At 42.5% G+C, this 72089-nt stretch overlaps 2 protein-coding genes across 2 annotated transcripts; both read left to right on the top strand.

Moving 5' to 3' along the window:
- Positions 1 to 15923: 15923 nt before the first annotated feature.
- Positions 15924 to 46298, top strand: GRPR (gastrin releasing peptide receptor). Its single transcript, XM_046673136.1, has 3 exons — positions 15924 to 16336; positions 43694 to 44045; positions 45905 to 46298. Exons 1-3 carry the CDS (start codon positions 15924 to 15926, stop codon positions 46292 to 46294), a joined length of 1155 nt encoding a protein of 384 aa, XP_046529092.1. The 3' UTR covers positions 46295 to 46298.
- Positions 46299 to 62915: 16617 nt separating this feature from the next.
- MAGEB17 (MAGE family member B17) lies at positions 62916 to 63935 on the top strand. The gene has a single exon (XM_046672903.1). It carries the CDS (start codon positions 62916 to 62918, stop codon positions 63933 to 63935), a length of 1020 nt encoding a protein of 339 aa, XP_046528859.1.
- Positions 63936 to 72089: the final 8154 nt, after the last annotated feature.

Genomic DNA, 72089 nt, shown 5'->3' with positions numbered 1-72089 from the left:
GGGAAACATAGAGCTATGTAACATCTTTTGGACACTATGCAAACTACAAGCTTGACGTAGTTCAGTTTCAACATTAGATCTGGTGACATTACTTTCGATAACATGATGTCTTTGCAAAGCCAAGTGTTCAGCAGTTGCTGTGGTAAAAAGCACGTACCAAATGAAAATCAATGGAGAACAGGAAATGAGGGCAGCGGTGGCCAATCTGATTCTAAGGTTTGAGAAATTGTACAGTCCCAGCAAGTACACACATCCCATTGAGAAGTAATCATGGTTATTTAATAATAAAATTTTTTTAAAAATATATTTTTTATTTATATGCATTATTTTCTCAAATGGCTACTAAGTTGTTAGGATATAAATATTTAATAAGTTATTTGGACTTTACTTAATAAATGGAATTGTTAGGTGTTTCTTTTGGCCTAGGGATCCCATAAAAAAATTACAGAGATACAGAGCGCTGTGAACTGAGAAAGTTTTGGAACCTTTGGTTTATTTTATTTTAGCTATTAAATAGCTAATTGAAAGTTAAAATTAATTAAAAATATTTGGCGCATGCAACTTTGGCTATATCAGTCTACTACTTAAAAATCTCAATGTTGTCGCATGGCTACCAAGAAAACACCAAATTTCTCAGACCATTATTGCAGACCTTCCATGATCCACACCCCGCCACCAACCTAAGTTTTAGGTTTAATCTTCTATTACCATCATCTGGCTAAACCAGAGTTACAACTTGCCCTCTCTACCAACTTCTTTGCCCAAAATGCACTCTCTCTTCTGTTTATGGTATCCTACCAATTCTTCAAGAATCTTGAAAATCCAAAGTAAATTCTGTCTCTTCCATTGAAGAAGTTTGTCTTTCTCCTCCGTCAGATATGATTTCTCATGCTTTGGAAATCTGTAGACTTATTATACAACTCTCAGGAGCATTTATCTCACGTATCCTCTTACTTTCTTTTCTCCCCTATGAAATGGAAAGTTCCCATATGGTAAGGGCCATTTCCTATATGTGTTTATATGCACTGCAGTGTTACTATCTTGAGTAGGTCACTGGAATGGATGGATAAATGGAAGGATGGATGCATGGGTAGATGAATGTCTGGATAATAAGTTGGTGGATGGATAGAAAGATAGATGCATGGATGCAGGTTAGGTCGATAATAGATGGATGGGTAGATGAAGAAGTACATGGATGAGTGAGTGGATGTGTGAGTAAATGTTACAGCAGTTAAAAACCCATTTTTCCTAACATTTTAGTCCCTCATAGTCATAAATTACCCAGGGGTTACATTCAATTAACAATCCTTTTGCCATTCCATGCCTTGTTAGAACTCTAACATCCCTTACCATCATATCATGAATTAGAACAAAATTTCTCCTACTCACCAATAAGATTTACCTCTCCCAGTCAAATTTACACATCAGCTTCCTTATCAAATCATGTGATTTGTCTGTCTAGAATAAGTATATTTATCATGACATATAATTTTTATTACATATAATATGTTTTATATAGTTACGTAAAGGTAGTGTGCTTATAGAGTAAACTCAAGTCTTCCCGTAAGAGATGGGAATTAGCTAATTTTATGCAAATATGATTCAAGAGCTGACTGTGAATATCAGGCACAAAATTTGGCAGTGATCTTGGAAAAGGGAGCTACTATTTATTGAGCATCACTGTATCATCTAATTCTCACAACTACCTTGTGAGTTAGAGATTATTATTCCTATTTTATAAGTGATAAAATAGAAATACATAGAGGTTGTAAATCTTGCCTAAGGTTGCGTGTCTCATATATAAGGGAGGCAGTATTGAGAGTTGCACTGTTATTACCAATTTAACATGTCTCAGGCCCATGCTTTTTGCGCCTCATCATGTTGGGATGCATACATGGACACCCAGCAATGAGAACTAGGAAGAAATCACGTTGTTCCTATGCCAAAAGCTTTAAACAGAGAAAGATTGGCATAGGTTTGTCCTCCACTCTCCAATCTGCAGACCCTAACAACATCAACAGCTTGAACCCAGGAACCATAACAATTCCAGTTTTCCACTTTACATTTCAGGGAATCAAGGAGTAGAAGGGTGAGGAGACTGAGGAGAGAGGAAAAGACAGGGAGTAGAAGATAAGAGGGCCCTGGGAAATCTGCAGAATTAACTTTATCAATGGCAGAAACAAAGAGTCTTTCCCTCTCACTCTTTCTCCCACCAGACCTGTTGAGTATTAGTCAGACTTATTTGCAAGTCATTCACTTCTGAAGAAGAGGAGACTAGGAAAAGAAAAGAATAGGGGCTGCTATTTCATCCCACAGTCCTTAAGAGATGAGCTCTGGAGTTGGAACTCTAGCCCCATTCTTTTTAGAGATGTGACTTTAACCTCTTTGTGCCTCTGACTCCTCATCTCTGAAATGGGTACAACAATACAACCTACCTCATTGTAGGCAAGTAACGTTGTTTGGTTGTAAGGATCAAATAAATAATTCAGATGTAGCTGTGGCATTGATAAATATTCAACCCATGTCAGTAGTGATAATGATGATGATGATGGTAGTGCTGGTGGTAGTCATGATGATGCTATGGGACAATTCTGCCTGGGGGACTCCAGGAAAGCTTTATAAGAGTGACATTTGAGCTTGGCATGAAACAATGAGAAGTTTGCTGGCTGGGCAAGAGGGCGAAGGGTGTTTAGGGCATTTTAAGCAGCATGTTGAAAAAAATTATAGGGCAGCAAAAGAACCTACCTAGAGAAAAACAAGCACTTCTATGTGGCTAAATTCATTACATTCTTAATTGTTTTAGGAATTTCGTAAGGAGGCATGTTACCTTGAGAATCACCTTAACGGAAAAGACTGTTGAAAACACAAAGTTGTATCTTAAAACCAAGAGACCTCACAAGTAAGAAAGACAAGAGAGAGGAGCAAAGACGATGTTCAAAGCATGGACCTCTAAATTTGATTATTTTCTTCCACTTTCAATGTCAGAAGTATCGAAGAAGTAGGCTTGGTTCCTGTTCCAGGTGTGTCCTCCCTGGAAAGCAGACAATGAAACAGAATTAGGTGAGGAAGAGATATGTTGGGGAAGTAATATCTGTGAAAGGTGGAAGGGGAAGGAAGCAGGGTTGGCTAGGGAGAGCCTCAGACCACGATGTAGCTCTGACAAAGTCTCCCCTAACCCAGTGGGGAGCTCTGGGGAAAAGATTGCCCATTAGAAGAGTCCTGCATTGGACAGGAATGACCAGGTCCTAGTGTTCGCATCATACTGGGTCTTTGCCTGGGGACTGCTGAGGAAGAGGGTGGCTCCAGCTTGAAAGTTAAGGTGAATATCGAAGGCATTTAACAGCTGGAGGCTCTCAGCCAGCTGTACTCCTTGTAACTGAACAACACATTTCTTCTTGAAGGAAGATCTGAGAAGTGCATGTCCGTGGATGCCATGGTTCCTCCGAGGAAATGTCTTCTAAGAGAGCACCGTGGATGGGAAGTAGAAGAAGAGAAGTCCGTAAGTTCACAGGAGACCTGGTTTCCGACCCTCATTCAGCATTAGTTTATGGTGACAGTCTCTTAACCTCTCTGGGTCTCAGTTTTCTCAACTAAGAAGGTGAAGGGGACTCTGAAATCTAACATATATTTGATTCTAGATAGCAAGAATTCTTATTCAGAAATCCCCTGGAATGAGAATGGTATTAAGAATATGGATTGCCTGAGTTTGAAATCTGGCTTTAGCCTTGACTAATTGTGTAATCTTGTGTGAATTATAAAATCTCTCTGGACCTTGGTTTCCTCATCTTTAAAATGGGACTAATAATAGTGCCTACCTAATAGGGTTGAAAATCCAAAGAGAAGAAAGCGTTTAGAATGGTGCCTGTCACATAGTGAATGCTCAGCAAATGCTAGTTCCAACTCCCATCCCCGACCTACACATGGTCCCACCTACAAATACTCTTGAAAGGGCCTGGAGCTTAGAGTGAAAATTTAAGGGGCATAAAGGCCCAGGTGAGGCTCGGCAGCAACTATGTCTAAGGAGAGACTTTTGCCCTGCTTTTTGTGTATCCTCATTTCTGAGAAAGGGTAAAAAGCATTTTTCTTCCAGAGTACAATTTGTGTTGCTTCCGGATTGCCTAGTAACAAAAGCCTCTCCTCATTCTTTTTCTGATCTGATTGTTTTCACCTCAACAGTTTTTTTACTTGAAGGTTTTAAAAAATTGTTAATTGAGTTCTGCTCCCCTGACCGCTTGAAGTCACTGCATCTTAAACAAAATGCTTCACAAGCCCATAAATATCACCTGTTACAACCTGCTCAGAGTCATTAACTTTCTATTTTATTTTTCGGATGCTTGACAACCAGGCTTTCTTTGCTTCGACCATAATGAGGTGTCACCCTTAAGTTAGCCTCACAGCCTAGGGGGTCTGGCCCATTTCTTCTCAAAGCCAGGGTTCCCACACTTTCAGGCCTTTGATGAAAAGGAAAGAGAATGTGCTTCGGGAAATGATTCCAATGGTACAGAACCCGAAGAGCAAGACTGTTGTCGATCATAATCATCAAAAGGAGAGTTTACAACTGGAGGAAGAGAAATGGATATTTTTGAATGACTGAAGTAAGGTCTTTCTAATCCCATAGAACAATTTAGCTATTCATTTTGAAAGGCGGCGTCCTCACTGTTGGCAAAGGGATGCAGAAGTGGAATTAGAACAGGGGTAGGGTGTGTGAGAGGGAAATGGAAAACAGTGCATCCAGCCTTGCTCTGATCCTACCAGTAGCCTCTTTCCCAGGAGATCAGAAACAGGGGCGTGTTCATTGTTGTCAAGAGTCATCTTGAAGCCTAGCAGTGTTTTCAGCAAAATGGTGCGTAATTTGCTTCATGTTTCCATGAGGATGTTTCATCTTGTTTATTGAAAGAGGAAGTACAGTTAAGTCCTGTCACCGCTGGGAACCGGTGAGTTTCTTCTTCTCTCTACATCCTAAATTACTTTGATATTAAAGAAATGTGACTGTAGACATGAGATGGGAACTGAGCATCCTGTTTATTTCCCTAGAGGCAAAAAACCCCCAAGAAACAAAAAAACAAAAAACACAAGCTACCATTGCCGAGGAAGAAACAGAAACCATAGCTGCTGGACTCTCCGTGTTTTTTCCCACTAGTTTTTCAGCCCCCTAATTACTTATCCCTAGTTCTTACTTACTTGTATCTCAGTATGCCTTTTTTCTCTCTCCTATTTGCCCCTTTCACCCCACAGAACTCTGAGGTATAACTGTCTCTCTAGTTCTACCCTTTGTCCCCTGAGAGGCATAGCGGTCTAGCGGTCAAGCACTCAGTGACTGGAACGCATTTATTACCCATGTAAACTCAGGCCAGTTGCTCCCCTCCCTCTACCTCATTTCCTCATCTGTAAAAGAGATTTAAATAGTCCTATATCATGGGGTGCTTGTAAGGACTCCATGAGGGAACATGTACAAAGCATCTAGAATCAATGTTGGCTCTTTCTAGTCTTATATCCTCTGTCCTCATCCCTTCCCATAGATTCTGTACTACTCACTCTCTAGCAATTCAAAGGAAAAGGAAGAGAAAACTGGCTAAGAGAAACAGAAAGGTGAGTTCTAGTAGTAGCTTTCAGGCAGGGGGAAATGGAGCATTCCACTGTCGTTGAAGTATAAGAAGGCCCTCTCTAGAATTTTTGCAGAATGGTCTAGAACAATCATTTGAGCCTATATAATTCATACAGGAAAATAGGGATATAGGCAAAGCTGTTTCTAGTTTCTCTGACACCCGTGATAGAGAGCCCTGTTTAGCATACCTAGTCTTAAAAAAAGAATTTAGACTAAAAATTGACCTCACACTTTTGGCTTCTGTAGGACACAAACAGAATCTAAAATACATTAATATGGCCATGAGGAGGAATGAAGAAGGATGAGAGAGAGGGGGTAGTAAAAAAGCAACTCAGTCCATTTCTCCACTGCATCTAAGAGGAATTTTCCTAGGCTGAGATCCAATGGCCGCTCTGAAATCAGTCCCAACTCAAATCATGTGGCACTTCATGGTACTTTAATCTGGGACCTCTGCATTGATGTGGAACAGAGGAAACGTGTATGTGAATGGCCAGAATGATGCCACCACCCTTCTGGGAAGCTCCACTTTATGCCGCTCAGCCAAGGCCTCAAAGATACATGAGTAGTTACTTGGTTGACATTATTAATATTAATCCTGTTAATAGTAAATTACATTTTTGACATTGCACAAGCTTTTAATAGTGGAGGACTTCAAACGTATGTAAAATAGACAGCTGTGTAACGTGAGTCCCCACATAGCCTTCACCTATCTTTAACAATTGTCAACTCAGGGCCAATCTTCTTTCATTTGTGCCCTACCCACTTCTCTGCTTTCCATATGATTTCAAAGCAAATCCTGGCTATCATATCATTTCATCCATAAGTGTTTCAGTAAATTTCTCTGAAACAGATTGGCAAACTCTGGCCCGTGGATCAACCTCCTGTTTTATAAATGAAGTTTATTGGAACACAGCCACGCCCTTTTGTTTACCTAGTGTCTATTGGCTGTTTTCCCAGACAGAGACCCTATGGTCCACAAAGCCTAAAATATTTACTATTTGGTGCCTTAAGAAAAAGTTTGCTGACCCTTACACTAAAAGATAAAGACTTTAAAAAACCTAACTACAATATCATTATCATACCTCGAAAATTAACAATAATTTACTGCATGGTAACTTAAAATTGTTTAGGACTTTATACCTTTTTTCAATGCCTTCATATTTGTTATCTCATTTGAATCTAGCAGCAACTCTGTGAGATAAAGATGGAAAACCTTCATGCCATTTAAATCCCTTTTATATATGAAGAAAAATGTAATCATAGAGAGTTTAAAAGCGATTTCATCAAAGCCAGGCAGCTAGTAAGCAATTTGAATAAGATTCTGCCTCTGATATATTGTGGTAAGGCGAGGGAAAGCTTGGATTCTGCAGTATCTGAATGATAAATTCCCTCTCTCCGTTGTTCCATTTCGAGAGCATTTGACTTGAAGAACCTGGTATGGGATATATATTTCAGACATGACTTGGAGTTAATTTCAGGTAAGCCTCTTTCGAGCAGTAAAAATAACAGAGTTTTTATATTGAGTGAGAGTTCCCATGGAACCACTCTGACTTTGAAGTACTTTAGTGGCATCTGGAGAAAAATCTGTGGGTAATCCTGTTTCCTAGCATCTTCCTTAGAGAAGAACATGGTGTATTATTTTACAGGCCAGAGAAAAAGGGTGAAATATGAGGTGTGGAGATTCACGCTAGTTACACGAGCACACAGACTCTGGAGGTGCATCCCAGCCTTTTCCATAAAGCTGGCTGGAAACAGTAAAAGCCAGACTTTCTCATGAGAAACCTCACGGCGTTTTTATTGGTTTGCCCCTGAGATAATACTCCACCTTTGGGAAGAAAATCCAAGAGGGCATATAAAATTGGGAAATAGTCACAGAAAGTCCAATTATACTTCAGAAAGTATGAGAAAATTAGTTTCCATTTTCACATGACCTGAAACTCTCTATACAATCAAAGGTTGTCACCAAAGCAGCATCCAGATGGTTTAAAAGAAAAGTTAGTTTATAAACATAAAGCTTTTGTGTATGTTTGTAAACTAGGTTTCTTCAAAGAAATTGAAAACTTTGTCCTAGTTAGGCAACTACATCATTGAGGGAAGGGACCCTTGATTGTTAATTTTTGTGTTTCCAGGGCCTGGAACTGGGTCTGGCAGCGAGTGGCACTTAATGAAGTGGTGTTGAATGGCTACGTGATGTCAATGCCATTATTTTAGGCATGAGCACAATCGTGTTTCTAATAATTAAAAGGAACCTATCCCCCCAACTTTACAGTGGAGAATCTTGGCAGACATCACCTTAACCAAAGTTAGCATCACCACTGATAAATCATATGGATATCATGTAGCCTGCAGTAGGCTGAGTAATGGCCCCCAGTGATAGCCAGATCCTGATCCCTGGAACATGTGACTATGTTGTACGGCAAACCTTATGTGGCAAAAGTGATTTTGCAGATGCAATTGAGATGGAGAGATTATCCTGGATTATCTGGGTGGGCCCAGTGTAATCACAAGGGTCCTTATAAGAGGGAGGCAGAGATAGATTTGACTATAGAAGAAGAGAAGGCAACGTGATGACAGAAATAGAGATTGGAGTGATGAGGCCAGCAGCCAAGGAATGCTGGGAGCCTCCAGAAGCTGGAAGAAGCAAGGAACAATTCTCCCTGGAGCCTCCTGAAAGAATAAGGCCTGCCAACACCTTGATTTTAACCCGGTAAGATTCATTTCAGACTTCTGGGCTTCAGAATAGTGAGTATACATTTCTTTTCTTTTAAGCCACTAAACTCATAGTAATTTATTACAGCAGCTACTAATACATGCCCCCTGATATGAGGTGATGAGAAGAGCACCTCACTGCTATGGTTTTAATCCCCAAAATCCATATCGCCAGTCTCATAATGAAAGATATTAGACAAACCCAAATGGAGGGATGTTCTACAAAGGGTCAAGATCATGAAAAGCAGGAAAGTCTGAGAAACTGTCACAGATAAAAGGAGACTAAAGAATCATGATGACTAAATGCAGTGTGGTATCTTGGACTGGACCCTGGAACAGAAAATGATAGTGGTAGAAAGAGTGGTGAAATCTGAATAAAGTCTGTAGTTTAGATAATAATATTGTACCCTCGCTAAGTTCTTAGTTTTGGAGGTGTCAACAATAGAGGAAACTGGGTGAAGGATATATGGGAACTCTTTGTACTATTGTTACCAGTTTTCTGTAAATCTAAAGTTATTTCAAAATAAAATGTTTCAAGCCAGCCCTTATGGCCGAGTGGTTAAAGTTCGGTGCTCACTGCTTCGGCAGCCCAGGTTTGCTTCCTGGTCATGGAACCACACCACCTGGCTGTCAGTTGCCATGCTGTGGCAGCAGCTCACATAGAAGAACTAGAATGACTTACAACTGGGATATACAACTACGTACTGGAGCTTGGGGAAGAAAAAAAAAAAGAGGAAGATTGGCAACAGATGTTAGCTCAGGGTGAATCTTTCCCTGCCAAAAAAAAAAGTTTAACAAGGAACCCATCCCAACGACATGTTGTCTTATCAGATCTGTTATTAGAGGTAGAAATAATACAGGGATGTGTTTCAGAGGGTCAAGGGGCACATGGATTGAATTCTCCCAGGAGAGAGGAGGAAAGAGCTGGAAAGTGAGATGGCTGAGAGTAGAGGGAAGGTGCCACTCTCTGTTGCCTTAGGTGCCACTGGGTGGTACCAATGCCTCAAGTTGTCAGAGCACAGGCAAGGGGAAATTGCCCCTGTATTTTATGGAGGTGGAATCTATGGCACAGAACAGTTCAGTGGCAAATAATGTTCATTGAATTGATTTGACTTGCCCAAGCTCACTGAGCAAGTGGTGAAATGGAATATAAATGGTCTCATTTCCAGGTATACAGTGGCTGGGCAAGAAAGTTCAGTTCACTTATAATATTTTAAAAATACGTATATTTTATATGGATAAGAAACTTCAGTGTTACTGAATAACAAACGGATTTCAGTCTGTATAACTTTTCTTAGATTTGACCATACTTTCCCTTCCCTCACACCTCCTCTGACAAGGTTCAATTCAGGTTTATAGCACTCGCCTTTTCTGCTATTTGTTTTCTGCTTTATTTTGTCTTTTTGGTGGTTTTCTTTTCTTCTCCTCTCCATCCATTCTACTTACCAGGTGTTATCTATGGCTGCATAACAAATTGCTATAAAACAGTGGATTAAATCAAAAACATTTATTAACTCACAGTCTCTGTGGGTCAGGAATTTGGGCATGGCTTGACTGTGTGGTTCTGGCTCAGAGTGTCTCTTGAGATTGTAGTCCAGATGTTGGCTGGGGCTGCAGTCATCTGAAGGCTTGACTGGGGCTGGAGGGTCCACTTCCAAAATGACTTACTCACATAGTAAAGGGGCCTCATTTCCTCACCATGTGGACCTGTCCATAGGGTCACTTGAGTGTCCTCATGACATGGTGGCTGACTTCCTTCAAAGCAAGTGATCCAAGAGAATGCACAAAGGAAGCTGCAATGTCCCGTCATCTAACCTTGGAAGTTGCACCCTATCACTGCTGCCTTATTCTATTTGTTACAAGCCAGTTACTAAGTGCAACTTACACCCAAGGGGAGGGAAATTAATCTCCCCTTCTAGAAGGAAAGAGTGCCAAGAACTGGTGGATGTATTTTACAACCACTGTACCAGGTGCTCTCTTAGCCTTGGGTCTGGCTGAGGATTTGGTCTCCCCCTCTAGGCTTTCTCTGGGCATCTACATTTACTTCTGCAACTTCCTGTGGCTCAAAACGAAACTTGACTCTTTATTTCAAAAGACTCCCCCATCTCTCTCCTAAGCTTCCGAACCCTATGAAAAGTCACAGAATGTTAAGAAAAGAGAAGGGAACTTGAAATGATCCCAGAGTTGTAGGATCTGGATATAGTCATCTGTCTCTTTTGTTCCTGCTACAGCATGAAAATTTGACATCTCTAATTCTTCTCAAGCAAGGGGTGCTGGGATCTTTTCAGCAGTTTCTCCACAGTGCTGTCACAAATATGATACTGGAATCATGCTCAGTACCCACTGACTTTCACCACATGACCTTCTCCTTAAAGCCTAACTTCACTTGTTTCTTGGCTAGCCTTCCTCTACACATTTGAACTATTTGGCATTCAGCATCCTAGTTCTCAGGCAGTCCTCTTAATTATTGACCTCTCTGCCTTCAGACTTCAGCTCTGATTTCCACTGACCTCCTTACTTTCCCTTGTTCATATGGTGAAGTCAACATGCCGAAAACCAGATGCGGCATTTCCCGCCAGAGTGGCTTCCCTCCTGCCTTACTCTTTAGTCTCTCGTCACAAGCCTAAAATAAAATAATTCACCATCTTGGGCTTCTCCATTGCCTGTATTCCCTACATTTGTAGTGGGATTCTTGCCCCTGTACTGTGGCAAAGACAGTTCACCTGCCATGCAGTCTGGGACAATTCCCAGCCATTATTAGGGATATCAAAAAGCCCCAATTCAGTGATTCCTCATCCAGCTTCGAGTTGGTCCAGTTGCTTGTTCCATTTTGAACTTGAGATTCTAGTTTCCTATCTGTTCCCAGTTCCTGTCCTGGTTTCATAACGTCTTCTACCAGATCTCATTAACGCCTAGATCAGCCCTTCTCAGACTTTAATGTGCACATCAGTCCCTTGGGTTCTTGTTAAAATGCAGATTATGATTCAGGAATCTGGGTGGTGTCTGAGATTTTGTATTTCTAACAAGCTCTCAGGTGATGCCCATGCTGCTGGCTCAAGGACCACACTTTGGGTAGAAAGGGCCTGTAGCACCGATCTCCTAAACGTGTTTCCTTGCTCACCCTCTCCCTTTGCAGAAGAGAAAGCACAAGTAGTGTCATGGTGTCATGATCTCTGGGTCATACACAGCTTGCATCATTGGTCCCCAGCAGAGTAGAGTTATGGAATCCCCTGGAGACCTCATGAAAAATACTGATTCTTTTTTTTTTTTTGGTGAGGAAGATTCACCCTGCGCTAATATCCATTGCCAATCTTCCTCTTTTTTTTGCTTGAGGAAGATTAACCATGAGCTATCATCTGTGCCCATCTTCCTCTATTTTGTGTGTGGAATACCTCCATGACATGGCTGATGAGTAGAGTATGTCTGCGCCTGGGATCTGAACCTGCAAACCTGGGCCGCTGAAGTAGAGTGCGCAGAACTTTAACCACTTGGCCACGGGGCTGGCCCCAAAATACTGATTCTTGAGTTCCATCCCCGCAGATTCTGATTTGGTAGGGCTGGGTAGGCCCCCAGAATCTGTATTTTTAAGAAGCACCTCAGGCAATCTTGATGATTTTTTATGAACCAGTGTCTTATAGGCTAAAATCCAACCTGAAACCTCATGTGTAAAGTCTTCCCCAGCAGATCCAATCTACTTTATTTCTCATTTATTACTCCCCTCCAAACCTTTGTTTCAGGCAGACTGTCTCTCAAACAGACCCGGAGCATCCCCTTCTCTTTAGTCTGGTTCCACTTACAAATTCTGCCCACACTATAATTAATTTATCTTGCCTGTGTATGTTCATTGTCACTCTGCCAGGAATGCCAGCTACTAGAAGACACAGTGCCATGCACATAGCTGGTGAGAGGAGGCTCTCTTTGGTTCTGTCAAGTCCACCCATCTTCCCAAATTCTACCAGGCCACTTCCCCCTTCATATTCAAGTCCCGCAGAAAATCCACTTCTCTGGAAGAATGGAAAATGTGACTCTCTTGACTGAGATAGAAGTAGAAGTGACACCCCTGCCCCGACACATAGAAAGGATGCTGAGTCACACTCCAATTCTATTCGGAAACTAGAGTCTCTGAGGAGAGGGACTTTGTATTGTATTTGTTCCTTGTCACTTTCATAAGTCAAAGGCATCTCATGCTCACCATTAAAGAAAAAGCTAAGCAAATGTCTAAGTATGTTTGGTGATCTGCCGGAAGGTGACACATAATGGTAGGGATGGAAAGAATCATTATGGCTAATGACTTGAAATGACATCAGAATTCTCTAATTAGCTTTTTAAAACATCCTTGATCTCAGAAAATGTTAGGTGTTGAACCTCAATATATCTTCATTCCTAAAATACCATTAGAAGAGTCTATAGTGCTGTGGAACACATGATGCTAACACCAGCCATGGGAAATCAATATCTATCAGTATCAGCTTAACTTACATGGGAAGAAACACTAATGGCCCCGTTGGATTTAAGAAGTGAGGCTGACTCAGCACAAAGGGGTGTCTAAAGAAATAAAGGGAAACAACAGCCAGGAGTCCTCTTTGTGAAGCAAAAATATGCCCTCTAGACCAAACTTTTTAACAAGAATACAAAATCCCTCACAATCTCACCCAAACTTGCCTCTAGCTGCATTTCACTCTGCTCTTTCCGCAGCCCCTCTCTTCCACTCTGGATGGCGTTTCTGGACTCATAGAACAAGACCCCTGCCCAACACCATGCTCTTTCCTTTGTGCCTCTATCCTAGGCACATACTATTTTCTCTGTTCAAAAGGTCCTGCCAAACACTTACTCAACCGTTAAGATCAAATGTCACCTTCTCTGGAGAAAAGGTAGTTGCTTCATCCTAGGAAGGGGATGGGGTCTAAATTGCTGTGACTTTTTCTGTTTTAAGAAGCCAGAGTTTATTTCTATTTAAATAAAACTCAGAGAACTTTCAGAAGGTTAAAAGGCCCAAAGATATCTAGGTTTAATGTAATATTATAGTCAGGTGCTGGCTGTTGCTGCCTCTGTTTTGAAATCCTCGGGATAACCCTGGGCAGTTCAATGCCTCACTGATTCTTCTAATCTGAGCATGGTGAATGCCAGTGAGTTTCGGCATAATTCATACAAGGCTATCCTTCCAGTAATGACCACAAAAACAATGCCAGCAGCAATCATTGTCATTGAGAGGAAGAAAGGTAAATAAGCAGAAAAGAAAGCCACCACAGCATTTTCAAGAAGCAAAATTACTAATCCAGTATAGAACAAACAAAAGCATTTGCAGAATCTATGTGAAAACACTTCTTGTGTTATTCTTTGAAACCAGGTCCTCTGACTATGAGCTTGAGTAGCTGGGATCATGACAGGTCTTACAAAACAAGTATCTCCTTGTTATTTTCCTCAGACTCTTGCATAGTGTCTGGAAACTGGTAGATGTTCGAGAAATGTCTTTCAGGTAAATGGAGGAGTTGCTGATTCACCTGTATGAGTAGGATCTATGGCCTATTGACCCAAAGTCAGTTGCTCTTCCAACCTTATTGGGCTTTTCCAAAGTAAAGTCACAACAACAATCTCTCTCAATCACAACAATAATAGTATAGTAATAGCGGCTAATATTAATTGAACACTTACTATATGCCAAATACTATGAAGTCCTAACATGGATAATTTCATTTAACTTCACAAATTATCCCCACTTTACAGACAAGGAACTTGAAGCTTAAGACACAAAGTAATTTGCCAAGGCAATGAATGAGGGAGCCAGGATTTCAGCACAGAGCCCATATACTGCATTATTTAGCTATACCACTAGCAACTAATCGACACCACGAGGCTCGTGGTTACGGACTCATTATTGGTGATAGCGGTCTCCACTGAGAAGCTCTTCCCCATCCAGGCATGCAGCGTCAGACTCTCTACTGATGGCTGAGAGGAGCACAAGCCCTTTGGATTTATGGAAGGAGCATGGCAGCCATCTCAGAGTTGTAGACTGCCACTGGAAATTCCCAAGACAACACACTTGAAGGTTTTCTTGGTGGGCCCTGGCATGGTGATAAGTGCAAGCTTCTTTATTCCTTATGGATCCTGAAAAACCAAACCTTCACATGGCAATGCCTGTTAGTGACTGGCTTCCTGTGATGTACCTGGAAGAGCTGCCTCCACATATGTCTTGAAGATACACCCTTGTAATGTATTTATACGTTGTTGCCTAAAGGTCTAAGCTCAAATCTCCTAGTACCTCCTCAATAAAGCCTTTCCCAGCACCCTATCAACTCTAAATTATTTCTTTCTACTCCCCAATTCCTTGGTATTCTAGCTGTAACTCCTTTATAGTTCATTTCCCACTCAAAGCTGAAGAGGAAATTTACTATAAAATGTGGCAAGAATTCAATAAAAAATTGCCAATAACTGCATCAAAATGCCAGTTCACATAATTTTTAGATCCAGTGACAAAAGACCCATTTTTCTGGAAAAGACTACTGATCTTTGAGAGTTAAGAATACAGCCGGCTCCCGACTTAGTTTCTCCCTGGTAAAGGGAACAGGAATGGCCTGGCAAATCTACAGGAAAGAGCATGTGTGCGTTCTACTTCTGGTTTTTTCCAGACGTCAGTTCCTGAAGGTTGAAGGCATGAGTCCTGTGCCTGTTTTCGCTCAGTAGCAGTCCCGGTGCAAAGAGACAGTGGGAAGGCTGAGTGGGGACAGCTCACGCACGGACACCCTGTGCATCAGTGTGCGTGTGATTCAGAGACAGACCTCGTTTTATAGCAACCTTAACATGTCACTCTAACATATTGGAAAAGAGGAGAAAATGGGATGTGAGTCCCACCTGGATTCATGGGCACAGTATCAGAAAGATTTCCAGTGCCTTTGCAGAGTGCTAGCCACACTTATTAAATACCTACCGCAGGTGCTGCCTCTTAAATGAGACGTCAAAGGCATCTATTAAGCCACATAGATGTAGCAACTGCAGTCTGCTGGTTGATTCTCATCTGGGGAGAACAGCCGACTGGGCAGTGATTGAATTGTCCAGCAGGGGGCTGGCATTCTCTGCGTATAAGTAGACCTGGTTCCTCTTCAGAGCCTCAGCTCAGCCGAGCTGCCGTTTGCTGGTGAAGCCGGTGACGTGCAAAGCATCCTGCCTATAGGATTTGAGGCTTTCTCAGTGCAGTTTTTTTCTACCCACTTTAAACCTTCAGATTCTAAATATCAGGAAAGACAGGAAATGCCGTGTGAAAAGAACAGGCCAAAAGTTCTTAGGAAACTGCAGCCAGGGAGACTCAGACTAGAATGGAGGTAGGAAGAGTTGCTACAGAGTGGGTTTCCTTCTAAGCCCTTTGTTGGCTGAGTTTTTGTTGTTACCTTATTGAATTTAGAGATGTATTGCATTGGTCATGTGAAGGCCAGAGCAGCACCAGCATCAAAATAGTGACAGTTTTGAATGCACAGTATATACGTACGCAGAGTATTTTTATTGAAGAAGATAAAGAGCCCAGCACAGACTTTATTCTCATCTTCACCCAACTGCAAAATCAAAAGTTAAGAAACAGCATCTAAGGGCACTTTTTAGGTGGGAAGGAATCCAGAGGATGGCTCTAAATGATTGTTTGCCTCTGAACTTGGAAGTGGACCATTTTGTACACTGCAACGTCTCCAATCACAGTGTGGATCTCCCCACGAACGACGACTGGTTCCACCCAGGGATCCTCTATGTCATCCCTGCAATTTATGGGGTCATCATTCTGATAGGCCTCATTGGCAACATCACCCTGATCAAGATCTTCTGTACCGTGAAGTCCATGCGAAATGTGCCGAATCTGTTCATCTCCAGTCTGGCTTTGGGAGACTTGCTCCTCCTGGTAACGTGTGCTCCCGTGGATGCCAGCAGGTACCTGGCAGACAGATGGCTGTTTGGCAGGATTGGCTGCAAACTGATCCCCTTTATACAGCTTACCTCCGTGGGGGTGTCTGTCTTCACACTCACGGCTCTCTCGGCAGACAGGTAAGTACCCGAGGAAAGTTACATTCTCTCTGAGGGTGGTCAGTGCCTCGGTAAATGAGCTACCATGTTGGGACAGACAGAACTGTTTGCACAAAGGGAAGTTTTACTCAAACTCAGATTCCCTTCCGGGCGTGTTTTTGTTCTGGGGATTGCTTCTTGAGTTTGACACATTGGTTTAAAAAAGAGAAGTAGTGGATGGCGGGGATGAAAGGGGACAAATGAGCAAAAACATCTCCTCACATAAGATTGAGGTGCATTTCCTGGAGACGAATCCATTTGACATTGCTTTTTCCTAACTTCTCCCTCCCTGCCAAGTTAATTGATTGATGAGAAAACAAAATCACACCTCATGGAGTTTAAATCTCAGGCAAATGTTTCGTAGAAGCAATTCAGAGTCTTCGGAGATCACCACGAGGAGAAAATAAGCAACATTTCCTTGAAATTCATTTTCCTCAGACAGCTTAACTTTTCTCACAGCTGATTTTGTATTTGGCTTTCCGTCACTGAATAGTTTGTGAGCTGGTTTTTCTGAGGATCTCTTAAGTGAAATCAAGCATTATTTGGATTTTTTCCCCTTGGGAAAGCTCCATTCAAAGTTGATTTCTAATTTGAATATCTTTATTGATGTACCTCCATAGCCAGTGCCTTTGATGTTTTGTCGAGGGGGAGTCCGGTACAATGTTTGATTCCAGGAAATATACATATTCGTGAACTGCATGTCTTAAGTAAACATGATGCTTTAAAATTCAGATTTATTCACTCTTAAAAATTCACATTCATTCTTTGAATATTTCTGAAGCGTCTATCATGTAAAAACCACTTGCTTGAATTAACCAGTCAGGAAATAGCTGCAGGTTGTTCACACAAATTGCTGAACGTATCTTATGTACTTCTGAGCTCTAGAAGTTGGACACAATAATGAATAGATTCCAGATACATCAGAGACAATATGGTCAAATTAAGAAAAACTGGTGCAATAAACCAGAGACTATAAATTTTTATTTTAAAATCAACTGTATGTTATGATGTTAAAGATAAAGGATTTGAGAGCGTAGCCCGGGAGAGGCATAGAAGCGGCTCTTGGAAGTTTATACTCTGAAGAAAATGTGCCACATTTTAACACATATCGTGCTGGATTCTCCTTTGGTAGAGGAACAGACGGTCCCTAGGTGACCCGGCTTTGTCGAGTAATGGACAAATAAAGATAGTGTTATCAGTGTTTGTAGACATGTTATACTTAGCTGCCTAAAGTACACTGCTCGACACACACGACAACTTCAAAGATTGAAAAAGAGTAGCCCAGAAACTAGGTTTGCACATCGCACCAGCTGGACAGGGCTTCTCCACCCCACCCCACCCCCACTCAGCTCCAGCTTGCTCTAACCTTGACCATTTGCCCGCCAGGCACTACTGACCACAGGCAGTTTCACGTGTTGATTCAGGGCAGGCAAACTTTGGAGCAGGCAGGCAGGTGTGTGGCTCGTTACTACTGGCCAAGGGCACTTCAGGATGAGGGTCATTTTCTTGATGGGAAGATGAGATTTTGGTCTCCAGGTTGGTGAGTGCAGTGGTACAGATGGCGTTTACTGTCTTCTTGGGGAGGGGAGAGGAGGGAAGGGGGCAGAGAGGAGAGTGAGGGTGTGCAATGTAAAGATGCAGCTGCAGGGAACTGTTCTCTGGAGTTTCAAAGCAGACCAAATTCACCATCAGCAGAAAGGCTCTTTCAAGAGCCAGGTTGCACCCTGTGGCAGTTCTAGTGTTTTCTCGGTAAGTTTATAGTTACTGCGTGTCCTTCCCAAGTTCGGAAATTACTGTCAGCTTTCATATAACTAACTTTGCGTGTTTTGCTAAGGCTTCAAAAAGCTGGTGGATCACCTGAATCATAGGCAGTGCATCTAACCAATTTCAACAAGAATAGATATTGAGCTAGTTAAATAATATAAGCCTGTACTTATCTCTTTATTTCATTTTTAAGAGCTATTGGAGTCTTATAACAACCTCATGAGGTTGGCAGGACAAATATATATGTAAATATCCACACACGCACAATATCTATATTTCTTCTTCTCAACAAGGTATAATCTATCAACAGTAAACTGAACAAGGGTACAGTTCAATATATTTTTACATATGTCTATGTAACAACATGACCACCACCCAGATGGAGGTGTGGAACAGTCCTAGCACCCCAGGAGTTTCTTTTATGCCCCTTTCCAGTTAATACAGAGCCTCATAGAGAGGCAATCACTAGCCTGAATTCAATTACTGTAGATTATTTTTGCCAGTTCTTTAATCTCATAAATGAAATCATGCTTGTTATGCTCATCATTATGTCTGTGACAATCATCCATGTTGGTGCACATAGCAATGGTTTGTTCTTTTTAATTGCTGTGTAGTATTCCATTATATGAATATGCCTCAGTTTATTTATCCCTTCTAATACTGATGGACATTGGGTTGTTTCCAGCTTGGGGTTGATAATAACCCACTCTGAATATTCTTATTTATGCCTTTTGGGGAACATAAGTGTTTATTTCTCTTAGGTATATGCCTGGGAGTAGAATTGCTGGGTCATGGGGAGCATATGTTTAGTGAATATTATCAAAGAGTTTTCCAAAGTAGTCGTCTGTATTCGATAGATTGGTAAAAGGGTGAACCAGAAGACCCTCCAAGCTGGATGGTCATTGCAATCATTGGGGAGCTTTAAAAATACACCGATTCCTAGCTCCCATCCGAAATCCACTGACTCAGAGTTTCTGGGGTGTGAACCAGTGTAGCGATAATCATCCAGCCTGCCCCCTGTAGGTTGGCCAGCAATGCCAGTACTCATTCCCAGCCTCCCTTCTGCAGTTCTCCCCTTCCCCAGGTGAACTTGAGTCTTTGTTAATATGAAAAGAATAGCATTTTCTAGAAAAGTTTATACTGCTGCCACCAATAGGAGACTGCAAGGCAGTCCCAGAATCCAGAATTCTGGGTTTGACACAGCTGACTGATTACAGATTTGCGTTCAAGCCCCTTCACTATTGGTCCCCACCATCTGTCTCCTTCCGTGCTTTCTTCCCTTCACAGACACGATGATGTCCTCATAACACAGTGGTTACACTGACGAGTTCCTGACTCTGCTTCCTTGCTTATGCTGTGTCCCACCCACTCTCCAGAATGCTTTCTGCTTTCCTAACTAGAAGACTTTACTCCCCATCCCATGGAATGTATGGGCTTGGAATAGGCATTTTAGGCTTTTTTCTGCCACTACTACCCACATAAGGAAGTTGGACCAAGTCACTTAACTCTCTGACCTTAGTCGAATCGTCTGTAAGATAATAGAATTGAGCTAGATTATTTCTAAGGTCCCTTCAAATTTTAAAATCTTCTGATTTTTAATTGTCATCTTGCCTATCATTCAGAATCTGGCTTAAGCCTCCTCTTTAAAGCCCTAATTTGGACCATTCTAGCCCGAATTTCCAGCCTTCTTCTAAACATGAGGCTTATTATCTGAGACATGAATTATCTTGCGACATCTTTCATCTTGTTGTTTTGAAGTATTTTACTCATCAGTCTTTTTTTAGCCTCTCCTGTATCCATTGTTTTAACTTTTCAAGTAGATAAAAATGGTGAGAGTGGAGATTTTTTATATTTTCCACAGTGCCTCACATGGTTCCTTGTACCAAATGGGTGATCAATAAATATTGATTAATTAAAATTATGGTTAATTAATGCATACTTTTCTTCTCCTTATTATTCTTCCCCCTTTTCGAAATTTATCTGAAAGCATAGTTTTAAAAATATATCACACAGTCACCTGCTTCTTATCTGTTTCTCTCTATTAAGCTCTCATATTTGGGTAAATGAGAGAAAAGCTATTCTTTTTGAGCCAATAAATAGATTTGTGGGAATAAATAGATGAGTGGATGGATGGATAGATGGAAAGGTGGGTGAGTGGATGAGAAGATGGATGGATGGATGGATAGGTGGATGGTTGGATGGATGGATGGATAGATGATTGGATAGATAAGTAATAGTTGGATGGATGGATAGATGATTGGATAGGTAGATAAATAGTTGGATGGATGGATATGTTTTTTTACATACTGGTCTTTCCTACTAGAAGCCCATCTCTGTACTAGGTGCCTCAGTATTATGTAAATGGAACTTAAGGCCTGAATTGGACCCTCAACAGAAAAAGCATGAGGAGAGTTTGCTTTTTCTTTTCCAGTAAGCATAAAGTTTAAAGCTGGATTTAATGTTGACAGCATACAATCCCCAAGTTATATTGTGCCTGCTTCGGTATTGTTATTCAGTGCTTTTCCTGCTAGGATGGAGCTGGCAGAATGAATCCTAAGGACAGATGTCTACAGCAGTTCCACTGCACCATGATCCTTCTTCTATTCCATGGAAAAACTCTTCATAAGTTTCCTCCTCTCTTGCGATTTGGAATACATAAAGAAACAGGAAATTTTTACCTTTAGGCAAACTTCTTGAAGTACAGATTTTTAAAATTAATTGCAAGGAATTTATGAGATAATGTAGTATTCAGCCTTTCCTGACATCTAGAGCTGCATTGTCCAACTTGGTAGCCACTAACTACATGTGGTTATTTAAATTTATATAAAACTAAAAATTCACTTCCCTAGTCACACCAGCCACACGTCAAGTGCTCAATAGCTGTGACTTTACTGGACAGCGCAGATAGAGAACATTTCCTTCACTGCAGAAAGTTCTAGTCTACAGTGCAGAAGAGAGTTTGCCCTTTGCCTTGGGGTCCAAATCTCTTTCCCAAGATCTGTGTTAGCTGCTCTCTCTCATTGAGGGTATCAGGATTCCTCAGAAAGGCAAATAGCAAATGCCTCCCAGCTGCATGGGCTCTTCTTGTCTGTAAAATATCTTCTACTGGAAGATACCCAAAAATGAAGAGGGAAGAAACCAGGCAGCCCAATACAATCACCAGTCATGGGTTTGGGAAATTTAGGCATTGGGGAATTTAGGAATTGGTGAGGTTTTGAGACCTTCTGAAGAATTCATGTGGGGTTCACTCTCCAGGTCTGCATTATGAACTTCTGTCTGATCCCTCCATTCTCTTTTGCCAGGCTCTCTTCCATCTGCCAGTCTATCTACCTTTCTATCCCAAGACTTGCCAGAATAATCACTGCTCCAACTAAACTCTTCTCATTGTTTCCCACACTTGCCACCTGACTTCTCTCTCTCACTTCATTTCCCCCTCCCTAATGGCTGGGCTCTATTCCCTCGATCTATCCAAATCCTATCAGTCCTTCAAGGCACAGTTCAAGTCCCTTCTCCTCTATGAAGCATTCCCTGATCTTTTGCTTTCACTGATTTTTTCCCCTTCCCAAGATGTTTTTGCCTCTATTGTTCATTAAATACTGAATCTATCCTAGCTTGTATTTCTAGGTCCTTTTTATACATGTGGTTTCTACTTCCCTGATCATAGCTCTGTGGGGTCTGTGCTGTCTACAACACCCAGACCCATCTTACATCTAGTAAGAGGACAGGAACTATAGCTTGGTTGGTGTTGGAGCAATGACAAAATGATAACATCCAGCAGGTACAAATAGAAGTCATCTTAAAGTTCAAAGTTGTTTGACACAGAGACCAAAAGATGGAATTTGGCCTTGTCACAACAAATTCAGAGTGGCATCAGACTAGAACCTTACTCTCCTCATTCCTCGTCCCAATTTCTTCAGGGGAACAGGAAACTTTTCTTCAGAAACCATCAATTCCATCAACTCCAGAAACCATCTGATTCCATTTTCCTTCTCTGGACAGTGGGACCTACTGATCCCAAACCCTACAGTTCTGAGGGAAGATACCCTGAGTGACTCCAAGGTGGTCCCCTTCTAAGGGGATCACCTTAGTAATTCCAAAGGATCCTCTACTGTTGTAGAGACCCGGCTTCACTGATTCCAAGGAGATTGGCCCTTTCTCATAAGAGAAGACAATTTGATTTCTTGTAAAGCATCTTTCCCAGAAAGTCCCTCTGTTAGAAGATTTTACATGAGCCACCAGTCCATAACGTCTCTATAGTATGATTTTTCTGAAGCACATGCTGCCTCTCTGGAAGGGAACTCAACTCATGTCTCGCCACAGTGATGGATCGTCACAGCTGCTGGCAGACTCTAAGAGTGCTCAGAGGGCAGGGCAATGGAAGTGGGGTTTCCCAGCAAGGCTCTTTCAATTGGAGTGCTGTGGAGAGAAGGGCAGCAAAGAACTTTGACCTTGTCTCTCATACACTATCTTTTAATGTGTTAGACTTTCATGTGATTAATTATCATTTCTGGCAACCTAATGTGCATGGAAGCAAAAAATAGCACAAACTTGATCATGAAACATAGAGCATAGCCTGAAAGGGCTCCCCGGTGAGGTTTTTTTGAATGGTGTGTGTCAATAACATCCTTTGAAAATAGACTAAATTTGCATTCTTGCACTTGTAAATCCTCCTGCTGTATGGGGTTTGCATCAATTCTCTCTTAATTAAAACACAGGTTTTGCAGAATAAAAAAATTTTTTTTCCACTTCTCTTTTTCTACCTCCCAGTAATAGAACAAAGTATTTTGTTTATTACAGTCAACTTTGAAATTTGGGTGATTAGTATCTGATATTTGCTGCTACTTAAAATGGCTTGATTTGCCTCGGAAACTCTAAGAGGCTACTGGTTCATTTTACCCATTAATATCACCTTCTGTAGGAGGCCTTCATTGCCCACTGAATCTAAAGGAATGACCAACACTATTCCATCATCTAGTTTCTTTTTTCAGGTTGATCGAAGTATAATTTACATTCAGTAAATTTTTAGGTGTACACTTCTATGAATTTTGACAAACTTATATAATCCTATAATCACCACCACCACAATCAAGATATAGAACATTTCTATCATCCCCCAACTTCTCTTATGTCCCTGTTTTTTTATCCCCTTCTTCCATCCCCAGCTCCTGGCAACCACTGATCTTTTCCAGAATATCATATGAATGACATCATACAGTATATGGTTATTTGAGTTTGGCATCTTTCAACTCAGGTTGTTGCATGTATCAGTAGACCGTTCCTTTTCGTTGCTGAGTGGTATTCTCTTGCGTGGATATACCACAATTTGTTTATCCATTCTTTGGTTAAGGGGTATCAGGGTTATTTTCAGTTTTGGGTGATTATGAATAAAACTGTCATAAACATTCACATACAGTTTTTGTATGGATGTATGTCTTCAAATCTCTTTGAATCTTTGGTAAATATCACCCAGTATTGTTTTCTTGAGAATTATTTTGTTCATTTGTTTGTTTACTTGTTTACTGTCTGTCTTCCACCACTAGAATATAAGCCCCCCAAAAATGGAGGCTATCTCATTCATTAGCATATTCTCTGACACTAGAACAGTTCCTAAACTGTAGCAAGTGCTTGACAAGAGTTTGTTGAATACGAATGGATGGATGCATGAAGGAAGGAATAAAAGAATGTATGAATTCTGGTGGGTCCTACTGAGTGAACCTGGAGTAGTGGATTCTGGTCTGTGAATCATGTTCATTTCCTTTGATGTTAACAGAGTGATGGTCCCAACCCTAGATGACAAGGCCTTTTCTAGGTTTTATGTGGACTGTTTGGAGGAAAAACCAATAAAATTGTGAATACAAAGTTAGGTAGAGACGTGAATGTTTTAAAATATTTAGAATTCACATATTAGATTTAGAAATCACAGTAAGTTACAATTTAAATAAGTTGATAAATTCCATGAACATCACAAAATCCAGAAAAATAACATAATATCAATGAATTAACTGCCTGACATGTCTATCATACTCATTTTCTTAAATATTTTGGCTTCATCCTCATTTGTCTCCTCTTAAAATTACAATAGTTTGGTGATACCCTTTTCTATAGAGAAATTAGATAAGTCGATCTTCTAGCATGGTTGATTAAAATTGGTCTATTAATGAGAAGTTAGAAAAGTTTCTTTTATAACTCGTTATTGGTAATGTCATATAAATGTTTAGGATTATTTGAGAAAGCTACTCTCAAGTTTCTTTCCTATATGGATGTAAAATTTCACAGCATTTCAAGTTTTCTTATGCGTTGAGTGATCTTAAATACTCATTTAACTGACGACACCTGTAAACCTATTTGCCATGAATGTCTTCACGTTATGAGTTTTAAGTTGTCTTCATCAATGTTGGTACTTTGTGGGTATGCATAACACGAGTGACCTTGCACAAATGTATTTGCTATTTGTAATTTGACTACGGGTTTCTGCCCTATAAACACAGACACTACGATAAACTCGATTTTGCTGGTATATTTGGATTTAAATTGCCATCTTATTATTCTGTTTTCATTGGTCTCACCTGTTTCATAATCCTTTTTCCCTCCCTTCTTGCCTTCTTTTAAGTTAATTAAATATTTTAATTATTCTATTCCCCTCACTCCATGAATTTGTTAATTATACAAGCTGTTCTTAATATTCTTTTCAGGGCTACCCTAGAGTTTACAACATGTATCCTTGACTTATTGGAATTTACTGTAAATTGGAACTTTCCCATTTCTCAGACAATGCAATGATAATAGGACATTTTGGCTTCATTTTCATTCCATTTTGCCTTTTTTTTTTGGATATTGTTATTCTGTATTTTAATTCTCTCTATGTTTTAAAATCCACAGGACATTATATTTATTGTTTTTACATACTTTATATTAGCTCACATATTTACCTTTAGATTTAGGTTGATTCCTGTATTGACCTTGTCTGTTGCTCTCCACTCCTTCCTGCATTTTCATCCTGTGACTTCTATCTGACATCATTTTACTTCTGCCCACAGAATGCCCTTCAGTATTTCATTTAGTGTAAGTCTAATGGGGATACATTTTCTGTTTTTGTTTGTCTGAAAATGTCTTTATTTCATGTAATTTGGGGGAGGATATTTTCACTGAGCATAGCATTGTAGGCTGGCAGTTCTTCTCTTTCACAATTTGAGGTTGCCATTCATTGTCTTCTAACTTCTGCTGTGAAGTCAGATGTTATTTTTATTGTTGCTCCTTAAAATTACTGATTTTTTTCTCTTTGACTGATTTTAAGATTTTTCTCTTTATCTTTGGTTTTCAGCAGCATTACTATCATGCACTTGGTTGTGGTTTTCTTTGTATCTTTTCTGCTTGAGATTCATAGCTTTTCTTGAATCTGTGCTTTGAAGATTTTAGCCAGTTTTGGAAAGTTCTCAACCATTGCAACTTCAAATATTGCTTCTCTCCTATTATCTTTTTCCTCTCCTCCTTTATTCTGTTTACATATAAATAGAACAACTACAGGTTAACTTTAAGCTTTTAAGGACTTGTCCCTCTTTGGTTGTTTTTGCTTTTATTGAGGCAGGAAATTTCATACTACGGTCAGGCACCTCTGCTACTGAGAACTACTTTTAACACAATTTCATTTCACCCTGTCTTATAAATTTCTTATTCCCTTTTCTGTATGTTCCATCCTTTTTTCTCATCGTACATCAGTCTGGCCATTTTCAGCTTACTAATCCTCTCTTCAGCTATGTCTATTCTGCTTCTGAAGCTTCCATCTAATTAATTTCGGTTATAGTATATTGTAATTCTAGAATTTCCATTTGGTTCTATCTTGTCATCTAATTTCTTGAATTAGTCCCAATATATTGTAAAATCTCTCTCTGGTAACTCTAACATGTGGAACCTCTATAATTCTGTTTCTATTATGTATTTTCTTCTCTTGTTTTTTGGCCATTTTATTTTGTCTCCTGGTATATGAGGCAATTTTTGTTTGACTACCTGGTCTTGTAAATGATGAACTGTAAATAATTTGAGGCTCTGGATGGTATTAAATATCTTCCAGAAAAGATTGGCTTTTGCTTCTTGCAGGCAGTTAGGAAGTGGCAGTATATCTGACCTAATCAGGGAGTGAGCAGATTAGAGGCCAGGCTTTGGTCTTTGTGACAACTGGTCTGTTTCTGGTTCACCCCTAATACTAGGGTGTACCCCTTTGGGCATCTCAACTGAAAGCTGAAGGTGTTTACCTGGGCTCCTCTCTTTGGTGGACCCTGAACTCCATTTATTGTTTCTCTTAATCCTGTTGACACAAATAATCAATAATCAATCTATAAATCAAAATTGGGATGAGTTTATTCTATGAGCTAGTCTGAGAACTATAGCTGGGGAAGATGACCTTCACCAGGGAAGGAAGCACTCCAAAGAAGTGAGGTGTAGAGTGTGGTTATCTACTATCTTGGAACAAGGAACATATGTCAAATATGACAGGAATATCTCTTTTTACTACAGTCACAAGCGGTTTTGCGAGCACAGTAGGTCAGTGGTTACCAGATGATCACAGCAGGTCAATGGGTGGCAGGTCAGTGGTCATAAGATGTACATAGTAGGTCAGGTTGATCCTTAGTTTCTGGGAAGAAATGTTATTTTTGAAGAAATTTTGATATGGGAGGGAGGCACACATATCTATGTTTAAAACCAGTATTCTTTGCTTGGGACAGTGTACATGTTTAAAGCAAATGTACAATTGCATGTTCAACAGGTCCTGTCAGGCCTTTCTGGAAAAACAAGGTCAGGCCGAATCAGTTTTAAACCAAATGGCTTCCTCATATACCTCAATATATTAACTTTTCTTAGTGTTTTTCATTTATTCGTCAATCCTCTGCTCAGCTCAGTTTCTCTGCTGTTGCTTGAAATTTGGTAAATGCCTTAAAGGGAAAATGATGCTGAATAACAACTTCATCTCTTTGCACTTCCCTTCTCTCCAGGATTTTGGCCCCTTGAATCCTTACTGCCTTAGTATTTCTCTGATGTTTTCAAAGAGATTTTCCAGCTTTTCATTTCAGGAGAGCTGGTCAGCAACGAGCTAGTCTGCCATTATCAGAAGTGGAAAATCCTATACCACCTCTCTTAAAGACCTGATCAGCTACCTCAAAGCTACCCACATCCCAGTTCCTCTAAGAGGAGTACAGAACTATCTAGTCAGACCTGTGGGATCAGCATTCAGAGCCTCAAATTATCTCAGCAATTTACATTCAGAGAAGGGAGCTCTGGCTAACCTCAAAGTGAGTAAGTCAGGAATCTCAGCCGAGGCCTGCAGTGGTGGACCCGGCCAAGAATTGTAGGTACATCAAAGCCTCTGGGATCTTTCAACTAGGCCAGGACTCTTAGCCCCAATAAGCAGAAGCTAGAGCCAACAGTCAGTTATGCAGTGATTGATAACAGCTGAAATTTCGTGAGCAGGAAAGAGCCAAAATGTTCCTAAGGTATATTTCTTTAAACGTCACTTCTTTATTGCTGTCTCTTTTTTTGCAATGTGCTCAGACCAATTGGCCAGTGGTAATAGCTAAAGGTTACATAGGAAAGAAATAAGGGGAAAATGTGAAATGCAGCCACATAAAGAAATTTATTTCCAGTGTGAGAAGAATTTACTGTGACAAAAATATGTCCATGTGACTCACTTATTTCTTCATGCTGTCTACATATAAATGGAATAAGTACAGTTCAATTCTAAACTTTTCAAGGTTTCTTTTTTCCTTTTGGTGGTTGTTGTTTTTATTGCCAGGCAATTTCATACCAGGGTCAGGCCTCTGTTATGAGAAATACTTTAAACACAATTTAAAAACAATGTAAAATTATGTAAAAACAAAATTACAGGAGTTTCTCCATGAGAACATATGAGAGATGCTTATTTCTCTTTAAATAAATGATGACCAAAACAGAATTTTAAGAATTTCATTATTATCTTTTCTTTTCCCCTTCCACTTTAAAGGATTGGAAACATCAGAGAAGAGCAGAAAAATCAGAATTTGGCATCTTTTCTTTCCTAGATTGTCAACAGAGGTAAAATTGAAGGTTAAAATGATGGCTTAAGGAATACATGTACTACAGGATGAAGATAAGTGTAGTAAATATTTAGCTTTAAGCATTCTTTATTTATGCTTTAAAAGGTCCTGTGAATCTGAAGTGCTCTAGTCAAACGAAACGGACTGGGAGATCCAGGAACCTGCTTCTTGTCTTGGTTCTCAGCTAACGAGCTGTGGCACCAGTTTCTGTTTCAAATTAAGGAAATGGGGCTTGATGACTTCGAAGTTTTATACTCCATAGTTACATATAAAGCAGGTTTGTAATTAAACATGTACCCATATGTCTGTACCACGATGACAGCTCTTCATATGCTGACCTAGCATCTTCTATTCTAAGAGGGCTTCACAAACGGGAAGATACGTATGTATTATTCGATTGTTCTTTAAAGGTTTTACCTTTATATTTTTCTTCCCCAACCAGATTTTATATTTCGCTTCCCCAACCAGATTTTAAATCCTTAGTGGCCAGGGACTTCTATATCCATAATGCCAAGCAGAGCCTGAGATACTAAATTAGTGCTTAAATGTGCTGATAAATTGACTATGCATCCTGACCAATGAGTGTTGAATACTGGAGGACCAGCGGCAGAGGTCAGTGGCCTATTGTCTTCATTACCGCAAATTAGTAAGCCTAACTGGCAGCACTGAGTGAAATGGAAGACGAGCTTTCCTCCATTTAAAGAAGGACCCAGCAGCTTTGGTGTGGACAGGCAGGGAACAACAGGAACATTAGCCGTGTTCACACATTTAGTGCACATAGGCTAGGGACTGGTAAACTTTTTCTGTAAAGGGCCATATAGTAAATATTTTCAGCTTTGTGGGCCCAAAGGTTTCTGTTGCAACCACTCAGCTCTGCCGTTATAGCCTGAAAGCAGCCATAGACATTATGTCAGCAAATGCGTGTGGCTGTGTTCCAGTAAAACCTTATTTATGGACACTGAAACTTGAATTTCGTATAATTTCCACATGTCATGAAATACTATTCTTCTTTTGATTTTTTCCCCAACCATTTAAAATGTAAAAACCATTCTTAGCTCACGGGCCATATGAAAAGAGGCAGAAGGCCAGGTTTGGCTAGTGGGCCTTAGTTTGCTGTCCCTGATATGGATGTGTGTGCACACTTGCTGAGGTGGTCATTTAGCAGTGTCCTATCTAAATGGAGTGGGACCTAGGGGAATCCATGAGCCCTGTCCATTTGGCCAGGACAGACTTCCGAAGGGATATAATAAATACAAATCCTACAGCTGTGTGATGCTTTAGGCTACAAGGCACTGTCATGTCATGCACATTAGCTTTTGGATCATCAAAAAATTGAGAGTCGATCTAATGTCTTTAAGCCATGTGTCTTTTCCAGTATGCTCTGGGTCCTCTGTGATACTAACAGTTGTTTAAATGAAGAAAATGAGAGAGTTTTAAACCAAGGCTTAGCCAGATTCCAGCTCCCTTGGGTGGTGAGCATGGGGGCAGAGCCCCCACGTAAAGGTGTAAAAATGTAAACAGACACTGGGCTTCTCACTGCCTCCTTCTAATGTTCACCCTCGTGCATGGTGCTGTCTCCTCTAAGGTCTTTTCATCGTAGGTTGACGGAAGGAAGTCACCTTAAAATTCTTGAAAAGGGCAATTGTGCTCAGGGAGAATCATCTCCTCAGGACCCCCAGGGATTCTTCTGGGCTTGAAATGGTTAGAGAAATAGGAAGTGTTTGGGCCACAGGAGATGTCTTGGGAAAAGGCTAACAAGATGGTGTCCAGAGTGGTTTGGGAGAAGTGGGCTTGAGAGGAGTACTTGGCTAGGAGCGTGGCAGGGGAGGAATGGGTTATCTTGAGCATCTGGAACCCATTTCCTTATCTGAAAGTAAGGCATTACAGGCCAGACAGATTGGGTGCACAGTTGTAAATTTTTAGTTTTGATTATGTATTTGTTCAATAGATAAAATAGGCATAAAATGGACAAGACGCAGACCTAATTCTTAATGAACTCATAGCCCTGTGACCCAGGTTGCATGAGTCTTTTTAATTTCCAGGATAGAATGAGAGAAAATGTCACTGAGTGTCCAGGGTTTATACTTCTTTTGACCTCTTTTGTACCTAGTACAGAGCCATGCAAAAGTAGATGTTTAAGACCTGCTTTTGATTGTTAGATGTGCTAGTTTCGGTGGAGTGGGGGTGCTTTGCTTGTTTTAGGCGTGATGCGTTGCCCTGGAGCTAATCCTAGGAAGGATCTGTGAGAGCAAGGACGTTGCCCTCTAGTGACCACCTGTGCTCCTTGGAGCCAAATAGACATGGTGCCCATAGGGGCTAGCTGGCATCTGCAGAGTGCCACCTGCTGGCTAGAATGGTCACGAGCCTCTGTGTGAGACGCAAATACTTAGGCTACGGGATGATTTTTTTCTTCTTGTTTTATTTTTAGAATTCTCTACCGTCTATAAATCTTACAACGAGCTATTGGCACTTCTATATGAAATTTTCTTTAACTGGAAAAAGTCATTCAAATGAACTAACAGCCTCTAGACCACCTTCTTTGATGATGTCTTTGCTGACTCAGAGCAAACTTTTTCAACTGGTCCTTACGATATCCCCAGAGTTGCATGGTGACAAACTTACAAACTCTTCTTCCCTCCTTTCCTCTTTCTTTTTTTTTTTTTTTTTTTTTTTGGTCTTTCTTTCTTTCTTAATTTTATTGTGATAAAATATACATAACATAAAGTTTACCATTTTAACCATTTTTAAATGTACGGTTCAGTAACACTAAGTACATCCACATTGTTGTGCAACCATCACCACCATCCCTCTCCGGAATTTTTTCCTCTTCCCAAACTGAAAAAAGTCCAGACCCATTAAACAATAACGCTGTTCTTTCTTTCTTTCATTTTTTTTTTTCTGTCTTTCTTTTATTTATTAATTTTTCAAGGTTGCATTTAGCAGAGACCTATTCATCCCCTATTCATAATGGAGATAAATTCAAAGGCATTGAGTGTGAAAAGATGTCTGAGTTGGACCCTGGTTCTTTTAATTGTCAACTGTGTGACTTCGGGCAAGTCACTCTGCAGGCCTCAGTTTTCTGATCTGTAAAAAGGGGATGAGGGTCTCTACTTTTAATATACGATAAGACTGTTGTAATTTTTGTAATGATGAAATGAAATAGTGTATCGGCTTCTTTATAAAATGCTAGAATTCCTAGTCAAAAGCGTGAGTGTACCATTAGCATGGTTGTTATTTCTGATGATAAAGGAGTGGGGAGGGTGTTGACAAAATCTCAACCAGTTGATGTTTTCTAGTGGACAGTCATTCCTTTTCAGGAAATGCAATAACAACCCTCTTATTTAAATGAGGCTTCCTGGTTTTGAAAGTGTTTTTGAAACACTTCATTTAGGTCCTCCTCATAGCAAGTAAGGTCGATAGCGTTAGTTCCATTTCACAAATGAAGAAAACGGAGGCATTAAAGTCACGTGGTTTAAGGTCTCGACTCGGGAACCAGAAGGCCTCTGTTCAAACCCTAACTCTGCCACTTCCTAGCTGTGTGACCTTGGGCAAGTTATTTAACTTCTCTGTGCCTCAGTTTCTTCATCTATAAGAAGAGGATGACAACAGTAGTATCCACTTCCTAGGGGATTCAAGAAGTTACTTCCTGAAAAGTGTTGAGAGCTGTATCAGGCATATAGTTAGTGCTATGTAAGTTTTTGTTAAATAAAAAAATGAATAAAAAGCAACTGACAGCATACTTATGCAAAAATAGCTAGTTATGGAAGTGGGAATAGAATGCAAGGCTCCCAGTCTCCGTTCAGTCCCTCTCTCTCCCTGTCATGGTCTCCTTTACCACACAGCAGTACCTCCCTGACACTGCCACGATCAACCTTCTGGGCCCGGGGACCCAATCAGCTACAAAGTTCGGTCACCATTTCACCATGTATAAAGCCTCTCACAAAAGCTTAATTTAAATAGATTGCTGTTAAATTTTTATAATTAGACACAATGACTCATATGCTGTGATGGTATTTTTGAGCTTTAATAATTCTTATTTTGAAAAGAAAAAGTATTTTATTGAGATAATTTAGAAATTCTCTTTTTATCCCCAATAATTTGAAATATATTTAAAATTGTCTCTGATATTTCATTTTCTATGTATATGTTTGATAAGCTGGTGGGAGAGGACTTTACATAGTGAGTGCTGTTGGTGGCCTGCTGATATCCCTCGTGGACCCTGGAGGTGACTTACAGACCTGGGCTTCCTGTGTTTCTCTGATGGATGGTGACATCTGACCGTGGAAGGTTTGGAGCAAGCCGGGGTGCCCCAGAATTAACACCTCAGGACAGTTTTCAGCCAAAGAGGGAGTGGAGTTGGTAGGAAACATCTCACCGTCCTCACCCCTTGGTGGCACAGTTCTGGAACGTACTCATTACCGTCTCTGGGGGTCCCCAGCAGGCCTGTGCTCCAGTTACCTTTATTGGCTTCCATCCCCTCCCTCTCCCACCTCCCCACTCCCTCCCTGTGCTTCCTAGTGTAAGGGAGGAAGACATTTCCTCTACCCTCTCTGGGTTCTTCTGGCCGGAGAACAAATTAAATTCACATGAAACAGAATAGCAGGAGAAAATTAAACAAAGCTTTATAACATGTATACATGGGAGTGGCTCAGGCAAGCTGAGTAACTCGCCAAAATGGCTGAAGCTCCCACCTTAAATATCATATCCAGCTAAAGGCAAAGGAGGATGTTGGAGGTGGGGTGTGTCAGTTACAGGAGGTTACCAGAAACAGGAATAAGATTATTATGCAGATTTAAGTCCTTGCCTTTGGCATTGATTAAGAGTTTCTAGAGAGAAGGTCATCCCCTGTCTTCTTCCTGGTACAGAGAGGGAGGCACCTTTACAGATAGAGATTTCCCTTACAAACGTAAATGTTTGCCAACAAAGGGCAAGCAAACTCCACTCCTCAGAGTTGCTTTTATTAAAAGTAACCAGCCCCCAAAAAATCCTCATGCCAAAGAGACATATCTTGGGGTGGCCAATTCTAGGCCCCCACACTAGGATCCCCTCCCAAATAAACTACTTGTGCTTAAATCCTTGTCTCAGGGTCTGTTTGGGGGTGAATGACAATTTATGAAGACAATTTATGATCCAGAGTCTATTCTACCTTCCCCCTAGAGCAGGGGTGATTTTTCTGTCTTTGTGATTTTGTCCCCATTCTCTGTGTATCTTCCATGCTACACAGTAGAGTAAATGCAGACTGTGTCTAACTACAATTTGCGAATGGGATTTATAAACATTCTTCAAACTTTTTGGCTCATAAATTGCTGGAAAAGTCTAACAAGTTATAAATATATGTTCTTCCCACCATAACATTTTTGAGGAATGGCCTACGAATAACTCGTGCCAGGATGTTTGCACACCTACTGAAATGTAACTGGGTTACTGCTTTCCTTTGTCATTTTAAACATCCCCACTGGCAACTGTAATACTTCATCCTGCTTAGACCCCTCCTGCTAGGCTGGGCTCCCTCACAGGATTAGCACTGAGTTTTGGAATTAGATCATCCCTCTGAAACCCATTTCGGGCCCAAGGGTCAAGAGTTGCCCAGGTCCTTCTGCCAAAGCACCATAAGATGTCCAACAATTGCTTGCCTCTCTCTTCTCATTTTAAGCCCGAGCTTCTACATCCCTCTTATCCCAGAACAAGTACCTGCACTTCTGAAATCTTCCCCACATCAGTGGCTCTTTCTCTAGCCTCGTTTCAGCCTCTGGTTTTGAATACTTCCGTGATGCCATTTTTTGCCTCGGCTCCAACATCTCACTCAGATGGCCTCTTCAGGCCCCAAGGCCTCTGAATAAATGAAAGAGCCCAGACCTCATTCTAGGCCTCAAGCCACAGGGAACTTGAGGGTATATATATAGGGGTGAAAGAGGCAAGAGACTTGGTATAAAAGACTCAAAGATGAACAGGAATTTTGTGTCTGCCCAGAAACACACTGCTTTCACCATGGCTGGAGCAGATAGGGAACAGACATTCGGATAATTTCTTTGGTTTTCTTCTTTAATTCCAATACCAGTGAAGGGGAGCAGAATTTGCTACCCCAAAATGTGTCTCTTTGGCATAAGGATTATTTTAGGCTAATTATTTTTAAGAAAGAGCAGATACAAGAAAAGCTCTGAAAACTGAGTAGTAGAAGTTGCCCTTTTGTAAGAGACATTTACATTTATAAGGGGAATCTCCGTTTGTAAGGGTGTCTCCCTCTCTGTACCAGGAAGAGTAGAATGACTCTAAATCTCCCGAAACTCTTATCAATGGAGAAGGCAGGACTTAAATCTGCATAACAGCCTTACCCTTGTTTACTGAGTTTTTCCTGGTTACCTCCCATTACTGCCTCCCCAAACCTCCAACATCTTATTTTATCTTTAGCTGGGAATGGTGTAACTCTAGGACCAGTTCAACTGCCTCCATCTTATCAACAGAGTAATTAAGAGTGTTTTTTCAGGAACTGAGACCCCTTGTCCAGTTCAGGCCAGTTGAGACCACCTGCCCTTCAATTGGGCCTGCACAAATGCCCAATAGGATAAGCGACCCTTTTGACATGAAAGGGCTGAAAACTGCACCCTCAGATCATGCTGACACCACCATTTTGTGAACATGCATCCTATGAAGAGCCATGAAGCTTGACTACACTTGCACAGATCATCAGTTCCCTCACTTCTCACCTCCAGTCATCTGGCTCCACACTTCAGACCACCCTGCCCTTCATCCCGTAAATTTTTCCCCAAGCCCTGGATCAGGAGACAGATCTGAAAGCTGATGCCTCCTCTTTCCTTGCAGATAGATCTAGTAATAAATCTGATTTTTTTTACCCAAAAGCTGATGCTGTAATAATCGGCTTTTTTTTGAGCATCAGGTAGGAGAACCCTATTTGTGTGGTAACAATGTTATTTAAGGTGATAGTTTGGGCCATTTTGGGCAGCCACTCAGTTTTCCTGGGTCTCTCCCATATATATAGGAGGTATACATGTTATTAAACTGTTTGTTTTGCTCCTGTTCATCTGTCTTATTACAGGGAGATCTCAGCCAGGAACCTAGAAGGGTAGAGGGGAAATGATTTTTCCTTCCCTATACCAGAAAGCCCAGGTTGCCTGGTCAACCACAAGACCATCATGATAGGAAGCAGTAGGACCTGGTGGTAGGCTTCCGGGACAGCCTGCATGAGCTCAAATCCTGTCTCCAGTGCTTGGCACTGATGGCCTTAGAAAAGTTACTTTGCCTCAGTTTCCTTATCTGTAGAAGAGCAATCATAGTAGGACCTGCCACATAGAATTGTTTTGTGGATCAAAGGTGATAATGTAAACAAAGCTCACAGCATAGTTGTCTGATCCATGGTAAGTTTTCAGTAAGTTTTAACTGTTATTATTGTGGTGGTGGTGGTGGTGAACAGAATCAATCTAATTGAAACCCAGATGCGGAATGGTCTTATTCCCCTGCAATCTGTTACAAGAAAGGAATTCCCACAGGGTAGTTGCAAAGTTAGCCTTTGAAGAAAGTAAATATGTAGAAATCTGGCTGCCTACAGTCTTTGCCCCCCATATGTCTCCTCCACCTGCTGGAGGAATGAACAAAAATTCCCTTATTGGGAAATAGAGCCTTCCTTCCATAATCCGAGGCAGGACTTTAAATTCAGGAAGGTGATCACATTTTCTGGAAAGTGTCTTCTGGGACAATGGACTCCAAAGTGGGGTTCACACTCTCCAGGAGAGGTGCAACGTGATGCAGCTCCCTAACAAGTAAGGGAGGAAAGTATCAAAACTTCTATTTATATTTAAAAATCAGGATGAATTAAACATTAGTGGTATGTAGTATCCAAATCGAGGCTCACCGTCACTGAGTCCGTGTCAGAGATCCCTTGTCCTGGGCAGCTCAAGCAGCAGGAGAGGGGTCTCCCCACCTAGAAGGCTCAGTGACGGCACCTTACTCTTCCCTGCCCTTTCAGTTTATGGCGAGGCACTGCAGACTGACGTGTGTTTGTGCCTGATCTCGTTCTAATTAAACTAACCTCCCCAAACGGACAGGTGGCTTAAAAATATTCCTGCCAAAACAAAACCTCAGAGTGTAGATGATACTAAAATTGCAAGCCCAAGAGAACAATGTGAATACAACAAAGAAGACACTTCCCTTGTTCCTGGTGTAGGCACTAATCAGATACGACACATTCAATCACATTATAATTCTAAGTTTTTCATAATAAAGTCTTTCTGATGACAAAAGGGTTTACTGTTAATAAAATGTATGACACATTATTTAAAAATTATTTTACTGTTATTTATCTTTTTAAAATTATATATTTTAGTGTATGTTTTTTCCCCAACCTGTTTATGAACTCCTGTATAATACCCACCCACAGTTGACAATAACATTTCCTAGATTTTGTTCTCACTCTCTTTTTAGCATGTTTGTATAAATATTTGTATATATGCTTGTTTGTTGTTGTTTTTTTATTTTGCCAAACTCTGAAAAGTAAGGGGCAAATATCCTGACCTTTCACTCCTAAGTATTTCAGTGTGTATTTCCTAAGAAAAAGAACACTCTTCTATGTAACCCCAATGCCATTATCACACCTAATGAAGTTAACAATAGTTCCTTAATACCATCTAATATATAATCCATAATCAAATTTCCTCCATCGTCCCCCAAATGTATTTTATAGCTTTTTAAAAAATCTAGGATCAAATCAAGGTTTATGCATTACATTTGGTTGTTATATCTTTTTTTCTAGTTTTATTGAGACATAATTGCAATATAACATTGTATAAGTTTAAGGTATATAACGTAATGATTCGATATATGTATTTATTGCAAAAAAGATGACGTGTTATATCTCTTTAATTTCCTTTAAGGTAGAATAGTAGCTCGCCTACATTGTTCTAAAAAAATGAAGTTGACTTTTTCGATGAGTCTAAGCCGGTGATCTTATAGAATGTGTCAGAATTGGATTTATCTGATTGTTTCCTCATAGTTAGATTCAGGTTAAAAATTTTTGGCAAGAATACTGCATAGCAATGTTGTGTTCTTCCCACTGCATTGCACCGGCAGGCATATGATCTCAGGTTGTCCCACCATTTGTGTTGCTAAGTTTGATCAGGGCCACATTATGAATTTCATGGGCCCTTGGCACTTTTGCTTTCAGGGGACCCTCTCTCCATAAAAAATATTAAGAATTATATTTTATAATTGTATTAAGACAAATATAATCCAAGATGGATTATATTCCTTTTTTTCTTCTGATTTTAAAAGAAATTAAAACATTTTCCTGAGCTCCTAAAAGAATCATGGGCCACAGACCTTGTGCCCACTCTGCCTACTGGAGAAGGTGGCCCTGGGTTTGACCAGGTGATTAAAGATGTGACCTCTGGATCTCACCATCATTAAGGTACATTTTCCCCCTTTGCAGTTAAATAGTAATCTGTGGGGAGACTCTTTGAGACTATGTGAATATCCTGTTTCTGTAAAACCTCTCCCTCAATGGTGTTATCAGTTTTGTCTGAATCAGTTATTACATTGAAAGTTGCAGGAATTGTCTCCTGTGCAGGGATGAGAATACTGAGGTGCAAAGAGTTCATGATTTGTCCAAGACCATAAAGCTGGTTGGTAGAATCACCATTAGGAACCAGATCTCTCTGCTCCCAAGTCCACATTAGAGCCCAGAGGAAACTGGATTATATTAAGAAGGGGTGAAAAAGAGCGTGGAAGTTATTTGGCCTGGAGAGGACAGAAAAGAATGACTGTAATCTGTTACACACTTAAAGATAATGGGTGAATGGGCACCAAGGAGAGGCAAGTTCCCCATTTGCAGAGTAACGGCTCAAAGGGAGATAAGATTCCATTGTTCTGGATTATGGTCATTTTATAAGCCAGCTAATAATTGCACCACATTTCTTCAGAAAAATTCTTGGTTTAGTCTCCGGAGAAAATAAAGCCAATGTTTAATAGTCTTGTCAATTCTTATTAGGTATCAGGATTCTAATTTAAATGCTGACAATGTGTCAGTTACTCTAGAGACCATTTAGTTCACTGAGTTTTCCCTTCACCTCCATCCTCTCCACGTAGTGTGCATTAGGATTGTGATAGAGGTTCACAAAGATTGTTGTTCAGCGATTCCTACAGACTTCAGTAGGTAATTATGGACAAATAAGGGCTGAAATGCTGGATCTTTAAAAATAAACAAACTGCCCATATTTGAGTAAAAGACATAACTTCTGTGGGCAAAAGTTTCCAACTCTGGGTGTGAGAGCCAGCTACTTCTCTTGCTAAGAATCTCTTTGACACATTAATCTTACAGAGAACGTTTTTTGACCTTTCCAATGTTTGCATAAGAAAAACGAAGCACAGATGTTTTCAGAAGTGGGAACCAATTGTCTTGAACCCCATATCATCAGGAGTGAATTTGTCAGTCTATGAAGAAATGATTCTTACTAAGTGTGTAAGAGTGAATCTGCTTTTTCTCATTTGTGAGAAATTGGAAATAAGAGACACATCGGCAAGTCACATATTATTAATCAATTAATTAGCAAGTATTTGCTGAGCCTCTACTTTGAAATAAGTGGTATGCAGAACAGGGACCTGGAGCATTTTTAGTGATACAGAAAGAGGAGAAGAGAACATATAATCTCCTGACCTAAGGAAACTTATGAGAAAGTCAGGTAAAAAGACACACCCATGGAAAACTAGCAAACAATTCAAAAGAGTGGAAAGTAAGCATGAAATGGGAAGAGTTAATAATCCTGTCATAAAATTAGACAGTTTAGGAGGAAGAACGGGAATTATCAAGGCCTAGATTCGTCAGCAAAAGCTTCATGAAGATGGTACTTAAAAGCTGGAATTTGGAAGGATAGGATTCAGATGAATGGGGACTCTGGGAATGGGCATGAAGAAAGGAGAGGTAGGAAGGTGATGGAGAATTTAGAAAGAGGACATAGACTAGTCTATCTCTTAAGTACAATCGAAAGTTGACAGCTTATTCTTTCAGAGGGCAGCAAATGGGGGATGATCTATATGAAATGATCCTGGAAATAAATGTGATAATAACTTTAAATGACCATCATGTCTAATTGTTCTAGATACGGCTCTTTTGTTGACAAAGAACAGAAGCCACTCACACTAACTCAAGGGAAAAGGGAACAGGAAAATCGTAAGATTGTAGCAGGAGATCTCTTGTACATTCAAAAGTAGTTCATGGGCCAGGAACCAAGGGCCCTTTGTATGACTTGGGGTCACATCATCCTAGCTTCTTCTTTTATGTCTGCCTCATTCTTTCTCTTAATCCACCTACTCTGTTTATTTATCTTGCACATGGTTAAAATATGGTTGCCCTGATCCCTTCTTCGACATCAAAATCTTTTATTTCCAGCATCTATCATTGACTAACTACATCCTCTCTATTTTTCAGTTTAAATGCTTAAGAGAAAGAAAGTTTCTTTAGTAGCTGGCCAGAAAGTTCATTGGCTGGTTTAGATTGAGTATCCACTCCAGCCCAAGCAGCCGTCACTCCTAAACAAGAACCACCCAGTGGTGTCTTCTCTGCACTGGGAGCTCTGGGCATAGCAGTCTACTGGAAGAAGAAATGGCTGATATGTTCCATGCTCTATAGAATCATTAGACTTCCAGGGAACATTTGGTATGTCCCATACACATTTGGAAACATCTGGTCTGTTTCTCTGCCTCTAGGAAGGATTACCCAAAACTTCCTTCTGAAAGAGCTGTGGTATCCTTAAAAGAGTTGGTCCTAAATTGAATATTGACTCCACCACCTCTGAAACTATCTGAGCTTCAATTTGTCACCTGTAGAATGGGGATAGTAGCACCTACCTGTTGGAGTTGTCTGGAACACAAATGAGATAATGTAGATGCTATTCTCTGCTTGGCACAAGGCAAGAGCTTGGTAAATGGGGTTTCTTTAATTTCTCTGATATTTTATGAACATTCCATAACAGAAAATTATTTGTAATGCATTTTTACTTATTTTTTAATTGCACAATTGATATATGAATATATTTGAATATTTTAAAGCGAATCCTAGACATTATATTTTTTCATTGGTAAATATTTAAGGGTTTTTTTTTCCAAATAAGATTGACACCTGAGCTAACATCTGTTACCAATCTTTTTTTTTTCTTCTTATTCTTCCCGAAGCCCCCCAGTACATAGTTGTATATTGTAGTTGTAGGTCCTTCTGGCTCTGCCATGTGGGTCACTGCCTCAGCATGGCCTGCTGAGTGGTACCATGTCTGCACCCAGGATCCGAACAGGTGAAACCCTGGGCCGCCAAAGTGGAGCGTGCGAACTTAACCACTTGGCCACGGGGCCAGCCCTAAGGGTGTGTTTTTAATAAATAAAGTCTTTTTATAAACACAGAACCACAATACCATTATCACACCCAATACATTAAAAATAATTCCTTTGGTATCACCAATAGTAAATCTATGTTTGATTTTTCTCAATAGTCTCAAAAATATCTTTTTATGGTTGTTTGGTTTGAATCAAAATCCAAAAGGAGTCTATACATTGCACTTGATTGATATGTCTTACACATCTCAGTCAGTCTGTAACCATCCCTCTCTGCTTTTTTTTTTTTTTTTGAAGAGGAACTGCTCCTTTTTTTAAAATTTAATTTTATTTATTTATTTTTTTGAGGAAGATTAGCCCTGAGCTAACATCTGCTGCCAGTCCTCTTCTTTTTGCTGAGGAAGACGGGCCCTGAGCTAACATCCGTGCCCATCTTCCTCTACTTTATACGTGGGACGCCTGCCACAGCAAGGCTTGCCACGTGGTGCCATGTCCACACCCGGGATCTGAACTGGCGAAACCTGGGCTGCCGAAGCAGAACGTACAAACTTAACCACTGTGCCACTGGGCCAGCCCCCCTCTCTACTTTTTTATGCCATATATTTGTTGAGGAAAAAAATGCGGTCATTATTCCTGTAGAACTTTCCAATTCAGGATTTGTATCTTCATGGCATCCTTTAGCAGGTTCTTCTTTCCCCGTATTTCCTGAAAGCTGGTACATAAATCTAGAGGGTTAATTAGATTTAGATTCAAATTATTTTTCTGGCAAAACTATAAAAGAAATGTTTTTATGCTATCTTTTATGTTTTAAAAGCTGTGAATTTGAAATAGCGACTCAGTAGTTCGCATGGCATTTTGCACTTAGGAATACAAGATTCCCAAGAGAGGAGGAGGTAAGCCATTCACTCTGGTTTCTGACTTATGCATGAGTGAATCACTTTCTCTTGGAGAGTTAATGGTACTTAGGACTGCTATCTGCCAGAAAATGCAGATGAAAGTTATAATTACCACTTTGTCGCTAATCAATTTATTAGGGATATCTTTAGTCATATACATCTTTGCCTGAAGATGTTCATGTACCTTTAATTAAAGATACCAATTCCTTGCTTACATTCTAAACTTGGAATAAAAATGTTTGAAATGACTAGTGCCTAGAGAAAGTGCCAGAAGAAAATGGAACTGCCTTTGAAATTTTTTTCTTTTTTATAATTGTTTAAAACGAACTAATACAAATTACGAATGGAAAAGCAAACGCAGGTACACTGAAGCAGGACTATAGTGTTGTCCCGGAGTGCTAGGGATGTCCAAGAAATAATAGTCCTCCCTTCCCTACCTGAGCTGGGAACAGAGAGCTAGATAAAGAAATCAGACAGACGATGATAAAAACAATTGCTCCATGTCTGATAAAGCTGTTTGGAGAATGTGACTCAGGCCCACAGCAATAATGAACTTGCAGTCACTCTGATCTTCTATATTAGATGTGCCATTCCCCTAGTCAGAAACAGTAAGACGACCAGAGGCCTCTCTGAGCCCAGTGTACATGCCAGCTTCTTTTTCCCAAACTCACCACTTCATAACTCACTCTCCCTTCTCTGGAGGGAGGAGGAAAGTGAGTGAGGAGTCAGGGTGCAGCCAAGAGTAGTAACTCAATGGAGGTTTAATCAACATGGAAACAAGTGGAAATAGGTGTTTCTCCTTCACTGAGGCCCATGATATGCAAGAATATCATAGGTCAAACCCAGGTTCAACACAGCATTCTCAGCAATGAGCACCCTCACATTTAGTTGGTCCCAAATCATATCAACTTCCACACTATAGCAGCTCATGTTCAACTGGACAAACATTTGTGGAGTGTGTGCAAGTCGCAGTGCTGGCACATGCCAAGATGGAAAAAGACACACTCTTTGCCCACCAGAGGCTCATCTTCTAGTGGGTTCTCAGACACGTGCACACAAAATAGGTGTGCAGCCCACTGTGCTAGGCATTGTGGCAGACATGGAGATGCTCCTCACAGACCTTCCTTAGGAAAAGACTCACTGTCCAGCTGTAGGGACTGTGGTTGGCTGAAGTGGACCGCTTCAGGGTCCGCTTCACCCTTCAAGCTATGGTCATGCTCTTCCTGGACGGTTCCTGCCCAGTGACTGAACCAGGTAGTAACTGAGGTCACACTTGTTTTGGTTGGCCCCAGCCAATGACTAAGCAAGGTGGTGATACAAGGGCCTGGCCATTTCCACCCAAGACAGGATTCCGCTGGGCAATCTTTGCTCCTGAGCTTCCCGTTGGGCTAGTGTAGGGTTACCAGCTGTCCCAGTTTGCTGGGACTGAGAGATTTCCCAGGATGTAGGACTTCCAGTGCTAAAAATGAGAAATTGCCAGGCAAAGTGGGATGGTTGATCACCTTGGCTGGTGTAGACCTTCTTAGGTCTGCATCAGGGTCTGACAGCTCCCTCTGCCCAGTCCTGCTTCCTTCCCTTTTTCCTTTCACAGGTATTACTCCCCAAGAAACTTTTTGTCCTGCTGACTTCATCTCAGCTTCTGCTTCCCAAAGCACTGGACCCAAGACAGGGGCACACATAGCACAGAAACTAGGAAGGACCTAAATAGTGCAAGACAAGGCTGAAAGAGGGTAGGAGGGCAGGGGAAAGATTAATTTGACAACTGCAGGGATGCTTCTGTGGATAACTTTTTCAGTGGACTATTTGTTCTGCACCCTTTGAAAAAGAGAAGAGGCCTGCCTACGTAAATACTCAATGACTTAAGATTCCCTCAAAATGGAGACTTTGCCCCAAAAAAGCCAACCTTGTCTCTGTGCCTTCTTTAAACATGCTTTCTTATTAATTTCTATGATGTAAGAAGAAAAATGAAAGCTTCAGCTTTTCTGAGAAGATTCTTAAAATCAAGAGAGAACATGGGCAGAATGTTACTGCTGGAGAAAGGGGAAGGCATCCTTCAGGGCTGGGACTAAGATAAGGAGAGCCCGGTGCTTAGAGTAGAACATTTAAGGAAGCGCTCACTGTCAGGGTCGTGTGAGTTCAGAGTCAGCACTTGCATGAACCTGAGAGGGAGCACTTCCTTAAATTTTGCACCCCAGGTGCCTCGCTTGCCTCACCCTAGTCCCAGCCCTGGCATCCATAATAATATTAGACAACTTACACAGAACGTTCTCTCTTTCCTCCCCCAGGTACAAAGCCATCGTCCGGCCAATGGATATCCAAGCCTCTCATGCCTTGATGAAGATCTGCCTGAAAGCAGCACTGATCTGGGTCATCTCCATGCTTCTGGCCATCCCAGAGGCTGTGTTTTCTGATCTACATCCCTTCCACGAGGAAAGCACCAACCAGACCTTCATTAGCTGTGCCCCGTACCCACACTCTAATGAGCTGCACCCCAAAATCCACTCCATGGCTTCCTTCCTGGTCTTCTACATCATCCCACTGTCGATCATCTCTGTCTACTACTACTTCATTGCCAAAAATCTGGTCCAGAGTGCTTACAATCTACCCATGGAAGGGAATATACACATCAAGAAGCAGGTGGGTGCTTAGGATTGATTCATTTCCTCCTTGGGGCTTTGATCCCTTGCATTTCTTTTGCACCTCACTGACGAGTATAGTATTTAGGTGGTCGCCTGATTCTGCAGTTAGAGGAGGTGGGTGATCTGAGGCCAGATGGTAAATGGAAACTCCTAGTCACAGAAGCCCAGGAATTCAGCTGTTCTTTATAATCTTCTTCTCTTATTAAAGACCTAAGCTAGGGAGGTGTTGAGAACCTGAAAGATTTGGAGTATGGGTTTCTTTTTGAGAAATATCTGGAAAAGCATTTTTGTTTAAAAAATAAAATGTTGAGGCTCATAGGGATATGACTTCTTTTTTTTTTTAAAGATTGGCACCTGTTAATCTGTTGCCAATCCTCTTTCTTTTTCTTTCTTCTTCTCCCCAAAGCCCCCCAGTACATAGTTGTATATTCTAGTTGTAGGTCCTTCTGGTTGTGCTAGGTGAGACGCCACCTCAGCATGGCTTGATGAGCAGTGATAGGTCCACACCCAGGATCCAAACTGGTGAAACCCTGGGATGCCAAAGTGGAGCACCCGAACCCAACCACTCGGCCACAGGACTGGCCTTGGGATATCACTTCTTTAAACTCTGATCATGTTGTTTGGATAGAAAGAGAGTCACCACATGGGGACAAAGCAGAGGGGGCAGGAAAATGAGTCTGGTTGAAGAATAAGACGTAGTTTGATGAAGACAGGTTCACACTGATTTGAGTTCAAATCCAGGCTTCATGACTTACTAACCCCCTCAGAGCCTCAATGCTCTTATCCATGATTTAGAGTAATAAGCCCTATGTTGTAAGGCTGTTGGAGGATTACAAGAGATAGCATATGTACCCTTAGAGTGCCCAGAAGGCAGGATGGCCTCCATATGTGTTAGATTCCCTTCCCCATCTCCCACAGTCCCCCATAATTTCATCCTTGAGGTATGAATGGTAGAAACCGGGAACTCTGTCTTTCTCCTCAGTTCTTGCTTTCTAGTCCAAAGGTGGATCATGTGGTATGTATGATGAAAAAGCAGAAAGACTTCCCAGCCATTTAAAGGTATAACTGACTCAGTTGGAGGCTTCACCTCTCAAAGTTCTTTTTTTTGCCTCAATTGTGGGAAGGGGAGTGGCAGTTCTCAGTGAAACTGTCTCCCTACTTAAAGACTTCTCCGTAGTGAATATCCATTGTACCCCAAATTCTTTAATGAGAAAGACGTTTCCCCTTGTGGTAGCAGAGGGAGTTGGGAGCAAGAGGAGATGCTCAGCCTGCTTTGTTTAAGAACTGCTTTGTCTAAGAACTTCCTGTATAGTTCAGAAATAACATGAGATAAAAAAAAAAATAATAATAGGGAGATATTTTGGTTTGGCCAATGAGGAAGAACAAATCTGGGTGTTTTTTTGAGCATCAGAGGGAATAAGAAATTATTAACTGTGGAGCCAAGAAAGACATGAAGTCATATGGCTGATAAACTTCACCAAATGCCCTCCTGAGGAAAAAGAGGGCACTTACTAGAACTTCATCGCGCAGTCCATTCAAGCATATAATCAACTTTGTTTAAAGATCTATTCTCCGTGGCACATTCTAACTGTACTCTGCTTCATGGATTTCTGCTTCCTGGCTTTTTCATTTCTGTGTTTCTGGCTCCCCTCCCCACTTTTTCTGTCTGTTTCTGTTGCTTTTTCCTCATGTGTCTGCTTCTCTCTTGTCCTCTCTCTCCTATTGAACTTTTTCCATGGCTTTGTGAGCTCATCTATTTCACTAATTCTTTTCCCCTGTCTTTATCTTTGTCTCTCTGCAATCCTCCCACACTGTCTCTCTGTCCCTCTGTCTCTCTGTGTGTGACTCTCTCCTTAGATTGAATCCCGGAAGCGCCTTGCCAAGACAGTGCTGGTGTTCGTGGGCCTCTTTGCCTTCTGCTGGCTCCCCAACCACGTCATCTACCTGTACCGCTCCTACCACTACTCCGAGGTGGACACCTCCCTGCTCCACTTCGTCACCAGTATCTGTGCCCGCCTCTTGGCCTTCACCAACTCCTGTGTGAACCCTTTTGCCCTTTACCTGCTGAGCAAGAGTTTTAGAAAACAGTTCAACACCCAGCTCCTCTGTTGCCGGCCTGGCCTAATAACCCGGTCTCATAGCACTGGCAGAAGTACCACCTGCATGACCTCCTTCAAAAGTACCAACCCCTCTGTGGCCACCTTCAGCCTCATCAACGGAAACATCTGTCATGAGGGGTACGTCTAGACTGACCCTTGACCCTGTCCCCCTAGGAACCCCTGGTTTTTCTTTATGGCTTGTAAGGAACCCTCACATATGTTGTTGTCTCTGTACCCTCCAAAGACCCTTTGGAACGCTCATGAGTGGTGTAGGTGGGTTGGGGAGAGGCCCAAATGGATCACTATTATGTCTGAAAGGCCCATCAAGGCTTAAGTTTTCCACTTCAACTTATGAATGCTTCTTCTGATGTAGAGCAAACTTTCCCTTTTTTAGAAAAGGGAACAGATAGGAAATTATTATTTTAAGCATCATGCCCTGATATACAGGTGTGGTCAATTAAGTCGTGGAAACTATAGTCATGCGTCACTTAATGGGGGTGTGTTCTGAGAAATGCGTCGTTAGGTAAGATCGTCGTTGTATGAACATCATAGAGTGTACTTACACAAACCTAGATGGTATAGCCTGCTACACACCTGGGCTATATGGTACTAACCTTATGGGAGCACCCTCATAGATGTGGTCTGTCGTTACATGGTATGCATGGCTGTACGTGAACAACTAGATTTACATAGCAGAAAAATTATACATAGAATGTCCAGTTTGTGAAAGACTTCACCTTGTCATTTCTTTAAGCAGAGGCTAGTGCTTTAAAAATATGATTTGAGTCATCTTTCAGGAATATTTATAATCACAAACCAAGGAACTTTTTTTTTACACTTGTGACATGAAAAGTCAACCCTAAGAAAGAATCTCATGCATAAGGGACAGTCGCCAAATTCATAACACTGGAAACCAGTTTAAAACAAATCCCTGAGTGTTGATTATTTTTAAAAGACATTGCTGAGGATATAGGAGAAACACTCAACACATCATTTCAAGGCGAAAACACAACCAAACATTGACACATATAAAGATCCATGCGTGGCTGTGGAGTGCTATCTCCCACTCTGAGTTCTACATATAAAGATCCATGCGTGGCTGTGGAGTGCTATCATCTCCCACTCTGAATTCTACATATAAAGATCCATGCGTGGCTGTGGAGTGCTATCTCCCACTCTGAGTTCTGACCCGATGGAGGTCCTCTCGGCTGTTATCCAGTTTTAATCATCCACGGTGCAATTCTATCATACAAGAGCAATCCTTCTGAGGGAAAACTGATCATGCTATCAATTCCTCAAACATTTGTAAGTGCATAAGGGATAGTATTTATTTTTGGTATACAAGTATTCAGCCAAATGTATTTACTTATAGTCGGCTGTCCTTGTCTGCTACATTGAAGCAGTAGTTTCATAAGAGAAAAAAGGGATCATATCTGAGTGGAAATAGAAATGTGTTTACATTTAACATATGCTTCACCTAAAGTCTGTGGGAGGAAATGAATAAAATTTCAGTAATATGTATTTTCGTCTGAATATGTATAAGAAAGTTGCAGGGGGCTTAACTCTAAGAACTGATTGAAAAACAGCTACAGATACATTGTTTCTACTTAAGAAGAGTGTTTATGAAACAGCCCTTGTGCAGAAAAATACTGGATTTAAATCTTTTTCTTTTTCTAAGTGAGTAAAATGATTTGACCCTCTTACTTTAGAAACCCTGAATCAAGTTTTTCTTGACTTGAGGACAGGCCAATTCTGACAGATTACAAACATGTTAACCCACTTTCAGATAAATCCAAATTCTGCAAATATGCCCTAATGTGTATCTCTTACTTCTTAAGACAATTTTACTTCTGGTTTTCTCTATGCAGGTGAGATAGAACAGTCAGCTCTCTTTTTCACATGGCAAATATTAAAAGATTTTTGTCTCTTGATATGAGGAAGTACTCACTGTCTGCAGAGCTTCAGAAGTTAGGACCAAGACAGTTGTAAAGATCTATGGTTACGGTTTTGTCAGCTGGTTTCCCTTCTTTTTGCTACGTTCACCTATTTACTGTGCATACCTGCTTTCCTGGCAGTCCATAATTACATTGGACAGTTTGAAAAGCAAGACAGGTAGTGTAACTGAAAGAACCAAGATTTTTAACTTGACATCCCACCTCTGTCTCTAGCTATAGGATCTTGGCTATCAAATTCCTGTCTCTAGTCCCATTTTTTCATCTCTAGAATGAGAGGATGGTACTAAGGTCCCTTTTATGGCTAAAAACCTCTGAGTTTCGTCATTGTCTCTAGTTCTGTCTCTAAAGCATTTCTGTAGCCCACCTGCTCGCAGTTGCCCCTCTTCCGCTACCTTTGCAACAACTCCTCTTGGGAAATCCTTCAACCGCCATTCCACATGTTCACATTAGTGGAATGGAAGGAGACAGACCATTCTATTGCTTCCAGGGGCTCCCTGGAATAATTTGTAGGAATGATGTCCCATTAGTTATGTTTTGGAATTAAAGAGACATAGGAAAACATATTGTTCAATCTCCTCATTATACAAAGGGTTCTCTTCCTATTCACCCTTCTTCAACCTCCATGCACCTGTTTTCTTGGACCACTGCTCCACAATTTTACCCTTGGCTTTCTTCAAAACTCCAGAGTATAAATGACTCCATATCTAGTTAGTTGCTAAGGTATATAGCTTTCTGGGTACCTAGCATGACTTGTTCAAGCATCTCTGATCTACCTGCTTCCAAAGACGTTTTGGGAGTAGGACTCATCTTAACGTCTCCTTCAGTTAATGTCATGGCATGGATTGTGTCTGGTCTTCTCCCTATCTTCTGGATGAACAATGAAGAGATTGAAATCTAGGTGTAGCTGTGTGTCTTTAGGCAAATCAGGAAGGAGTTAGAGGAGGCCTTTGCCAGCCAGTGACCTAGGAATGGTAAAACTATTTCGTGAATCAGGTGATGGATTGACTCAAACCTCCTTATTGGGTTGGACTTAACTGGACTCTTCTCTAGAGAAGTCAAATTTTTATCCCGCCTGAAGAACCCAAAATCACGGTGAGAGAGACCCAGACCCCCACGTGGGATCACCTCTCTGCTAGGGCTGAGTGGCAGGGGCTGGAGCTAAGACATTTCACGCCTGGCTTCCAAAGATAATCACGTTTAGTGCTTATGTCTTTGGCGAGGAAAAAAAAAATCAATTTTTGCTGTGGAAAACCATCTGTGTTTATTCAATTGACAGACAGTACCTTTCAATCTATCTTAAATTGAGCCTCCCTGAGGCAGGCAGCTCAACAGTGATAGATTAAGCAATAAACAAAGCAGTCTTCCCACCAACAGCTGCTGCGGGCGGGGAAGGTGCAGCTGCTGTTAGGAGCTATCTTCCACAGCAGGCTCATCTCCCTGCTCGGCACAGGCAAGGCTCCTCCCTGTTGTTGATTTGATGATTCCCCATAAATACGGATAGCTAAACCCTGTTCTTCTGGTTGCCCTCACTCCCCCATTGAACCTGGCCTTCCGCCTCATTAACAAGCCCTGGATTTTCCGCTTTGCCCCACAAACGATTTCGTTTCATCTTGAAACATGGAGAACCCTTAGGTAAATAAACAGTTTAGAGGCTGCTTCACATAAACCAAGCTCAGCTTGTTATGAAAATGCACATTGAACAGAAATAAATGAACTTGTCCGTAGGACATGGGCACACAAGTTATAAAGTCTTTGTTTATGCAAAAAGTAAAAGTTGGCTATTGGTTTCAGAGTCTATTCATGCACCAAATGGCTTCTAGTAATAGAAATCAGCTTTGTTCAGGGACTACAAGTTGAATGACATCCTCAACCTGTGGACTGAAAGGTAGCTAAGTCATTTTTTCCGATGCCATATAGAAACTATCGCCCTGGGAACCTGACTATATGAGAGTTCAATGAATAGTATGTACTTATGGTGCATGGTGAGATGGGAGGGATGCAAACTTTCTTGCCATTTGTGCCCTTCATGCCCACACCAGGAGGGAGCCATTATTAGAGAGTAGCTTAAGATTAGCCCCGGGTTGCTGGGAGGAATGGAGCACATTTTGTACATTTGTTTAATTTTTGGCTGAATTTTCATAAAGTGGATTAACAGCAGAAAACAAAGGAATTATTCACTCTCCTGGGACCAGGCTTTGTGTAAGCTATTCAATAAAGCCAAGCCCTAACAAGTTCTACTTTATTCTGTATCTGGATGGTCATTCCTCTTGGTCCACACCTCAACACCCCTCCCACCCTGCACCCAACACAAACACAAGAGATTTAATATTAAGCAATCTCTTACCATAACTTGGGCCTTCAAAGACACCGCTTTTTTAGGTGGGGGGGGCTAAGTATTAACTCCGGCTGAAAATATCCATAGCAATCAACAAATAGCACATTGAGCACAGACTTTTCTCTTGTGAAATTTTATGTTAGAAATGTGTTCTGATTCTTTTAAAAGTTTAAGAGTTCTTGGGTTAAAATAGTACATGTCCATGATTAGTTCAAAAAATACTTTGTATTTACCTAGTGTTCATGGTCTATAAAGCACTTTTATACTCATCGTCTCATTGCCAAGCCTTCTCTGCTGGCCAACGAGCTGCTTTTCATCCTTTTCTATGGAAATTTGTAAGTGACATTTACTAGTGACCATCTACGCTTAGATTAAAAGGCCCATGGAACTATGAGGCTGAAACATGTGAAACTGCCAATATTGGACCATATTTGACCTACAAAGAGGTGATTTCATATGATTCAACTTAATCTGATTTCATGCATTCTCATGGCCCATTTTGTGACATTGAAGAACAGTGCTGATCATCGCTTCCCCAGTTTACAGGATAGTCTGTGACCCCCAAAGTGAGTCTGTTTAATTTGGCACAAGGGAGTGAACAGTGACATTGTTGGTTGCCCAGGAGAGGCATATTAGTGGGAACAGCATTCCACGTCACAATGAAGTGGAAGGCTGATTAGAAAGGCAGGATCTTTGGGAGCAAAAACACAAGCCACAAAACAACCATATTTGTCTGAAACCTGAATGGAGTTCTGTGGCTCTAGAAGTGCTGGAAGGAAGGGGCTCAACTTCACCAAGCACCAATGAGTGCCAAATGCAGTGCTAAGCACATTGCTCTTCATCCTCACAAGTACCTTGAAGGGTCTTCAGATGATGAAGCTGAGGCTTCGGGAGATTACTTCCTGATCCCAAGGTCACATGGCACAGTTGAATGGCAGAGTGTTAAGGTAGACCTGGATCTCTGTTAAGTCCATGTCCATTCCACTGTGCAGCATTGCTTCCCAAATCTAGCCCATGTAAGAAACTAAGTTCACAGTACCTAATAGGCAATACTGTTCCCTACTCTAGATTTTGTCCAAAGACCTGAACTAGTGATAGAGTCAAAGAATATACACAAAGAGCACCGAAGATGTTTCTAAGTACATAAGTTAAGGACTCGCTGCAGGTAGAAGTTGAAATGCACCACAGAGTAGGTGGGCAGGAAGTACTCTACTTAGTTCAGTTGCCTCCAGAGACACAATTCCCGGAAAGTCTTGGGAAGAATGTCCCACCTTGTTCTGTGACTAACTGGGGAGAACAAACCTTGGCAAAGGGCCAGGTGCACAGAGAGGACCCAAGTAAGAACAGTCAAGCCAGGCATCCTTCTTTGAATCAGGATTAGTTGGAGAAAAGGTGTCAGGAAGAGGTGGAATCACCCATTCCCCTACTTCCCCCTGGCGAGAGTAAGAAATGACAGTGGATGCTTTCCCAGAGCCTGGAGACCCGGGCTACATGAATAGCCTCTAACAGAAAAATATCCCCTGGACTAAGAGGCTGAGTCATGCGCTCAGGTATGGATTTAGGTATCTGAGTGCCTACCCCTAAGTGCCCTGTTATAAACCCAGACACCACTGTCTCTCTGCCCTCTCTGAGCTCACATTCTAGAAGATAAGATTATTTTCCATATTTTCCCCCAAATTGAAAATTCATTCCCAGAGCCATATAATGACATGGAAGGGCTCACATAATTTTCGGGTCTTTTAAAAGGCTTAGTTTAATGCATAGTAAAACCTCACACATTCAACACCTCATTAATTCTCAGACAAGCTTGAAAATTTTGGTATAACTCAGGATTTCAGTGTCGTTAGATTATATAATTTGGGCCTGTTGTGAATCCGAATTTTTTCATCACTTCGCTTCAGTTTTAGCTATTGATATTGGTATATCAATATTGCTAATGTACAACATTAGGAAATTAAAACTGATTTTCTTGAAAAGATTTGCTTTCTGTGATCTGGGCTTAACTGATTCAAACATGGCCTTTCTTGCATCCAAGTCAGCAGGGTTTTGGGTAATAAAATTTGTTGAAATGATCAATTTGGTGAGTTGTAAAAATACATGGCACAAGCTTCTTTAATGTCATTTTCTGTTTTGTTTTAAATATTAGACCCATATTTTGTAAATTATAATTGTACTCATTACTATTAACTGTAAATATTTATTGCATTAAAAATGTGCTCTGTGTTAAATAACTCAGAACAAGTTCCAGGTGCGGTACTTTGTGTAAACAATGTCATGGCTTGGCTTCGCCTAGACTCCTTAGACTAATGAATTATTTATAAGAAATTCGCAATATTAATACGAATGACTCAGATCCTTTTAAATGTGCAAACTTAACTGTGTGACCATGTAAAATTCTATGAAATGTGCTCAGTGATTGTATTCTTATTTTTCAAGAAATGTTTCCAATGCTTCTATCACGTTGTACTTGGTCTGTATGACATTAAGTCAAATCCCATGTAGTAAGCTGAATAGTCAAGTTGTAGAAGATAAGAAATGTGTTTTATTTCTTAATATAATAAAGCATAATTTATGAAATGGACAGATGCATGTATTCAGTGTTCAATAAAACTAGAGCTGTTGCATGAATGTTCCTTGGTTCTTTGGACCCCTCTACATCAGAACCACCCAGGCTGCTTGTTGCAAAATGCAGATTCCCTAATTCCCTATTGACTTGGAACATCTGGGAGTGTGGCCTAGAAATCTAAATTTTAAAACAAGCACTCCAGGTGATTCCTCAGAACACTAGAGTTTTGTTTCATCAAACTTTTAAAATATGTATTTGTTTTGAATAAATAAGCCATTATCATAGTTCAAAATTAAAATGATAGAAAGATATTCAGTGAGAAGTCACTAGGCTACCGCTGTTCCCTGTCCTCACAGTTCCCAGCATCTATCACCACTCTGCTCCAATGGGTGACGATTATTAGTTTCTTATATATGTATACTACTGGACATTTTCTATGCATATGCAAATAAGTACAAATATGTTTTCCTGCATCTCTCTGCCATTTTACAGAAATGGTAGCATACTATATGCATTGTTTTGCCCCTTGCTTGCTACACTACACACCATATCTTGGAGATCTTTCCATATCATCGTACAAAGCTCTTCCTCGTTCTTTCTTACATCTGTGTAGTATCTCCTAATTTATTTATCTAGTCCCCAGTGATGAACATTTAGTTTGTTTCCAGAATTTTGCTATTATGAACCATGTTGCAATGAATAACATATACAATTTCATGCATGGGCAAGCGTTGCTTTAGGAAAGAATCCTAAATGTGGAATTGCAGGAACAAACAGCATATACCTTTATAATTTTCAGTTATTCCAAATTGGGCTCTTTAGGGCTTGAATGCCAAAGTTTGAGAGCCTTTGTTTTCTGGGATAATCCTAATCATCAGAAAGCAGGAAAGAAGTAAAGAAATGATACAACCATGGCTTACAAATGGGAGCTGTGCCAGCTCCCTACACCCTAGGTGAGAAGAGGTAACCAGACATGCCTATCAGAGACAGCCAACAAATTCCTTGAGGGACATGGTGACAGCCATGCCAGGGGGGCCCCAGAGTGTGTGGGTGTGTACAACCACCACCATGGAGTCATCTTGGGAGAAGGCTCTCTGCTCCCCAGATATCTCACCACCTCCACTGCCCTGCACCCCATCCCCTTGATGTGTGGTGTGTATAGCCCACAGCTAAACTGTGAATGCTCTCTGAAAGTGTAACACTTTAAACAGCAGAAAATGATGCTTCAGAGTTGTGCCTAAAGTAGACCTTGTATCTCTAGTTTTCCGGAATTAGGTAGGAAGATGGGCAGACTAAAATCTTTGAGACACCCAGGGCCCAAAAATCCAGATTAACATTTAAGGTTGGTCAATGTTAATTGCCTCCACCTGAAGCCCAGGTGATTTTTCCTCTTAGAAATTCTGAACTCTCTCTTTGTAAGTGTGCTGCCTACCATCTCAGAAAAGAAAGCTTTATTAATTGTAATATTAGAATTTAATATTCTCTTAGGGTCATGGATTATTGGAGTTGGAAGACATCCTAGAGAATGCCCAGACACAACCCCACATCTCAAAAGCGAGGAAGTTAAAGGGAAGTGTCATGATTTGACGAGTTACTCATTTTTCACTTTGGGAAAATGAAAATTAATTGGCTTGGAGATAATGTGGATGAGGAGAGGTTCATCAGGCCCTTCTGCTAGAGGGAAGATGAATCCATGCGGGACTATCCTGTAAAACACCAGGCAGAGAACCTTCCTGTTCACTGGTTCATAGATAAACAATGGCTTCTAATACAAGAGAGATGGGATAACATCTTGTCAAGAAAACGAGACAAAAGCAGGAGTCCTGTCGCTTGAACATGGACGGAACTGTGCTCACTATCATAAAAGGAATTTCTAAAAGCACATTCCCCTTCCCAGAGCTGAGATCAGAGAGGTCAAGCATTTTGCTCCAGATCACTTGTCAACTTTGCCACCTAACCTGTGTGTTTCCCAGTGTCCCTTCCCACCTTCCCACCTTGCATACTAAATTTGTGACCACTGACGGAGAACATCACTTACTGTGATGTCCATATCACAGTAATTCTATATGTAAATCCATATTGGGCTTGATACTTTCTCTGTGCCACCTGGTGCTGTCTACACATCTCCCCAAAACTTTTGAGTGGAGAGCCTTGGAATCCCTTTCCTGATGTGGCCTGTGTTCACCACCTTAGTCAGTTGGACCTAAACTCTGTCCATACAGAGTGGCAAGGTCCCCCAGTGCCCCATCTCTGCTCTCCAAGGACTGGGAGAACATGAATTCAGGACTTCAGCCTTGCAGGACTGCTCACCCTTATCAGCCTACAGTCATCTTGGAACTCACCACACAATTGATTATTTTTCCTTTCTTGTGGTTTACGAATGTGTGTACAAATACAACAGTGGCTATGGTCTGTTGTACTCACGTCATGCCTTGCCCAGAAAGCCTAGTTTTACCTGATAGCAACTAGTAGGACACGTCATGCTTCCCAAGTTCCTGTGAAAAACATTTGTCCAAAAAAAACCTGTATCTGCTTCTTGCTTACTGTTTTTTTCAAAGGACTGAGAGCTATCTGCCCATTAAACCCAACTCAAAGAAGGTATTGGGTTTCTGATTAGATGTTGTTGTTCCAATTTTATCTAAGTCAGAAGAGGTTGTTAAAAGGTCCAGTGTACCTGCCCTCTCAGAAGCAGAATCCTGACTGCAAGCAAAACCTTCTTTGCTGTTCTTTTAGAGCGGGAGGGTGCAGACCGGCTTGAGCAAATGAAAAGGGAAAGCATCTCACAAGCCAAAGGCTAAAACAGTTTGGTCCTATCTGAATTTTGTGAAGAGAACAAAGGGGCAGCAACTCCCTTACCGTTCTCTCGGTCTCATGGTGTCTTGAAATTTCTGCCTTTTTGCACATTTTAAGTGAACATAGAAAAGGAGTCACTCCAAATTGTGCAGGTGCCTAAGAGTAAAGGCCAGTCCCACTTTGATGCCAACTGGTTATTTATATTCAAAACCAAAATCACTCTATCTCAAGATCCTTCACCTCTTCCTCTGTTCTGTTTGCCCTATAATGGCTGTCAAAAATCCCCCAAATCGTCGAAACTCAAAACCTTACCATCATCTCTGGCTCCACCCATTTAGTATCACCCACATCCTCCTAGTCCCCAGGGTCTATAAATGTTCCTCCCAAATGTCTCAGGTATAAGAATCCACCTCCCCAGGGGCCAGCCCCGTGGCCAAGTGGTTAAGTTTGCACTCCGCTTCGGCGGCCCAGGGTTTCACTGGTTCGGATCCTGGGCACGGACCTAGCACCACTCATCAAGCCATGCCAAGGTGGCATCCCACATAGCACAACTAGAAGGACCTACAACTAGAATATACAACTATGTACTGGGGGGTTTTGGGAGGAAGAAGAAAAAAAAAAAAAAGATTGGCAATAGACGTTAGCTCAGGGCCAATCTTCAAAAAAAAAAAAAAGAACTCATCTCCCAACGGCTATATTCATCTAGTTGAAAGATACTTTCTCACTCATGGGTAAAGAGCTGCTGGTCTGAGCACTCAGGTGCCTCCCTGTAGCCTTAACTTCTCCTCCAGGACCCCATACTTCTCCACGATCCAGAAACTAAAAGGTCAAGCCCCCAGAGCTGGGGGCTCCAGGACTGGAGAGTGGAGCCCATTCTGATGGGCTAGTACCCATGTGACGCCCAAGCTGTTATAATCTTACCCTCACCCCTGAATCTGCTTAGCCACATGTCACTGCCCTAGATAAGATATGCTCCTTGTTTTGCGTAAACTCTTGCAAATAGTCCCTAACGCACTCTTATTTTTATTTATTCTTCACACATCTTTTACATTATGCTTCCTATGCACCCCTCTGATCATGTTGCTCTCATGCCCACATTCTGTTCTTGGGCTCTTTTCCTAGGACAAAATCCAACTTCTCTGACCTGGATGTCAACTCCCTACTTCCCAAGCTTATCTCCCCCTGCACCACCCCCGGCGCACCTAGAGATCTCTTCCATTCGCACTTTGCTCCTAATCATTCCCTCACACCTCTTTGGCCTGGTGCTTCTCAACTTGGGCTGCCCTTAGAGTCCCCTGGGGAGCTTTAAAAAATCCTGATGCCCAGGCCTTGACTCAGGACAATTGAGTCAGAATCTCTGGGAGGGGAGAACCAGGCATCCCTATTTCAAAGCTCCCCAAGTGATGGCAGTGAGAAGACAAGGTTGAGGATCACCTCAACTGAAATGTCCTCTTGGATCCCATGGCCTGAATCTAACCCATTCCTCAAAGCTCAGCAACAATGTTCTCTCTCATTGAGCCTTCTTGCTCTCCTGGGCTCGCATAGCACTTTCTACACGGGTCCTAGCCTTTATCATATCCTGCTTTGAACTACATTTACTTGTGTGAATGCTGGTCTCTCCCACTAGATCAGGGATTGGCAAACATTTTCTGTAAAGGGCCAGATAGTAAATATTTTAGGCATTGTGGAACATACAGTCTATATCAACACTACTCAATTCTGCCATTGTAGTATGAAAGCAGCCATAGATAACATGTAAATGAACGAATGTGGCTGTGTTCTAACAAATCTGTATTTGCAAAAACCAAGTGGTGGGCTAGATTTGGCCAGCCGTAGTTGCTGACCCCTCATGAGACTAAGAGAGTGCTTCAGAGGCAGGAATCTTTTCTTTCTTTTTTTCTCGCTTGCTTGCTTCCTTCCTTTTCTTCTTCTTCTTCTACTTCTTCTCTCTCTCTCTTTCCTTCCTTCTTTCCATCCCTAGTGTCTATTATAGTGCCCAAATCGATGAGAGAAACCCACAGAACTCCCTTTGTGGAGCTCTGTATAGTCAGTCTCACAACCACAGCCTACAGCGTGGGCAGACAAAGTGAAGCAGGAAGAGTCAGAGCTCATCAATTCTGCCTTGGAGGCAAATATTAATATTTATCTTACTTATTCCCAATAGCGCACTCAAACAAATGATTGCCATTTGCAGTGCAGAGTCACTCCTCAACAGTGAAAATGCTTTCTTATGCCAGGACTGATTTTCCAGCTGTACTTGGATCTCCTTCTTCCATGCTGTGGGCTAGTGAGCATCTTGAGGTTAATAAGGTGTAAGCATCTGAATAGAGGTCGGTGTCTGTAAGAGGGAGCTGTCCAATTTGCAAATCCAAACTGTAGGAAAACACCCTGATTAGCAGCATCAACTAATGTTGGCACAATTCACTATTATTAACAAAATTATGCCCGCTCCAGATGTGGGTGAAAGGAACCAGGGCTCCCTGGCCTGTAACCACAGAGAAGCGCACCTTCTAAGAGCTCCTTAATGTACATCACTGTGTGTGGTCAAACCTGTTACAAGGTGTCTTAGTCTGTTCCGGCTACTATAATAAAAACGCTATTGACTGAGTGGCTTATAAACAACAAAAATTTCTCACAGTTACGGAGGCTGCACGTCGAAGATCAAGGTGTCAGCAGATTCGATTATTAGTGAGAGCCTGCTTCCTGGTTCACAGACGGTGACTTTTCACCGTGTCCTCACACAGTGGAAGAAACAAGGGAGTTTTCTCGGGCTGCTTTTTCTTTTTTTTTTTTTTTTGGCTGAGGAAGATTCACCCTGAGCTAACATCCACTGCCAATCCTCTTCTTTTGTTTTTTTGGTATGTAAACTGCTGCCACATCACAGCCACTGACAGATAACCGGAGTAGGTCTGCACCCCAGAACCGAACCTGGGCCGCCAAAGTGGAGTGCACCGAACTTAACTACTAGGCCACTGGGGCTGGCCCATTGGGCTGCTTTTATAAGGCACTAATCCCATTCATGAGGACCCCACCCTCATGACCTAATCACCTCCCAAAGGCCCCACCTCCTAATAACATCACCTTCGGGGCTAAAGTTTCAACATATGAATTTGAGTGTTGGCAGGTATGAACATTCAGTTCACAGCATAGGGGTTCATTTTGAGTAGAAAATATGCTGGTGAAAGACATACAGAGACAAAAGTAATCTTTCTAATGCACAGTCCCCAAGCATGCCTTATTTTAAATAAAACTGTTCCCACACTATCCCACTCACGCCAGCCTTGTTCATGTCTTTTCCCTACTCCAAAATGTATCTCAGGCAGTAAGAAGGAAGACTGCGTACAAACTACGGGGTTGGAATACACAGCTAGCGCAATAAGAATACCAAAATAAATGAGGAGTAAGAATAAAGAAAAAAAAGAGATCATAGTTGGTGACCACATGATCATCTACATATGCAACGTCCGATCACCTCAAAAGAACAGGGGCTCACAAAATCTTGAGACGCTGTCCCTTCCCTGTGGAAAGTCAACAGATTAGAACCTAAGTTACATAGGAGGCTAAGTGTGGCTGGTGAAGAGAAGGAACAGATCAGCTGGCTTTATCTCTGACAGTCCACCACCTGTCCTGGGCCTCCTGCCTTGAGCTACAGCGTCCTCATCTCATAAATCTGGGACAAGGAACTATTTTCTGTAAGGTTCACAGTGGAGAAACCGCTTAAGAGTTTGATGGGATGTGGCCTTTCCCAGGAAGCCTTTAATCAAGGAGATAGGAGCCAAAATGAGGACCCTCATGTAAGAGGAATGGGGAGACCAACACTCCAGAATATAGTCAACCCACAGAGACCAGCCTATGGCTGCTCAAAGACCTATAGGGTCCCAGGCAGGCCTGTGAGCATCCCCTTAATTATCCTTCAGGGTTCACAGGAACATAAGTGCCTTGGTCTAAGGAGGGCCACCTCAGGTCAGTTGCGGGAGGGGTACAAGCCTCTGAGGGAAGGACCCAGCCAGAACAGCGGGGTCCCATAGAGTCCTGCCTTGACTATCCCCTGTTGGAGGTCTCTAACGGTTGTGGCTCAGATCTGGCTCACACTGATTTCTAATTCTGTAGTCCCAGCAGGTGAGGGCCTTGATCTGAGGGGTGCAGCCTCAGTTCCTCCAAGAAAGGAGTTCCAGGACTAGTCAGGTGCCAAGGTGATGAATTTTAGGAAGCAATGAGGGAATTACCCACACTCGAACAGAGGAAGCACTGTAAGTTCCCCCCTCTTGTGACCCGGGAGGTCCAGGGAGAGTTGCAGGTTGAGGAGCCCCCGCATTTCTGCCTGCAGGGTCTCAGGTAGAGGAAGGCCTTGGTCTAGTGGGAGTGGACCCCAATTCTGCAGAGCGAGTACACCCAAGAACTAACAGGAGTCAAGGTGAGGACCTAGTGATACGAGGGAACCGCCGCCAACAGAGAGTCAGTCACACATTCCTAGCGCTCTGTTCTCAGGAAGTCGAGCAGAGCGCTCAGCTCAGAAGCTCCTCGTTTCTGCGTAGAGGGTAAGAGGAGGGGAGGGCCTCCGTAGAGAAGGAGCAGGCCCAGTTACGCACAGGGAGGAGTTTGGACCTTAACTGGAGATCAGGTGAGGACCCCGAATACTGAAACGACAACCTCTCCCCAAAAGAGGAGGCCGCCCAGAGGCCAGCCCCTGGGACTCCCAGGCACGGCAGTCAGAGGTGGGACGGCCCGACTTTCCCTTCTAGGGACTCAGGGAGGGTGTGAGATTGGCGGACTCGAGTCAGTAGGGGGCAGAGTCTCAGGCTCCGATTGATATCATTGGCTTTCCGTTGAACCACCCCTGCTGACAGCCCTGGAGACCCCTAGCAGCCTTGGCTGGATGTGGCTTACTCTCACTTCCGCCTTGGAAGTTTTGAGAAGCTGAGGACTGGGTCTGAAGGGCGCAACCTCTGGTCGGTGGAGAGTGTAATTCCGAGGGCTCGTCAGGTGTCAAAGTAAGGACTTTGAATGTGGACTTAAGTACTTGACTACCCTGCCAGTCACTAAGGGAGCCCACAAAGTCCGGCCTTAGCATCAGCGCGGGGCCGGGTCCCAAAACAATTTTTGGGCCTACTTGTGGGTGGAGGGCACTACGGAGGGGAGGGCCTCGGTCTAAGTGCGGCCTCCGCAGTTCAACTGAAGGAGGACACCTGAGATTTAACTGGAGTCCTCGTGAGACCCTGAGTGCTAATGAGGGGACATCTCCCCCAAAATGGCGGGGGGGAGGAGCGACCTGGACTGGGAGCCCCAGGCAGGAGGGATAGCCAGATGCAGGTCCTGGGCTTTCTCTCTAGCGACTACGGGAAGTGAGGGCTCGGGTGTGAAGCTGATGCACCCACATCAGTTGAGGGAGGAGGCCCAGGCTTGAAACGTATCAGTGGGGTCCCAAACAGTCCCGCCCCTGCTGTGAGCCCTCCGAGGCTCCGTACAGCCTTGGACGGATGTGGCTTCCCCTTTCACCTCGGGGAACCCGGAAGCTGAGGACCTTGATCTGAGGGGCCCAAACTCCACTAGAGGGCGGGGTTCCAGGACCGGTCAGGTGTGAAGGTGGAGACCCTGAATATGGACTGACACATAACCAAGAGTACTGCTTAGCGGCCCCCTCCTTCCAGCTCTGGGAGTCCTGGCAGAGGTGTGGGGCCAACCTCGCTTGGAGGGCACGGGGGAGAGGAGGGCCTTGGCCTAAGCAGTTGACCCCAATTCTGTAGAGGGTGGAGTCCAGGGTGAGGATCCTGAGTGCTAAGGAGGAGACCTCTCCCCAAAAGGGGACGGACCAGAACCCTACCCCTCCTCTTAGCTCTGGGAGGCCCTGGGCAGGTATAGCCAAATGTGATGTGCCCCAACTTCTCCTCTAGTGACTCAGGGAGGTGAGGGCCTTGATCTGGGCCCTGGTTGACTCAACTCAGTAGAGTGAAGAGTTGAAAGTCCTACCCCAAGCCAAAGCCAGAATCATGAGTGAGGACTGAGCTAATGACCCAATGGAGAACCGTGGAATCTGTAGCATCTTGCTCCTGTTCCCAGGCATTGTAAGCCCTAGACAGCTTTGGCAGGATCTGGCTTACCCTGAACTTTCAACTCCGAGGTTCCATTTAAACAAGGACCTTGGTGTGAAGGGCATCGTCTCAGGTGGAGTCTCAGGACCGGTCAGGTGTCAAGACGAAGATCTCGTGTGAGGATATGGGGACCAGTTAACCCCCAACGGAGGTCCAGGGCAGAGCTGACAGATTCAGGTGCCCCCTGACTTCAGCTTGCATGGTTTCAGTAGATGAGGGCCTTGGTTTAAGGACTGGCTGCCCTAGTTCAGCAGAGAGAGGAGTCCCAGGCCCTGTTGGGAATATAGGTAAAAATCCTGTATGAGGAATAAAATAAGGAAGACAGCTACTTCAGATGAGAGGAGGCTGCATGAAGTCTCACCTCTGTTATTGACCTGGAAAGCCATGGACAGAGCTGTTAGGGCCAGGTGACTCTTCATTTCCCTGGGGGCGAGGAGTTGTCTTAGAAAGGAACAGAGGGGCTGGCCTGGTGGCTAGTGGTTAAGTTTGCATGCTCCACTTCAGCAGCCTGGGGTTCACGGGTTCAGGTCCTGGGTGCAGACCTACATACCACTCATCAAGCCATGCTGTGGTGACATCCCACATAGAAGAACTAGAAGGACTTACAACTGTGATATATAACTATGAACTGGGGCTTTGGGGAGGAAAAAAAAAGATGAAGATTGGCAACAGATGTTAGGGCCAATCTTCTTCACCAAAAAAAAAAAAAAAACCCAGAAAAAAAAAAAAGAGAGGAACAAAGGAGCAAGGGTCTTGATGTAAGGAGAGTGGTCCCAGGCAGGGCTGGCAGGTGGCAGCCAAAGGCACACTCTGACTTCCTCCACAGGGTCTTCAGGGGACAGGCTAACCAAGAGAACAGGAGCCCTGTGGCATCCTAGAGCAATGCCCTCCAGGACACCTACAGAGGGGCATTCTTAAAGCCACAAGGGCAGTCCCTGTTGCAGGGTCTCACACCCTCTCATCCTCCTCCTCCAGGTGCCTGCATCACGTGCCTTCCAGTCACATCTTGCCTGCTATTCCTAACCACGGTCATGCCTCGTGGTCAGAAGAGTAAGCTCCGTGCCCGTGAGAGACGCCGCCAGGCCCGGGCTGAGGACCAGGGTTTCGGGGGTGCTCAGGCCACTGCAGCAGTGGAAGAAGAGTCCTCCTCTTCCTCCTTGCCTGTTTCTGGGGGTACTCCCTCGAGCTCCCCTGCTGCAGGCACTCCCCAGAAGTCTCAGAGAGCCCAAACCGCCAGCTCTTCTGCTGCAGCCACTTTCTGCACAAGTTCTGATGAAAGCGCCCACGAGGAAAATGCAAGTTCCTCCCAGGCCCCACCCTCCTCTGAGAGCTCGTGCAAAGATCCTCTGATCAGGAAGACAGGCGAGTTGGTGAAGTTTCTGCTGTACAAGTATAAAATTAAAGAGCTCATTACAAAGGCAGAGATGCTGAAGATTGTCAACAACAAGTACAAGAAGCACTTCCCAGAAATCCTCCAGAGTACCACCGAGCACTTGGAGCTGGTCTTTGGCCTTGACCTGAAGGAAGTCAACCCCAGTGGTCGCTGTTATGCCCTTGTCAGCAAACTAGACCTTTCTGATGAAGGGGCTCTGAGTGGTTCCACGGGCTTCCCCAAGAATGGGCTCCTGATGCCTCTCCTGGGCATGATCTTCATGAATGGCAACCGCACCACCGAGGAGGAGATGTGGAAATTCCTGAATCTCTTAGGAGTCTATGAAGGGAGGAGGCACTTCATCTTTGGGGAGCCCAGGAAGCTCATCACCCAAGATTTGGTGGAGCAGAAGTACCTGGAGTACCGGCTGGTGCCCAACAGTGATCCTCCATGCTACGAATTCCTGTGGGGTCCAAGAGCCCATGATGAAACCAGTAAGATGAAAGTCCTGGAGTTTTGGGCCAAAGTCAATCATAGTGCCCCCAGTTCCTTCCAGGCCCAGTACGAGGAGGCTTTGAGAGATGAGGAAGAGCGAGCTCGAGCCAGAGCTGCAGCCAGGGCTGCTGCTAGTGCCAGGATCCGCTCCAGGGCCATGGCAGGCAGATCCTCCCAGCCTTAGTGAAGTCTGAAGCAAAGTCTTCACCTTGAAGTTGCAAAGGGCTGTCAACCCTCTAAGTAATGGGGGGCGAGGTGGGGATGGAGAGAGCACAGTATAGCTCTTCTTTGTGTTCTTGTTATTTATAAGTAACTTATAGATTTACCTTTTTTCCCTTATTTTTCCATTGTGTTCTCGTTAAAAAGGTTTATTTAGATTCAGAATCTAAGTTTATGAATAACATGGCTCACACATCTATTGCTGTTTATCAAGTTTGAGAGTAATAGTTCTGTATTTTGTGAAACAAATTGAAAATCCTTGCATCTCTTATTGTGATCCAGCACCAGAAAACATAGCATTGGAATAGGTATTTTCTTTAAAATGTGAAAGAACCCCACAGTGAAATAGTTGGGATAATGAGACAGTGGGAGGGGGAGTACAAGGTGCTTCATTCTTAGTTTTCTTTATCCATTTTACTCTTTCTTTTGGTAAAATTAAAAGATATATACCTGGATTTGCTTAGCTTATTCAAGAATGTAGGAGAAAATAAATTGTCATAAATTAGAACGTAGTTCACGGTCTCATTTGTCCCCCACACATGAATTGAGCGTCTACCCTTTGGAAGGCTTCCTGCTAGTTCTGGGAGTGCGTAGACAAAGAAGGTCCAGCCCCTGCCAATAACATTTGAGAGCCCGAGAGAAGCTATCCTACAGGGAACCGGACGAGATACGCTCCCAACCCCGAAGGATGGTAAGGAGGGAGGAGGTTCCAGACAGGAACGGGCCAGTGAAAAAGCCCTGAGACCAGGCAGGTTGGGAGCTTGGGAAATTTCCAGTCCCTCTGTGGGCGGGAACTTTAAGTTCGGCTGCACCCTGCCCCAGGGGTTAGGTGAGGCTGTTAAAATAGGGAGCAGGGACCAGACCCTCAGATGGTGGGTCTCAGAGTGGAGAGACTACACCTGCAATGGAAAATTGCTTTTAACATTTCCTTAGGGATGTGGTGAAGCGGAGGGAAGTCCTGCCCACCTGGGGTGGAATCGGAAGGACCCCTGTCCTCTGTCCTGGGCAGGTGAACACAGTGCACTAACTAGGTGTTTTGTGCATTTGTGTCCAGGGAGTTTCTGAGAATAAGGGTGATATTCAGCAACCGCTAGGCTGGCTCACTTTGCCTTGAGCTAGGGAAGCGGAGGGGGAACCTAGACAACTCCATTCGAAGGGAACCCAAATCGGGCATTTCTCTGTGTAATATGGCAAACTCTAAGCGAGGTCTAGCTTTTCGGTGGTGGTGAAATGAATGAAAATAAGGATGGGTTCAGTGCAAGGGCAGTCGGGTGGGAGGAAGTCCGTGGTCCTTTGCACACCTTTAGTAGCTTCAGGGTGCATCTACTGGAGGAGTTGACCTCATGCCCACATCAAATGACTGATTATCTAATGGGAAATATTATTTAGTTTTATTTACTAAGCAGAATTTTGGCTGATTTGGGTATTTTTGGTCCTAGAATATTGCATATTCTCTGACTCCTCCTCGATTGAAAAAAAAAATCCCTGTGTGGTACATTGCATTGTCTGCGGTCAAAGTAATCATAGTAATAACTGCCATTTTTTAAAAAAGTCTCACTACTTGCCAGGCACAGTGCTGGGTTTGCAATATACATTCCATCCATACATCAGTCAGTCCTAGAAGACAGGCCTTGTCAGACCTGCTTCACAGATGAAGAACCTGAGGCTCATAGACTGCTAGTGGGCCTGAGTTCACACTGCTGGTAAGTGGCCGGGCCAGTCCTAGACCTAAGGTCGGAATTTGTTTAGAGCCCAGACTATCCCACTCCTCCCAGCCTGACGAAGATACTGTGTGTCATAATTCACATTTCTTTTCACTACTCTGAGATGTCCCTCAGGCAATAAAGAGAGCTCTGTCACAAACTACTGGTTTAGAATCCATAGCCAGAGCAATAGAATATCAAAATAAGTGAGTAGTATGAATAAAGAAAAAACCAATTCGGTGCCAGTATGATCATCTACATATGCAATGTAAGATCACCTCAATAGATAGGGGCTCACAACATCATGCAGCTCCACTCCTGCCTTGTAGAAAGTCAATCTATTAGAACCAAAGTTACATAAGAGGCTAGTCTGGTTGGTGAAGAGAAAGAGTAGATGGACCGGCTTTTTCTCTGATAGCCCACCACCTGGCCTGGGCACGCTGCCTTGAGCTACAGCTTCCCCATCTCACATGGCTCGTGACACTGATACTATCTGCAAGGTTTGCAGTAGGAAACTGCTCAAGAGTCTTCAGGGATGTATCATTTCCCAGGAAGCCTTTAATCTAGGAGGCAGGAGCCAAGATGTGCATCCCCACGTAGGAGGGCTGGGAGATTAACACCTCAGGATGTAGGTGGGCTCACCCTGACTAACCCACAGCGGCCCTCGGACCTACAGGGCTCCAGGCAGGGCTGATCTTCCACTTGTCCTTCAGGGTTCTCAGGAACAAGAGAGCCTTGGTCTAAGGAGGGCAACTTCAGGTCACTAGAGGGAGGAGTGCTAGCCTCTGATAAACATCAAGGTGAAGACCCAGAATGACGAATGAGGGGAGGACTCAGCCAGAACAGTGGGGTCTGGTAGAGTCCTGCCTTGGCTGTCAGCCCTTGGCAGGCTGGAGCAGTTGTAGCTAGATTTGGCTCACCCTGACTTCCAACTTGGTAGTTCCAGGAAGGTGAGGCTCTTCATCTGAGGGGAGCAGCCCAGGTCAGCTGAGGGTGGCATCCCAGGACCGCAGCGTCAGGGTGAGGAGAGTGAATGAGCAGTGAGGGAACCACCTACCCCAGAAGATAGGAGGTCCCACAAATCTCTCCCAACTATCTCCCCAGCTGGCACCTGGGAGGCCCAGGGAAGAGTTGTCAGGTAGAGGAGCCCCCTCATTTCTGTCTGGAGGGTCGTCGTGGGGGAGGGGGGGGCAGGGCTTTGGTCTAGTGGGGGTGGCCCTCAGTTCTGCAGAGGTGGGGACACAGGTACTAACAGGAATTAAGGTTAGGACTCTGAGTGATATGTGGGGACCCCCAGAAGCAAAGAGGTTTGCACAGAGCCCCGCCTGTTCTGGTCCCAGGAATGCCTAGGGCAGAGCCCTTAGCTCAGCAGCCCTTCATTTTTGCTCAGAGAGTCACAGAGATGGGAGGGCCTTGCAATAAGGGAGGAGTCTCCGTTATGCAAAGGGAGGAGTTTGGGCTCTAACTGGTGTCCAGGTGAAGACCTTGAGTACTAATAGGGGGACCTCACCCCAAGACAGGGGGCTTCCCAGAGTGCCGTCCCTGCTCTCGGCCTTAGGAGGCCTGAGGCAGGGGTAGCCTGATGTGACACACCCGACATCCTAGAGACTCAGGCATATGAGGACTGATGTCTGATGGGCCCAGATCAGTAGAGGGAGGAGTCTCAGGCTTTGATACCCATCCGTGGGGTTCCATACAGTCCCGCCCCTGCTGTCAGCCCTGGGAGGCCCCTTATGTCCAAGGCTGGCTGTGGCTCACCCTGACATTCGCCTCCAGGAACCTGGGACGTGAGCACCCTGGTCTGAGGGGCACAGACTCAGGAAACTGACGGGTGGAGTTGCAGGACTGGTCAGGTTTCTAGGGGGACCCTGAATGGCGACTGAAGAGATCACTCTGCCCATAATCGAGGGGACTGCCCAGTGCTCCACTCCTCCTCTCAGCCCTGGGAAGGTGGACAGAGCTGTGCGCTGACTTCTACCCAGAGGGTTTCAGGGAGGGGAGGGCCTTGATCTAAGGGGTTGGTCCCAATTCTGCCGAGAGAGGAGCCCTGGGTCCTAACCAGAGTCCAGGTGAGGGACTCGAGTGCTAACCAGGGGACCTCTCTCCAAAAGAACGGGCTGTCCAGAGCCCCTGATGTCAGCACTGGGAGCCCCAGGAAGTAGTCGTCAGATGTGGTGCACCCCAAACTCCCCCTCTAGGGAGGCAGAGAGGTGAGGGCTTTGTTCCGAGGGTGGTGGACTCAGGTCAGTAGAGGGACTCCAAAGGAGCCCAGGGCAGAGAAGGCCCTGTCTGAGCTGTCAGCCCTGGGTGCCCCCTGGAAGGGGTGGTGGGCTAAGATGTCCCTTCTCTTCCTCTTAGGGATTCAGGAAGCCGAGGGCCGGGTTTTAGCACAGCAGAGGGGAGGGGCCCAGGCCCTGCCAACAGTTGATATGATGGTGCTGACTCTAAACTGAGAGGCCCCCACCCCAGAAGAGAGCATCCCCACTACCAGCCTCTGCTGTCACCCCAGGCAGCCCCACGCAGGGCTGACAGGATGCAGCCCAAGGTACATTTTCCTCCACAAGGTACATAATTTCCTCCACAGGGTCCTCAGGGGCCAGGATGACCAGGAGAACAGGAGCCCTGTGGGGTCCTAGAGCAGTGCCCTGGTGAAGGGGCTCACACCCTCTCATCCTGCTCCTCCAGGCGCCTGCATCACACACCCTCCTGCCACACTCCTACCTGCTGTCCCTAACCACAGATCATGTCTCCAGGTCAGAAGAGTAAGCCCCACAACTGCGAGAAATGCTGCCAGGCCTGAGATGAGTCCTAAGGTCTCAGGGATGCTCAGGCCACTGTTGCAGTGGAAGAAGAGTCACCTTTGCTTTCATGTATAGTCCCCAGAGCAAGTGTGATATCAGGTCACACAGCGCTCCCAGGGTCTCAGAGAGCTCTAACCACCAGTGCTTTCTGTAGGTGTTTCACACACAAGATCTTAACAAAGGTGCTGAGACCGTGATGAGGAAAGATCACGTGCCTCCCAGGCTGATATGGATATTTTTATATCAGTTTTTGCTGGAATGAAGTCCCCTTTAAGTCAGCTGTATGGGGCCAGGTAAAGCAGACACACTATGAAATGTTTTTCTTTTCCAATGAGACACTCATCATATCACTCTTTAAATCAACTCAATGTGCACCAAAAAGTGGCAGAGATAAATGGGCTTGATCAACATAGCCACGAATACTCAAGAATGGGCAGAATGAAAACTGAGGAATAAGACTGGGAGGAGAACAGAGGAGGAAGACTGCTTCAAACCGAGATGGGAGAAGAACTTGGAGAAGGGCGGAGCTATGAGCAAGAACTCTGAAGGATGGGCAGATCTGTGACCTGGAAGCAGGGGAGGAGCGATAAGGACCTCTAGGGCAGAAGGAACTCTCTCCACACTTGCTCCTTGGGCCCTTTCAGTCTGTTGTCTGTGCGTTTACTGGAGAGCCAGTGGGCTCCAGGCAGAGTGGCTTTGTGCATGGGCGATAGACTGGGGAACAAGACAGTCCTCCTCTTTTGTGGGCTAATCGGTTAGGGATAAAATGCCTTAGTATCCTTTGGCATTTAGATTCTCCAGGGAATGAGAACCCTTAATCACAACACTAACAGGGAAGACAGTTAGGAGCTTGACAAAATCAGGCGTGTCTTTCTTTTCTGGGTTAAGGTTAATTTTGTTTCTTTTACAATAAACAGAATTAGAAATTGCAGGACATCAATGCATTGAGATGATTATCCAGAGAGATTTTGATATTGCCCCTCCTTTTTTTTTAACTCTGAAATCTGTATTGCATACAGAAAAGCATATAAAATATGTGTTTAAAGAATAATTACACGAACACCTAAGTACTCACATGTAGGTTAAGAAATAGAATGTTGCCAATATCTCAACAACCCCCAGTGGTCTTTCCCCACTGGTATACCCCTTCCTACCTGCTATGGACTGAATGATTGTGTCCCCCCAAAATTCATATGTCGAAGCCCCAATGTCATGGTATTCGGAGGTGGGGCCTTTGGGAGGTAATTAGGTCATGAGGGTAGAGCCCCAAGGACGGGATTAGTGTCCTTCTAAGAAGAGGAAGAGAGCTAGTCCTCTCTCTCTGCCTTGTGAGAACATAACCAGAAGACAGTTGTCAACAAGTGAAGAAGAGAACCCTTGCCAAGAATTGAATCTGCCAGCACCTTGATCTTGGACTCCTCAGTCTCCAGAATTGTGAGAAATAAATGTTTGCTGTTTAAGCCATCCAATCTATGGTAATGCGTTATAGCAGCCCGAGCTAAGACACTACCCCAGAGGTAACCACTATTCTAAATTTTGGGTTACTTGTTTTCTTAATTTTTTCCCCAACTTTGAATGTATTCCCAAACAATCTAATCCTTTGTCCAGTTTTGCCTGTTCTTGCACTTTATAAAAATGGAACTACATTGTAGGTAATCATCTGTGACTTGTTTTCTTTGCTCTCTATTATGTTTGTGATATTCACGCATGTCAAAGCGTGTGGTTCTAGTCTGTTCATTCTCATTGCTGTACAGCATTCTAATTTATTAATATACCGCAGTGCCTTCATCCACTTTACTTTGGTTAATATTTGAATTGTTTAGTGCTGCTATGAAAATTTTTGTGGATATCTCCTGGTTCACCTGTGAAAGAGATTTCCCAAGTTTCATATCTAGGAGTGGAATTACTGGGTTATAGGGCACGCACGTGTTCAACTTTACTATGTGATGCCTGACTCTTTCCAAAGTGGTGGTAGGAATTTTCACCACAGTGAAAGAGAATATGTTGATCTATATCTTTCACCAACGTCTGGTACTTTTGCACTTTTTAATTTTTGTCCATTTGATGTGTAGTGAAGTCTCATTTGGGTTTGAGTTTGCATTTCCCTATTTATTAATGAGGTTGATGGCCTTTCCATAGGTTCCTTGGCCATTTGGATATCCTCTTTAATAAGACGTCTGTTTAAATTCTGTACTAATTTTTCTGTTAGGTTATTTTCTTATTGATTTTTATATGAGTTCTTTATATATTCTGGATATAATCCTTACACAATTAATATGTTTCATAAACATCATCTTATACTACATGACTTGTTTTTTCATAACTTTTTGGTGAATTTTAAAGAAATTTTTAATTTTAAGGATTTCTCTCAAATTTATCAACGCCTTCCTTAAATTTTTATTTTTATTTCACGTGTAAGAAATCCTGCCCTACTTTGAGATGGTGAAATATTCTCTCATATTTTCTTCTAAAGCTTTGTTATTTTGCCTTTCACATTATTTCTTTAATTCAACTGGCATGAATCTTTTCGTAAGTTGTGAGAAATGAATAACATTTCCATTTTATCTGTATTCAACGCCGATTACTGAAAAAATCATTCCCTCCCCAATGATCTGTCGTGCCTCCAGTCTTGTACTGAGTGCACACCTGAGCGTTTTTCAGGGCTCTGTGTTGTTCCATTGGTTTGTCTGTCCCTGAGCTGACACTACATTGACTTAGTCACTATAGCTTTAGAGTAAATCCCTCCCTCTCGCTCTTCTTCAAAAGTTTCTTTTCTCTTCTTGGTCCTTTATACTCTTCCACGTAGATTTTAGAATCAGCTTGTCAATTTTCAAAATTATTGGAGTTTTGATTGCTGCAAATTAAACGATAGATCAACTTGAGAAGACTTTAAACCTTGACAATACTGAGTCTTCCAATCCATGAATGTGGTGTATCTCTAATGATTTTGGTCTTCTTAATACTTTTCACTAAAGTTTTATAATTTACTCCACATTGTTTGTTAAATTAATTTGAGGTGCATACATTTTTGATGCTATTATACATGGGAATCCCATCCCTCCCAATTTTTTTAATTAATAAAAAGAAAGGTAATATATATGTGCTGATATATCTATTATATAATATATAATGCAAAAATATATTATGTAATATATAATTATATATATAATCAAATAATCTTATTAAACTCTCTTATTGATTTTCATTTATATGTGCATGGTTTAGGCTTTTCTATAAACGTAATCACATCCCCTGTGAAAAATGATATTTTATTTCTTCTTTTCCGATTCTTCCTTATGTTTCTTTTTCTTGCCCTACTGCACTGACCAGGACATCAGCACAATGCTGAATGGAAGTAATAAGTGAGCCCCTCACCTTGTATCTGAACTCAGAGGGAAGGCTTTCAGGATGTCCTCATTGACTATGATGTTAGCTGTAGCTTTTCGTTTTAGGGTGGAAGAGATATAAACATTGGTAACATTTGACCATTTTTTTACTTACAAGAAAAGCAATTTCATATGTTTTAACCTAATAGGTGCTCTTGTCAGGTTAAGGTAGTTTCCTCCTATTCTGATGTTTTTTAAAGGTTTGGGGTAATTTTTTTATTATGAATGA

The sequence above is a fragment of the Equus quagga genome, chromosome 10, assembly GCF_021613505.1.
Source record: "Equus quagga isolate Etosha38 chromosome 10, UCLA_HA_Equagga_1.0, whole genome shotgun sequence".
NCBI lineage: Eukaryota > Metazoa > Chordata > Mammalia > Perissodactyla > Equidae > Equus > Equus quagga.
Note: the sequence above shows the minus strand (reverse complement) of the source record. Positions and strands in the feature narration are given on the sequence as shown.

Bases quoted from the DNA above. Each gene is read 5' to 3' on its own strand.
- MAGEB17 (XM_046672903.1), top strand. From the start codon at position 62,916: ATGCCTCGTGGTCAGAAGAGTAAGCTCCGTGCCCGTGAGAGACGCCGC.
- GRPR (XM_046673136.1), top strand. From the start codon at position 15,924: ATGGCTCTAAATGATTGTTTGCCTCTGAACTTGGAAGTGGACCATTTT. The intron at 16,337-43,693 runs GTAAGTACCCGA...TTCCTCCCCCAG, and splicing joins ACGGCTCTCTCGGCAGACAG to GTACAAAGCCATCGTCCGGC. The intron at 44,046-45,904 runs GTGGGTGCTTAG...CTCTCTCCTTAG, and splicing joins ATATACACATCAAGAAGCAG to ATTGAATCCCGGAAGCGCCT.